Source organism: Cryptomeria japonica, chromosome 1, assembly GCF_030272615.1.
Source record: "Cryptomeria japonica chromosome 1, Sugi_1.0, whole genome shotgun sequence".
NCBI lineage: Eukaryota > Viridiplantae > Streptophyta > Pinopsida > Cupressales > Cupressaceae > Cryptomeria > Cryptomeria japonica.
The window spans coordinates 560,431,785-560,503,873 of record NC_081405.1 but is presented as its reverse complement, the minus strand read 5'-3'; the positions used below and the strand labels follow the sequence as shown (position 1 = coordinate 560,503,873).

Sequence of the window (72,089 nt, the reverse complement as noted above, 5' to 3'; positions counted from 1 at the left end):
ACCATTTTCTCTCAATCCCTAGAAAACCGGATTTTGGAGGCCTAATAGGGTTAATTCCTTGTAGCCATTTTCTAGGCAAAATGGTGAAATCGGTAAGAGAGCTAATGATTGTAAACCTCAAATGGACCCAAAAGGTAAAAAAAAATATGTTAATATCCACCTCCACACCTCTGTATCAACTCACAACAGTAGGAGGTCAAAGTGACAAGTTGAAGCCAAGACAATCATAATGAGCACATGGGAAGCATTGTGAATTGGTAGGGTTCCTAGCTAAAACACTTGAAGCAAACACCTTGAAATGGATAAGAAGCAAGCCCTAGAAGAGAGTGAGAAGGACTTGGAGGTCTAGAGTTCAACTAGGCCTAGAGAGCTAGTGGAATTGAGCAATGCCAACTAGGTGAACCCCATCAGACTTGGTGCATGGCTCCAGTTGAGACTTAGATTGTACACATTTGTACATGGATGCCATTAAACTTGGATTGTACCAATATTTCTGTCATTTATGAGTATCCAAATGATGCTCAAAGCAGGTTGTCTCCATGCCTGATATTCATTTTGTTGCAGCGAGTGATTCATCATCATCGACTTGGTACCTCGTTTTGTCACACTTTGACATTATTGGTGCAACATTGGCTCTCTTTCTTCCTTATGGGGAGGTATTTTGGTCATCGTCATTGGACCATCTTTTCAGGAGATTCGACATTGAGGGAGGGCTTCATGGTCTCTTCTTTTCATCATTGAGAGAATTGTGTGCTTTCATCATCTCTCTTTTGGGGGAGGGTTTTTTTCCCATTAGATTTTTCTCTCTTTCTCCGTTTATGGGAGATTGCATTTGCATTTGTACATGGGTACCTAACATGGCCTTGTAGTCGGGACCCATCTTGCATTGCTTGGTTGCATTGTAGACTTAAGTGAATTCCCCTAAGTTGCACTTAAGGGGAGGTGTTGGTGTAAATAATTATTCATCATGGATATTATTACACTTTACTTAAGTTTACTTAGGTACATTTATTTAATAGTAGTTTGGGTATGAGACACTTGGGTGTTTGTGCCACATTGAGATAGTGTGTATAGGACAATTTTCACCTTTTATGGTGTTGATACTATCTTGTTGTTACATTCCACCTCGTGCAATATTTTATTGTTTCTCCTACCTACCCCCACCTATATTTTACCTACCCTTGTTTCTTATTGAGCCACATGTCATGTTTGTGTGCTCACATATCCCTAGTCTTGCCTATATAAGCAGGCTCATCTACATTATTTGTACGGACAACAATGGGCAATCATTGAACATCTTGTAATGATCCAGTTGATTATTTTTGCATCTTGATATAATACAGTTTATTCCTATCATACATTTTGTTCTCTCTTATTTGTGCTTTCCATCGCCTATAGATCTTGGCAAATTCTCACAATATATATATAGATAGATAGATAGATAGATATAGATATAGATATAGATATAGATATAGATATAGATATAGATATAGATAGATACATACATACATACATACATACATACATATATATGTATGTATGTATGTATGTATCTATATCTATATCTATATCTATCTCTATGTATATGTATATGTATAGATATAGATATAGATATAGATACATACATACATACATACATACATACATATATATATATATACACATATACATATATACAGATACAGATATACAAATATATATACACACATATATATATACATGTATATATACATATATACATATATACATATGTATATGTATATATGTATATATACATATACATACATACATACATACATATATATATATATCTGTGTGTGTATATACATATATATGTATGTATATATATCTATATATATGTATATATGTATGTATGTATTTACATATATATAGGTATATATATATATATATATGTATGTATGTATATATTTACATATATATGTATGTATGTATATATGTCTACACATATATATGTATATGTATATGTATATATACATACATGTATATACATACATACATATGTGTGTGTGTATGTATGTATGTATGTATGTACATACATACACATATATATATATACATGTATACATGTATATATATACATATATGCACATGTATGTATACATGTACATATATGTATATATATACATATATATGTATGTATATACATGTATATATATATATGTATACATGTATACATGTATATATACATATATATACCTATGTATATATGTATTTATACATGTATACATGTATATATACATATATATACCTATGTATATACACACATATATATACATATATATGTGTATGTATATATATATACATATATATATGTGTATGTGTATATATACATATACATACATATACATATGTGTATATGTATATATACATATATATCTATATATGTATGTATATATGTATGTATGTATATATGTCTACACACACACATATATATGTATATATATATGTGTGTATATATATACATATGTATATGCATATATACATATATATACATAGGTATACATATACATATATATATATATATGCATATATATATATATACACATGTATCTATATATATATACATGCATGTACATGTATGTATGTATGTATGTATGTATACATATACATATACATATGTATATATATGTATGTATATATATATATATATGTATATCTATGTATACATATGTATATGTATATATACATATATATCTATACATATATATATACACATATATATATGTGTATATATATGTATAGATATATATGTATATACATATATATGCACACACACACACACACACACACACACATATATATATACATATATGTATATATATATATGAACATATATGTATATATATATATGAACATATATGTATATATATGTATATATGTATATATATATGAACATATATGTATATATATGTATATATGTATATATATGTATACATATACATATATATATGTGTGTGTATATGGATATGTATATATATATATATATATGTATGTATGTATATGGATATGTATATATGTATATATATGCATATATACATATGTATGTGTATATCTATATATATGTATGTGTGTGTGTGTGTGTGGAGTGCGAATTGTGGATAGCAAAGCAGTTGTGCGACTAGTGTTATAGTAATCCCTTACCAGATCTACTATAAGTGTTTGTGGATAGTGATCCTTTACTAGATCTACTGTAATTTTTGTGAGTTGTGATACGAGCTTAATCGGGAACTGACCTCATGCATTTAGAGATGCAACTTTCTTTAGTTCATTTATATCTATTACAGTAAGCATTCTGACAGTGAGCCACCCCTTTTGTAAATATCATATAACTATTTATATTATCTTGAAAGCTAACACTCTTCGTGGTTTTTCCCATTTGGGTTTTCCATGTATAAAATCGGGTGTTCCTTTTGTGGTTGTGTTTCTTGTTTATTATGCATTTGTTGTTTCATGTTGATGAGCCTAATTGATGAAATTGATATGTGAACAAAAGGTTTAGAAATTGTGAGAATGTTTTAGAATATGTGGGAATAATAATTCACACCCCCCCCCCCCCCCTCTTAGTATATTTTGGTCCTTTCAACCAATTCAACAAGTCCTTCATATTTACCTATATTCCATAAATGCCAAAAGTAATTTAGTCATGTGATCTTCATCAAAATCATTTAGCTAGTCCAATATAAAGTTGTACTTCCTAAACTCATTTACCACGAAGTGAATCTCTTTATCTTTGTTGGGAGATCATTTTCAAATTCTATGAGCTCGAAACCTTTAACTTCATGAAATTGTCCAAGGTGTTACCTAGTTTAATGCATCATCAACTTCACGTTTAATTTTCATCAATATTTTCAATTATGTTTATTGAATTTGTGAGAACTGAAAATAAATATATAAAACTAATGTAGTACATGCAAAAAATGTTACACGCTACTTCATAATTCTACTCTAAATGATATATTGTTAAGCACTTTTATACAAATTCACAGATAATTAAAATTTTAGAAAATAAAACTGAAAATACATCACCACCCAAGGAAAATAATGATAAAAAGGAAAGAAGGTTGGAATGATCTTATTGATTAGAAAATAATAGATATATAACAACTTTCAACATGATAACTACATTGAAATTATTTTGTTCTTTGTAACTTCCAAATATTCAATGTGTGTCACATCTTTTCTAGAGGTAATTTTGCATTTTTAATATTTACCAAGTCAACCTATATCCTATAGATCCAAGGACTCTTAATTAATAAACATATTTAGGTGCTACATTTCTAATGGCACTTTTAATATTTAAACCCACTTTACTACAATTTCAAGTTTACAAATTTCATTTATTCATCCAAATTGGGCCCATGAAATGACACGATTTAAATCTCAAATCTTGTTGTATATTTCTATATCCAAAAAGAATAGAATGTAAAGAAGGCCCCCTAAGGATAAAGAAAATAAGATTAATTTAAGTATTTCATTATAAGTGGGTCCTATTCCTCCCTAGCCCATCATATTTACCTATATTCCATAAATCCCAAAAGTAACTTATTCGTGTGAGCTTCATCAAAACCATTTAGCTAGTCCAATATAAATTTGCACTCCCCAAACTCATTATACCACAAATTGAATCTCTTTATCTTTTTTGGGAGATCATTTTAAAATTCTAGGAGCTAAACCTTCAACTCCATGAAATGGTCCAAAGTAGCAGGTGTTACTTGGTTTAATGCATCAACTTCTTGTTTTACTTTCATTTAATATTTTCAATAGCGTTTATCCCTATTGTTGTCCAAATGTTGGTTTCCAACTCTTTTGACTACCAAATCCTCAATTTCATATTATAGTGTGATGATCTCTTTGTAATTTTAGTAACTTTACTTTGTACCTTATCATAATCTCAACCCTAAAAGAAATATCTCTATGCATTTCCTCAAGAATTTTTGGCCTTCATCACTTATTGTACCTTCCATCATCAATCATCATGTTCCATTCTAACCATTATTTCTAGTCGGAGAATGCTCTAGGAGTGTGTTCTCTCTTGATTATTCAACTCCTATATGAAGGTTCAAATGGACTTTTCTATTTATCAAACTTCAACATAGAGAGAACTAGCTTGATCCATCACTTTATTGGCATACTCTAGAAATCTTGTGAACCAAAGTATTTTGTAGTATTTTCCCTAGCCTTTGTTTTATTGATTGATTATGCTTCCTCTTTGTATATTTGCTTAGAAGTACTAATGGAAGTACTCTAATTTTGGGAAAGGGGAGTGATTAGGTAACTAATTCGAGACATAATTTGTTCTAGTTGACCCTTCAATTCTAGCTTGTTCAACTTGTTCTTATCCATTTAGGTAATCACATTCTTCCCTACAAACAACATTGAATAAATCTCTTCCTCCCTTTTTTGTTTGCCAATATTGATCCTAGAAATATGATAATCCCATGGCCTCATCACCTTATCATCATTTTCCACCATAGATGTAGCTATCTCTATTACCCTATATTTGGATTCTAATGAAAGGCTATTCCATCCAACACTCAAATAATACTCAACAACAAATATTTACACACAAAATATCAAGAGTTAAACAACCCATTATTATTTCTTCAATGAAATGGAAATATAGAATCAAAATAAAAAATTATAATATTACAACTACATGGGCTAATCTCACTATGATAAATTCAAATCTCTCAAAAATCTCTACAACTTAAAACCACAATCTACCCTCTTCCATTAATGTCCTTTGTAACTTCCCTTCACTTCTATATATGGCACTAATAACTCTCATCCAATTTTCTCCATCTCCTCTGAATGTTTATAATATTTCCCTTCACTTCTATATATGGCACTAATAACTCTCATCCAATTTTCTCCATCTCCTCTGAATGTTTATAACAAAATATTATGACATGGAGGTTAAATGTGACAATAATCAACTTATAACAAATAAGATAGTCTTATTTCTTTTATGAAATCAAGGCTAACATCTAATCTTTATTTTAAAGTCTCCATATAGAATCATCATAAATTTATCCACACAATTGTATAACTAAAGCATCACAATTGTCTCTTTATAATAGGTCTTTCCATGTTAAAACCATTTCATCTCCTTTTATAAAATATCTAAAGGTTTGCAACAACTCCCTGGTACAATCAAGAAAATCATTCATAAGAAAGGTCTGAGTTCCTCTCCACAATTATTATCACACATACATGTATTTTTCAAGTGTCTATGTTTTAATCATTTCCATGACATAGACAAGACCTTGACCTACTATTTTTAAGATTGTTAGTATCACAACCATAAATGAATATTCAATTTAAGCCACATAATCACAAAAGTATTAGACCTTAAGTGTTCTTAATACAAATTTGAGAATCTTCTACAATGTTAATGAGACTAACAAAATCACAATTAAATCAAATGGCTTTCCTCATTGTGATGGAACTTCCAAGATCATAGCCACAAGTAAAGAGTTTACATAACTCACAATGCCAAGAACTTGAACCTTATTTGATTTAACCAATACCATCCTTTAGGTTCCATTAAACATTCATCAATCCAATAAGAATCCCTACAAACCTTTCCAACTAAGGGCACAAGCGAAACCAGAGATCCTAGTGTTTGCTCTATTCATGGTTGTAACAAGTTTAATTTAATGGTTAATTTTAAATCAGGAATTTATTTAGTTTCATGCATTTTGAAGGGGAAGATTTAAATTTATTCGAAATAGAAATAATTTAATCTCTTTTACTTTTTGGAATAGAAAGGTTAATTTTAATTATTCAAGAAAATCAATTTTTATTAGGAAAGTAAGTTTTATTCATATATATTTGATATAGTGTGAAAGATTGATTTTGAGAATTTAATTTAATTAAAATATTTGACCCTCGTTAATATTGTGAAATACAACTATTATCTTGGTTAAATATTGAGAAAATTAAAAAAATTAAATGAGGGAGAAAAACATTTTGATTTTTAATTAGAACAACAAGTTTAGATTATTTTAATAGTTGAAAAGAATGATTTTTCTTTTTTTTTTTTTTAATTTAATTCTCTTTATTCAAAAGTTGTTTGAATTTTAAAATAAGGGATTAGGTCAACAGATTTTTCTATTTAACCCTAGGTTTGGAAATATTTTGAGGGATTGTTTTTGGAGAGCTTTTTGAAAAATATTTTGGAAGAAGGATTTTTGCGAGATTGATTTTTTTTGTTTGAAAGAGATTTTTGGAAAATATTTTTGGATGGAAAAATTTGGGGGTTTTGGGGAGGAGAAGGAATTTCTTGAGCTGGAGGATTGGGCTCTTCTTCAATCTTGTCAGGATTGTTGAACCAGGTAGGCCTTTGGTTAATTTCATTGGCTTCTTAGTTATAAAGAAATAGTTTTGGATTCTGAAAAAATATGTTTGTGAAGATTAAAAAAAATCTCATCTAATTGGGGAAAATAGAACAATTGTAATTTTATTTCCAATCCAATCCCCTCTTGTTCTGTTTCCATTCCAAGTTTAGATTATGGTTGCTCTGGTTGTTTTTAAAATAGAAAATAAACTTGAGATTGGTTGTTTACAATGAAAATTTGTTAAAATTCCAAATAAATGTTTTCAATTTCATGCTTTAATCAGAGAGATTTGTTGTGCTTGGTTAAATGGAAATGGAAGTATGAAAGAAATTTTACCAGTCTCAATATTTGGGGCTTTTCGATGTTTTTTTTGTTTTTTTTTTAAATAATATGTTTATGCTGGTCTTTTGTTATTCTGGAAAATATCCCCATTTTGTTCTCAGAAAATTTCTGAGTATTGTTATATATATATATATATATATATATATATATATATATATATATATATATATATATATATTACTGTTGGTCTGTGTGATTATTATCTTTATTCTTTTGTACTTTGGTGGCTAAACTGGTTTATCCTTATTGTTTTTCTATGTTGGTCTTGTGTTGTAATGTGAATTCATCTCCAAGAAAGTAGGAGGCGGTCTTGGATGAGTGTATATGAGGAAGTAGACGTAAGGAACCTTGAGGATGGGGGTATGTGAGGTTGTGAAACAACTAGTATCCACTACCTACCTATGTGTGGTGACTATCTCTTGGAGGCTAACCACCTTACTCAACAAGGGATTTTCACGAAGGTCTTGTATGGAAGGTAGCACTGCTATGGTGTGCCCTATCACCATCAAGCCTTTGAGTGAGATGTTGGATATTTATGATCATATTATTGTTTTGAGATCAGGCATGGAGATGTTGATCATGCATGTTATCTTTGATCGAGCATTAGACATGCTCACATGTGGCCTTTTGAGTTGTGCATTCCAGTTTTGTGGATGATTATCATGTGTAATCATGGAGTAAATTGTGTTAACTTGTCACTATGTTATGGGACATAGTCTTTGGAAAGGTTTTTATATGTCTAGCAGGTGTAAACAATTGAGTTATTTATGTTGCTATTATTTATTGAAAGTTAACTTAGTTGTAGAATTTGATATTTGAAGCTAGTTCTATGCGATAAAGTTTTAATGAAAAAGATGTATTGGTAAAAGAAATTGATCATGATGGCATGTTTTCTTGTCACGTTTGATAGATGAGTATGGTAATTGTTATCTATATCTTTTAATGCTTTAATTTGGTGTAATGAAAGGAAGAAAATTCTTGTTTCTCTGTTATCATTGTGAATAATTCCTAGAATATTTTAAGAAGTGTATGGTTTTAGATGTATCTTGCAAATGGATAATGACATTCGTAGAGGATTTAGCAATAATGTTTCAATTGTTGAGAAAATATTTATATGTGCAAATTAATAATTGTTAAATGAGTTTCAGGGTTAATACGTGTTGCATGATTTCCGCTTAGCCTTACGACTTTTGGGAGTAAGTCGGAGCCCAAGAGGGAGGATGTAGTACCCCTACCCTAGTTAGCTTTATAAAACTGGTTTTGACCTTGGTTGACTTTTTTATGTGGCATTCTAGAATGGTTGAATTACCATGAGGTAATGTTGTAGTCAGATATTATGATTATTGTGCGTACCTGTTAATGTGCTTTCGCATCGATTCTTATGTAAGTTTAATTGTCCTCCTGATTCTTGTTATTAATCTCGAGCTAACATCTTCATTAAATATATATATATATATATATATGTGTATATATATATATATATATATATATATATATGTGTGTGTGTGTGTGTGTGTGTGTATGCTTGTGTGACTCTTGGTTGTAGGAGATTGCAGGTACAGTACCGCCTAGGTGCGAGGTTCGTCTTCACCTGGATTCGCTGTAGTAACCCACCATAATTAACTCAACAAAATTGACCATTCTTTTTTTTTGTGATTAATTTGATCATTATGTTTGATTCAATTGCATACTTTGGGCATCCATCCATTTGGATTAGGCATTCATCCATCCGGGATGAGCATCTAACCATACGGGTTAGGCATCAGTCCATACCGGACATAAGATTTCATCTATCCAATATGGGATAGGCATCTACCCATATGGGGTAGGCATCGGTCCATACAGGACATAAGATTTCATCTATCCAATACGAGATAGGCATCTACCCATACGGGGTAGGCATCTATCCAATCGGGATAGGAGGTGCTCTGGCCAGAGACTTAGACTCATCGGGACCATTCGGTTCCTAAGCCACTCACTAAGTACTACACTCTTCTAACAGAAGTGCATCGAGGTCGCCGTCCTTAGGAGTAATTAAATAACATAATATAAGCTTGAATTCTGCCTCAGAATTTGGCTTAAAGCCTTGGGAATTCAAGCGAATCCATACGAGATTCCTTCCGAGTATGCATTAAATTACTTTTTCCAATTTAATTATCTTATCTTTCAAAATAGGATTCTTACTCAATCTTTCTTTTACCAAGCCTAAACCCCACCCATGAACGCTTGAGTAAGAGGGACAACTCCGTCCCAAGACTGCCTACATACCCGCTTTGGCACGGGATCAAGGCGTAAAGTATGTAGGTCTATTTTCTATTTTATGGTTTGATGTAAACTGATTAGTGGGTACGCAACCCTTTCTAGGGTCAATGTCCCAGACAGTTTCTCTGCGGTTGCTACCCACAGTGGTAGCACTTAAACAAAGGCTCAAGATGGCCTATTGTTTGTGGCCTAACAACTACATCCTAATACCTATCATGAGTGTCACCCTTGACCAAATTGTCAATCACCAATATCTCTTCAAGATTAAAAATCAATTTCATAAAAGCATTTTACTCAACCAACCCTAAAGGGGGTTTACTATGGTTTATCTCAACAGATGAAAAATCATTTTAAAATGATCTAATTAGATTATCGATCCAAGAGGGATTACCCGCCCCTTGGATTTTAATTTCTAAGTGTCCCTTATTACTCCCCGACGATTTATAGGGATGATGCCACAAACGTCGTTGATGTAGCTTTACTAGGCGTTAAGTGCAGTAGTTCAACACGACGCCATTACCCGCAAGCGTGACCCAAAGGCACCGTATATACCGAACACTACTATGTTTTGGTTTCCATCTTCCTTTATTTAGTTTTCTAACTACGAGCTATGAAAACATCATACTTGAAAACAACTACTAATTGAACACGCAAAATTTAATTGATTGAAATAACTACTTGAAATATAACTTGCATAACAATGACCATCATGAAACTTGCATATTAATAATTACATGTGTACTTGCATGAAAAACGTCAATAAATGTAATTAATCTATAAGTAATTTTCATGTTATAAGAATGGTGTAACTTGCATGAAAACATCAATAAATGTAATTAATCTATAAGTAATTTGCATGTTATAAGAATAGTGCAACTTGCATGAAAACGTCAATAAATGTAATTAATCTATAAGTAATTTGCATGTTATAAGAATAGTGCAACTTGCATGAAAACGTCAATAAATGTAATGAATCTATAAGTAATTTGCATGTTATAAGAATAGTGTACTTGCGTGCATGATTAAGAAATGCATGATCCCTATGGTCATAGATTCCAAAAATAGCGATTAATTTAGTCATTAGATTCAAATCATGATAATGTGCAATAATTGCTTTTCAATGAGTCCGAATACCAACTAAGTAACCCAACGAATTTTAAGTAGTTTTCCAATCATAAAATTTAATACAATTTTAACTTACAATTTGAAAATTGCAAAAAGGGAATTTAATTATTATTATAAATTTTCCTAAGGCAATTATACAATTTAATTTACAATTGGAAAAGGAAATGAAAAAAAATATATACTTTTCGAAAATTACCTAAAACCTTTTTATTAACAAAAAAAAGTATAACAATAGCCGCACTTAAAGTGGTATTATTGTTTTGAAAAAAAATAAAGAGGGGGAGTACGTGGGAGTGGGACCCACGGGTCCCATCACCATTCGCAAGGAGGAAGTTTATTTCCAGATTTCACAGGGGAATTGTTTATTTCCAGTATTCGTTTCCAGTATTCACAGGAGGATTTTATTCAACTAATATTCTCAGAGATTCAAAATACTCACATAGAGATTTAAAATAATCACAGAGAGATTTAAAATAATCACAGAGAGATTTAAAAATAATCACAGAGAGATTTAAAATACTCACAGAGAGATTTAAAATAATCACAGAGGGATTTAAAAATAATCACAGAGAGATTTAAAATACTCACAGAGAGATTTAAAATACTCACAGAGAGATTTATTTAACTAAAATTCACAGAGAGATCTTATTCAACTCACAGGGAGATTTATTTAATCTAATAATCACAGAGAGATTTATTTAACTAAAATTCACAGAGAGATCTTATTCAACTCACAGGAAGATTAAAGAATGAGATTCAAATTTCCATTCAAAGAACCAGAGAAATGAATTAGAGGAAAAAAATAAAGATTCAAATCACATTGGGAAGAATTTTAATCTCAGAAAGAGAGATTTTAAACAAATAAAAGAATATGATTTTCTTTTTGCTAAAATCTTTGAAAAAAAACAAAAAGCAAGATCATGTGCATATTTTCTTAAGGGAAATAAAATAAATAAATAACTATCTTTTACATGCACTATATGAAAGCATTATCATTATTATTTATCCCCCAATAAAAGATTTAAAATCTAATAAAAGAATTTCTTTATATATAAAGGAAGATCTATAACTTTTTTTTTTTTAAATACAAATTCCTCATAAGTTAATGTGAAATAACAAGAAGAGAACCCGATTTATCGAGCTTGATGTTGAATCCACTGGTTATCCTTTTAATCCTTCCTTGCAACTTCAGAGAAATCCTTCAAACAACAACTTAAAAATTTCTGCAACGAAAATGAGACTAACAAAGAGAATCCTACTTCGAAACTTGGGAAATTTTTCTTCAAAACATAATCAACTCCCTTCTTTGAAACTTGCATATAATTTTATAAGAAAATTCCCTCCATTCCACTATCTAGAAAATTTAATTAAAAAGGAGATTCTTTCCCAATTTTGGACTTCATGCAAATTGATTAGACTTAGTGGGGGAGTTACATGCAAGGTGGTGGAGAATCCTCTAGAAGCTTCTTATTCTTCCTACAACATGTGCCATAATTGGATGTGGAAAATAAATAAATAAAAATAATGTCTATTTTCCATGTGTGTGTGTGTGTGTATTATTATTTTCATTCTTTTTATAACATTTATTCAATCATTCAAATAGCTTATCCAAAAATATAATAGAATTGTATTTTAAATCCAAAAGTGATAAAGGAGGGTTGTGACATTCGCAGGGTTGAGTATACCTCTTTCGTCCTTAGAATTTGGGTTAGGTGGTCATAAAACCCTCAGTTTACCCTAGTCATGTTCAAGTGAGTGTCGCATGTGGTTCGTCAGTTTCCTTTTTCATTTGGGTTTGCGGGTCGGGTAATTGGTTCGCTTACTTGGTTTGCATGCTTGGTGTGTGGTAAAACTGAGTATTTAATCCTAAGTATTTATTTTGATTTAATGTGTTCATTTATGCATTAGTAATTGAGGAATTAAAATAAATAGGTTTCTTTTATGTGATTAATCATTTATTTAAAAAATTATTGCACTCTATTCTTGTGTTTTAACTTAATCCCTTCGGGGTTTCCTAGCGGGGCATTACAGAAGGTTCCTACCAAGATGATAAACCATAAATAGCTTAATAAAAAGCTAAATTATAGTATTTATATTATAAAAATAAAATATGATAAAGGGCTTGATGGTCATAATATCACCACACAATCTAATTAGAGGCATATTCGTTGTGTTTACAAATTGTTACACAATCAAACTAGAGGCTTGAGAATAGCTCATTTATAATATCAATAATAAAATCCAATGAGGGACAAACAATTTTGTTTAGAATATCAAAACATAATTTGTTAAGAAACTAAATAGATGAAGCCTCTATAGACATGATAAAATTCCAATAGATTTAGTCAAAATTAATATTGTTATGAAATTAATATTGTTATGATATTAGCACATGAACCTATCAATAAAAGGCTTCAATTGAAAACCTAGAAAGTTCTTCACAAGAAGAACCTACCATGGGTATTGGAGTTCCAATTATAGAGAAAACCATTCACCATCCCTAAGATCCACCCAAACAAATGATACAATAAATGTGTTTCCATCGTACTACAATCACCTACACCTACTAGGACTGTAAAAAGAAAGGGTGTTTGATAAGTGCAACACTATGCTAGCATGATAAGAAAATTCTAACCTTATTTCAAAATAAATAAATAAAAGAAAAGTTAATAACACAATTTGGTTAAAAAAAATGTTGTTTGCTAGAAAATTCCACAATATTCCTTCCTTGAGCTCTCCAAACCTAAAAAATCTCTACAACATATCCAATGCAACAATCCCCAAATCAACTCCACAATATAATTAGTAAAAAGTTTGAAAATTTTCATAATTCCCAAGGTACTAACACAAAAAACCCTATATTTTTTCTATCCAATTCCATTTATAGCAAGATCCTCTTTGTAAAAAATCTCCATATTATGTCTAGGTCTAAACCATTCCATAACAAGATCCTTTAAATCATCTTTAAAAAATAGAAAACTTATTGTTAGAAAAATAATCAAACAAAACATTCAAACTATATCATAAGGATTTCATACCATATCAAAAGAAACACCATTTAATAAAACTCAAGCCATAATAATAACCAACAATAGTATTACTTTCCAACAAGCCTAGTTAAACTATTTTGTTACAAAAAATTAAAGTGATTCATATGGATCTTTGAATTGTTTTCAATCCCTTTAGACACCCTTCATTAGATTGAAACACACATTAGAGAAAACAAGGTGAACTTAGTAGGTGGGTAAGTAAGGCATCATGCCTTCTCTCCAAACTTTCAAAAAAAATTAATAAATACTAAAATCAATATAATCTCAGGCAAAGAAAATGTTAAAAACAACATAAATGCATTACATATATGACAGTTAGTTATCTCATAAATGCATTACATATATGACAGTTAGTTATCTCATGAGCAGGAAATACCTATGAAAAACATTAAAATCATAGAATAAATAATTGTGATTGCATGTTTCAAAAAAGAAAACACAACCAGCCAATATACAAATGTGTGCATCCCCCTCATAGTGTTAGTCATTTTCCTTGGTGTTACCCACTCTTTCATGATAATCTTCCTTGATTGCATATGTTGGGTGTCCCTACACAAATAGAAGTACAAAAAGATTAGTCATTGCATTATAATAATAATAATAAATACATAAATATTACATTAACATTAATTTAAATATCATTTTCATCATTCCACATTAATAAAACAAAAATTTAAAATTTAAAGTTATTAATTATTTATTTATTGAATATTCTACATGGTTAAGAAATAGATGATATAATATTTGCTCATAATTCACTTGGTTTTCATTTTCAAATATCCTTCTATTCTATTCAATCAAAATATTTCATAAAAACATAGATTAAACATAAAGAATGAAATGAAATTCATATTACACCATTCTTTTATGTCTTATAAGTGAGCTCTTTTATAATCAATTCTTCTGGAAAATAATGCATTTGATAATAAACGACAATTTTGTTGAAGTTAAAGTGCATGTTTCAAAGCTTCCTTGGATTATTCAAATTCCACAGTAGTTGGAATCTTAATGAGCCCAAGATAGTGGATAGTGAAAATTAATATAGATCTCTAAGGTTTTGCTCATAGCCAGCAAATGAGAGCCATTTTGTTGTCCATTGTTTGATTTACATTTGCATTCTACTAGTGATGTTTTTTGATAAATTTTGAAGTGCAATATATTGAGAATCTAAGGAAATTTATGGAAAATAGTCCTTTGCATCCTAGAATTTTGATCTTATCCCTTTCTTAGTAGTTTAAGATAACAAACAAAAAAACTAGATTTACTATCACTTATTTACTGACTCATTTCCTATTTGTAGTTCTTGTTGGTTGACATAGTTGTTTAGGATAAATGTGGCATGTGAATCCACCAAGCATGGAAAGTCTCACTAACATAGAACAAACTTGTAAATCTTTGAGATTATAAGGTTATCTCATTATCAATTTTAGCTTAATCCTAATTATTAGGGTGAAAAGAAGATTTGTGAAAAAGGCATAAAATGAAGGCTCACTTCAAATAAATTCCAATATATATTAAAAATTAAATATTTGCAACTATGGTATAATAGTCAACATAAATAATAGAAACACGACATAACATGCATTAGAGAAATTCACCCACATAAAAAAGACTAAAAATTGGAAGAATTACACCCTCTTATATCAATGCTTCTAAAAGTATTGAACAACCACATATAATAAAATATCACAATCTTTATATTTACACAAAAGTTCCTCTAATTGAATACAAAGGAAGTGAGAAAATGTTTTATATTTGAGACTCAAATACACATTTACATAAGATAAAATCTAAAATATAGAAATATACACATGCTTTGATTCATAAGAATATAACCCACCTTGAATTTGAGTTTCCCTCACCCTATCCACTCGCTTGCTAACCCCTCCTCTCTCACTTCTACATTTATAATCTAGAAATGTTAGGATGAATGACCTAACTATAAACTATGTGGCAAAAGAAATGGAAATGGGCTAGTTACAAATTTGAATGCCCTGGTGGCTAGATTACCTTGAACATAATGGAAGGTATGGGAGAGGGCCTGGAAGTGGAATGGGGTCCTATAGTGGGTATAGGAGTTGACAGAAATGGGTCCTTCAATGGAGCACTTAATTAACAATTACATATTCAAATTATCCCCAAAAGTACTCAAATACAAACCAAAAAATGTTCAAAATTGGTAAAAAGGGGGTGGTCATAGAAGTCTTTCATGCTAGTGAATATTATGTTTTCTTCTAATAGGAGCCATAAATAGTCCATATTGCTAAGATATGCAATGTTCCATATAAGTTTTTACACATTCACTTAAACAATAAATATTAATAGTCCCACCTACATATGGTAGGTGTTCCTATTATAAAGTTTTATTATTAATAAAATATTTGGTTTGTAAACATAAAACTAGCCCATCTATCCCATCATAAAATAAAAAATGACCAATAGTATATCTCAATTTTTCAAAAATAAAATCATGTTTAAACAAAAAAGAAAAGTCATATGTCCCATCGATAAAACTCAAATGCCCAGCTAGTAGCCACTTCCTCCTTTAGTGCCTAGATGATACAAATTAATTTTTAATAGGCATATATAAAACCCACTTTTTAAAGGTCGCTTTTATAGGACCATACCATGCACATGTATAAAAACCATAATTTGACATAAATCAAAGTATTTTCTAATTCCTTTTGGGGAAAGATATGTATTATACTAAAGATTGATGAGGCTATTTTTATAATAAAAAAAAATCAATTTTTTTTTTTTTTAATTTTCATTGGCCACAAGTGTTGTTTTTGAAAACCCTAGTGTATGGACGACATAATTTGAGTTGAACAACTCATTTTTTATTCTAGTTGTTGTAAATAATCTTGGGTATAGTGATATATAAAAGAATTTTACAAGAAACTTAAAAAATTAAAAGATATTAAAAATACAAAAAACTAACAAAGAGATGCATTCATAAAGGGATATCTTACCTATGCATAAGAAAACACTAATATTGTAGCGAGTAGGAGGGATATGATGTATTCACTAACTTTAAGGTTGGTTGTTTTGTGGATGCTTCTTTCTATAATGATTTTTTGGGCTTTTATTTTCTTTGACATTATCTAGTTCAATGGGTGCCTACCATGATTGATTAAAGATTGTTGGTATCAAAATTTGAAGGTGGATCTATGTATCATTTTCTAATCAAAGAAAAATAGTTTAATTAGGACCTTAAACATTTGTAATTATTGTACATCCACTACAAACTATGGTTTTATAGATACTATGACTTTGATAAATATAGATCTTTAAATAACTACATGTCCTTTTCATGGGGAAACATTTTTTTATTGGGAACGAATCAAGTGAGTCAACAACTAGGAATTATTGTCATAGGTTAATGGTAACAATCTACCATACAAAATAAACAGTTAATAATTTAATAATTTAACTCAAACTTAACTAAATCTATTCTACATACATACATACATAAATATATTCTACATACATACATACATACATACATACATACATACATGCAACATGAATAACAAACTTAATGAACCTTGTTACCCTATACTCAATGACTCCAACAACCAACACTTACTAATTTCAAACATTACACATAAGAATGAACAAGTAAACTAAATTTGGACTAATAGACATAGTTTATTTGAACTAATTAAACTATATGATTGGACATGATAAAATACCAAAAAAGTTTCAATTGATCAGTATCACTTGTATATTACATGAATAACCAATTCAATGGACCTTGTTATCCTCTAGACTAAACCACTCCAACAACCAACAACTAGGTGTAGTAAGCAGATAAGGTGACCTCTAACATTCTAGGATGTTCCAAGATATATAGGTTAGTATGTGTTTCAAATCTAATGGAAGTTTTAGGGGTCCTAGGCTTCTAGATTATCTCAAATAGAATTATCAAGTGATAATATAAATATTTTAAGGTTATGAGACCAAGAGTTAACCAAGGTATGGTCTGTAAAGGGCTTTGAGTCCATTGATCATGCCCAAAAAATCATTAAAGAATCTAAGTTTTGTTCGAGATAAATGTGCTATGCATCGACAATAACAATGGAAAGGCTTGCACATGTGAAATGTAACCTATACATCAATCTTTGGTTTTATAGGGTTGGATTCATATCTATTATAATTAATCTAATTTTTTGGCATGAAAAGAAAATTAGAAGCATAAAAAATTAACACAAATAAAAGGCTCACATGAATTGTATTTTTTCCATAACCTGTATAAGGATTTGCAACCAATAGTGTAATAGCCAAAAAACCAATAGCAAGAAAACATGCATGCATAAAAAAATAAAAAAATTGTAGAGACAACTAAGAGTCAAAAATTCAAGTCCCATCCTCTCAAATAGATGATTTTGATGGTATTGAATAACTACATACATCATAACATTATTGACTCTAGACACATGCATGGAGTGAGAAAAGTTTATATTAGGCTCAATAGGTCAACTATATAAATTTGAGAAAAAATATATATAGTAAGCTCAATATCTCAATCTTATAGGACCATATTTATATAAAAAAATTCCAACCCACGATCAACAACCTTTGCCAAACAATTTAATTTTCAAATTGTACAATTAATAGGTGCAATGGCATTCTATGTTTCAAGTATCTTCAATGGTCCTATTGGTGATTGAGATGCCTTGGGAAAATTGCAAGGTGCTTGGATCAATAAATTCCACCACTTAGTACAACATCAATCATCCTTGGGTAGCCGAATGTCCTATCTCAAGCACTACAAAAGTGATAGTGGCTAGAATTGAATGCTAGAAAGTGTCATAGGGAAGAACAACTAACACGTACTGATTTAAAGCATTACACATAGGAATGAAAAATTAACCTAAAATTGGACTCATAGACATAGATTCTTTGAACAAAAAATATTTCTAATTTCAAACATTGTCTAATTGAGAGAACATGACCCTTGCAATTCAACAAATTCCCAAAGGGACTTTTTGGTTGCTAGGTCGCTATCATATAACAAGGTGAACTAATCTCAATAGTTATTTATTTGCTAATTCATTTTGGTAGGAACAAGCTTAGGTTTACACATTATTTCACTTCCCTAGGTAGAATGATCAAATCTATAGGTACAACTATGAACTATAGAAGTTCATAGTCGATTTGTAAATTCTAAGATAATTGTTTGATCAAGACCTAAAATCTTAGTATTGTATTGAATTGGCTCATACCATCTTTTTTTCATTTTCCCATCTCCAAAATCCAACTAAGTATCATATATTAATTCATTTAATTTCTACAGATAACTCAACAATTATTATGTCCACTTCTAACTCATTATCATTGTTTATATGTGTTTATCGATATGATTTAATAATGAGTTCTATGTAATGCCTGTCAAAATACCCTAGAGAAAATAACTAATCTAACTACAAATAGAGATTAAAAAAAAATTTAAACATCTACTAATGCAGCACATTAAACTTCCATTACTCATATGCATTAATAATATCATAACATGAAAGCATAGACATTTTAAACATAACCATAATCTTAACAACATATTACGCAAGAAGAGTAACATTACACAACTATCAATTCCCTAGGGTACCTCAACGCCATTTCTTACATCATAATACCATTAACATCTATTACATTAATTACATTCATTTCCCAATTAATCACTACCTTTCTTATTATGGGGATCATTAACCATCAACGTATATCCTAACATACTCCCATTAATTCCTTAAGTTCTTTTTAAGGCACCAATTAAATGTTCCTAAATCCCTTCATAACCACCTAACATGATAATATCATCTTTCCACGTAAAGCATCATCTAATGCATATCTAGTTCGTTCCTTTAAGGATAATCATACATGCCTACTAGCTACTCATGCATATCTATCTTCTAAAGATAACCAACATTAAGGAATAACATTTTTTCAATTTAGTGCTTTCACTCATAGACATTACATGATCATTTAGCATTTCCACTACTATCCATAGATACACACAAGATATTCCAATTATGTTTCTTAATTATTTAATTCCTTTCCAATCCAGAATTACATACATAATGAGCATCCAATTACAAAAATCATAATCTATTACAATTCATCATGAATCTCAACCGGCTACAAGTCCTATGATCTCAAGTTACAAGATACATAGCTTCTACTACTTTTACATCTTTCTCATGATATAAAATACTTGATTACAATCTCAAATACATGAAATATGCTCCAAAGATCCATCCATATGAATAAGAGATATGAATCCACATTCACGCAAGAAGCAACCAATGAAGATCATCCCAATGGAAGAAGGTATCAAACCACTCGACCATGTGGAACCAAAGGAATCCACCCCTTGTGCTAGGAGGTGATACAAGGTCCCACACACACTCTAGATCTAGGCTGACACCTAACAACCAAAGAGACTCAACCACTCCAAAGCCAGCCACGTCAAGAAGCAATACAAAAGCCTAAGCCAATCTCATCACAAGGCTAATCATAAAATATAGAAACTCACAAAGGCGTACCGACAATCATGGCATAAGGAACAAGGACCAAGGACACATGTAGGAGTGGAGTGTCATCACATGATATCCTCGTATAGAAGGGAAACCACCCTGGTAGACATGTCTCTGCATGTTATCCTCACAAAGAAGGGCATCATCCCGATAGACATGTGGAGTCATTTCAACCTATGAGAGAACATGAGAGATTGACTTGCCATCCTAATGACCCTCCCAAGCTTATCCTAAAACATCCTCCCTAGGACTAAGTCTTGGGGCTCACATCCATTATTATCTTGATTAGATGAATTCTAATTACCCAACCCACCTAATTAATTATTAAAGTTATCACTTATTTACAAAAGGAAAACTTTCAATGTGCACTAGTGATCTAGACTCTAAGCATCCTTACTAGGAACCTCTTAACAACCTATCTCGCATGACCCCCGGTCATCACATGAAAGCCCACTCCCCCTAACCATGTCCCAAGACCTTAGGGTAACATAAACAATAAGGAGGCTCAATAGCAACATCAAGAAAGTACCCACAACACATAAGAAATAAGCACAATATTCAAATGCCAAGATAGCAAAACATAATCAAGTGCCTCAACAATAATCATCATGAAAATAAATACGAGCAAGGCACAAATCCATCTTACTCATCCACAAACAATATCAAATCCTCAACAGCGAGCCACAACGATCTTGCTGGAGCTAAAATAAATCATCCTCAATAGCAAGACTCATCAACTTACTAGAGCAACAATTGCATATTGTAATGCCTCGCCAAGAACCCTAAAGGAAAACAACACTACTAGGCAACTAAACTGTGAAATAATTTTATTTTTTAAAGATTAAGTGCATTAATTATAACATTGCACGTTTAATAACACAACCGGAAGTCTAACACATGAATTCCTAAAGGGTTACCAACGAAGATTAATTTGTAACTAAAAACAACATCATAAGGTTAATCCAATTATCCATCTAATTAGGGAACTCAAATGCATCTAATTAAATCATATTCATAAAATTGAATTCCACATTGAAAGATTTAAGGTGATACAATATATTTACTTTCAATGAAGCATTTACACTTAAGAATAAAGATAACTGAAATAACATACATTCAACTGAATTAGGATTATAATATTCAATAATTACATGGCTTCCAATAGTACCAATAAAATACATAAATTACAATGCCAAGGGTACATAGTTTACTGATACAATGACCACATGGGTCTCAAATGTACAATAATCATGAACATGAGCTAATACACGAATCACGAACCAAAGGTACACCAGAGAAGCCAATCCTCGCATGAAGGTACGAACAAGGATATCCGATGGGAAGTGGCACTACCACTCGACCATGTGATCCAAAAATGGAATCACCCCACTGTGTTAGGAGATGGTAGAAGACCCTAAAGCAAGCATAACGAGACAAGTACGACAATACAACATGACTCCACAATACTCATGTGGCTCGACTCACAATACACTAGTGACCCTAAGGAGAGAGTGTCATCGCATGGTTTAAGATGGTTACCCTAGGTAGGCCTCCATAGGTCCCGGGCCCCATCCTGGGTTATCTTGGTAACCTTTCCCAAACCCCCGGCTCCATCTAAGTATCATGCAGACCCTACCAACCCTTCGTGAAGACAAGGTGGTAGGTTTGCCATTCCAAGCCTTCCCACTACATCTTAAGCCAATATGAGCACTCAACCATATGCGAGGTACAATATCTTAATTAGCATTACAACTACCCACCCCCTAATCAATTATTAGATTATCACTTATTAACTGGCTTTCGAGGGGTTCTCCTGCCAACCACTTCGGGTGCGGCCCCCACTCGAAAGCCACTCTCTCATAGGACACTAACAAATACGGTCTCTCTACGAGGACCCTATGGTGAAACTGACAACCATATCTAATCGTAACAAAATACAGGAGAAGGAAACACAAATCAATAACCCAGGATTGACCATTTGGAACAAAACACACAACGGTTCACATCAACAAGGTTACACAAACAACACCTGATCGAGAATGTACAACAACCATTACGACATGACGACAACTCAAAACAAGAATTGCAACGTAAATAAGCTCTTACCAAAGATACCATTTACACTAAAGATCCTAATATTGTTAATCTTTTTAAAACAGTCAAAATCATTAAATACTTGCAAATATCGATATTCAAGAATTATAGAAAATACAACTATGTTGATAAAAAGAAATTCAGAGTCATCATTTGCCCAGTAAAGCTAAAATTAACCACATTTAAAGAAATAACAATAACCCCCTAATATATATTCATGATTAATTAATAAAAGAAACCCAAATATATGTTTTCAAGAAAATAAAATTCCGAAATAAATATATATAATAATATAATATATGTATTTAGATATATATTCATCGAATATATATCGATATAAATATATCATATTAAAATATATATATTAAAATGAAAAAAAATAAAAATTCCACCAATATTCACTATTTCCACATCCCAAAAATAAAAACTATATATATATATATATATATATATATATATATATATATATATATATATATATATATATATATATATATATATATATATATCTTTTTAATAAACATAAAATAAAATTTTCGAATTCAAAAGCTCTCTGGCTGTGAACAGAGAAAAGGAAAAGGGGCAGGTTTAATTTTTTTTTATAGCTTTGCTACCATACGGTAGCATTGCTACTCGTAAGGTAGCACTGCTACCTTACTTCTGCCCAGCACTCTAAGAAAATAGAGTATAATAAAATCTTAATAATTTTTTTTAAAAAAAACTTTTTTTTTTTTCAAATAAAATCTCTGGGCATACCAGAAAATGGAAGACTCCCAAACAGCAGATTTTAGGCAAAATCATGAGGATAAACAAGCCATGAAGGAGAATTTTAGACCCAAATTTTTTTATTTTCTCCACACACAAGAAGAACACAAAAACACTCAGGAAGAAGAAATTCCCAAAAAAATTATCAGCATAACTTTCCTTTCACCATAAATTTACAATTTCATACAATAGGCAAACAAATCCCTTTCCCAAACCAGGAAACAAGGAATTTAAACTCCAAATTTAAAACTTGAAATTAATAACAAGAAGAGTCAAATTTCTGAATTAAAAATCAAACTCCTTCCAATTTTGACAAACTAAATCAGGGAAGAGTTTAAACATCCAAAAATCAATCAGTTTCCTAAATATGAACTAATTTTAAAACTCCCCAAACAGAGATCTTTCAAAAAAATCAACACACAAAGAGGTATTTTCCCAAGCTAAATTTAAAAATTTCAAACAAAATGAAGAGTGAAAAACACCCAACCTGTGATAGCAATCCTGGAAGAACACTCTGAAATCAACCTGAATCAAATCTCCAAGCTCCGGTTCTGGTTTCCAATCTGACCTCCAAAATTTCTCCTCTCTTCATTCCTGTGAGCTCTCAGGCATATATGGAGAAAAATATTTCTAACTTAAACTTTTAGGTTGAAAAGTTTTTCTCATCCAATCACAATATCCAATTTAAAAATTACTTTTCTAAATTTCTCCCAAAAAGGTAAATGAAAAAGTTATTTTTTTTAAATCATTTCTTTTCTCAATGGAATTTAATCAATTTTTTCTAAAAAGTTATAAAGGCAATAATTTAAATTCTATTTTTTATTTTTTTAAATCTAAAAAGGCAAAAGCATGAAATTAACTTTATTTATTTTTCTACTAGATTTAAATATGATCATTTTCCAAATATAAAGCAATTATCAAATTAAATTTAATAACCTCATTCAATTAACTAAATCCATAACATTAAGGCATATTAATAAATAAATTAAATACACCAACTATGAAATGACGCCACATACTCAATTAAATATTCTAACCCACTAGGGCACGCAAACCGAGAAAAACCACCGGAAGACTCTGAAAAAGTCAAACACTCAAGACTCGAAGGCCAAACAAACGGAAATGACGACCAACTGACGACACTCACATGAGTGTAACTGAGGGTAAAAATTAGGGTCAACAACTATCTCATCCACTCCCATCGGACAAATAAGGTACACTCAGACCTGTGAAGCCAAGTGGAGACGATACCCCGTACCTATCCGGTACTTGTACCTGCAATGTCCTGCATCATCGAACCACACATGCATATAGACAAATATATAATCAGACATGGCATGCACATCGATGGAAGAGAATCATGACATTCCCTATCTCACGGGAGTGAGTCCATAGACTTGCAAACACGCAACATATAAATAACACATCGCATATGTAAGGTAAAAGTGTCAGTCCGTGACAATAATCCATAAAAATAACATTAATCATAAGTACTAAAATACTGTAAGAAAACATACATCACATATCCAGTTAAAGCATGAAATAACATCGAATAAGTCTGAATAAAGTATAGCAGTAATGTATCAACTGAAAAGTCAACTGTAGTAAAATATAAGTCTAACAAGTTCGATCGAGAAGGGGTACTACACGTATCCTCAACGACGAGGCACTAATCATCTTGCTGGAGCCATAAACACATTAAATAATCAAATATGAACCATAAGCAATGCTAGAGAATCTCTGAAATATCAACAATGCCTCTAGTACAAGACGGTACTGAAGAAAACAACTCAAAAATACAGAACCATCAAATACAAGACTCACAGACGGGCGCTTATCACAGTATCGCACGATAGTAGAATAGTCATTGGATGAAGCTTTGTTCTGGTGTGTAGAGAAATTGTGATAGGACGGACCACGTGGTATATCAGGCATCGCGGTGCTGCTGGAAAGCGAAACACATGGAACTACATGTCAGGAGTTCCAGGAATCCTCGATATCCCCAACATTGGCTTGTCAGGAGTTTCGGAGTTCTTAAAACCTCTGATACCCCGATACCTTGAGATTGTCTTATAAGGAAGACCGCTAATAAAAAGAAAGTGAGAATCCTAAGTTTGAAAGAGGGGGAATTACGAATAAACTAAGACACAAAGCAATTAAAAAGCCATGAATTTAAGAAAAACACAAAGATGAAATGGGAACATGAGATCGGTCAAAAATATCAAATAGCGACTCCCGACAAAACTGAAGAAATAATCAACATACAGAGAGCAGTAATAGAGCTCTCCTAATCTCATGAGTAACAAATATAGCTCAATCAATACAATACAATACAATACAAAAGCCATTCTCACAAAAGCTAAGCAATAAAAACACTAAAGATACACACGACACACAAAGAACAAGGTCAGAATCCATATATATCCCCAATCCATATATGTTAAACCTTATAAACGATATACAAATTCATTTTCCCCATGGATAATATCATGCACAAAGCATACATTCTTTTTGAAACAAATTGTAGAGAAGAAGCGAAAATCCACCAACCTCGATAATTAGAGGTGTAGCAAGCCATTTGAAGAAGAGTCAAACCCGATCCAAAAACCAACAAGCCAAAACCAAGCAAACCCCCCAAACCAGCCAAGATATAATTCTAGAAGTTGAAGAAGCGTAATCCACAAATCCAATCCAAGACAAACCAAATTCAAATCTCCAGCCAAGAAATCAAAATGCAGAAATAACTCCAGAAAATGTTAACCCGACAAAAAGCACAGGCAACACAATAAATAAAAATTGCATTCAAGCTATAGCCAAGACCCAGTCAATAGAAATATTCCAATAATCTATATTCCATACCAACCCCCTTCCAAAATCGAGGTAAGAATATAAAATAATATTATTTTCTTACCCCCAAACCTCAACCAATAAAATAATAGGATATGTATAAACATAATATTTAATTACTCAATTAGTAACAAGAGAATACAATAATATAAAACCAATAATAATAAATCAAAGCCCAATATAATAAATCAAAGACAATTATAAATAAATGCTCCAATTAAATATTAAACCACAAATAATATAAATAAATAAACAGACAATTAAATAATAATATCCTCATAATCACAACTCTCGAGAGGGTCAATCATAACAAGGGGTAGATACATAAATAATAACAAATAAATGAACAATAAAGAAGATAAATAAATAAATAAGTGTACGGACAAGCATAAATACTCAACTAGTAATAAAACAATAAGTAAATAAATAATAATCCAAAAAATCAAAAGCTCAAATACTAAATATTCAATTAAACATTAGACCATAAAGTAATTATAATATAAAATCATCAATTAAATACAAACTCGTGAAATAAACATCAATAAATTATAAATCTCTAATAATAATAATTTACATATTAATATCAATTTTATTTATTTTTAGCAAAAGGCCTTGACCTATAATATATTAAATATAATAAAAAATTTACATATACTATTTAATAGGAAATGACACTACCTCCTAAACCCTACTAGATACATTTCTGATTGATCAGCCCTCATTTATGGATGATCATGGGATCTTTGAAATGAAGGTAAACCAAAAAAGAACCCTGAATAGAGGCTATATGACACCTATCCTTTCCTGAATTAGATAGCAAATACTAACCCCTTACAAACAAAAGAGCAGATTAACAAAAAACTTCAATGTTTGAATTTGTCATGCTTGATTCTACCCTACTTCTAACAACATACGAACCCGCCACCCCAGTCGAAGAAACCTTCATTTTACATTTCCTAATTCTTGAGAAGAGGCAGCCTCCATTGAAAATGGAAACGACGATTGATAGCCATGAGGATCAACCTGAGCATGTTCACAAATTTTCCAAACAACATTGAATTTTGCCACTATGAGTGAAGTCAATGGCTCTCTAATTTGAAGTGCATACTATTGAACCCATTGGATGAAGGTGTGAGGAGAAGCATATCCCAATCCATAAATGAAGGAAAGGAATACTGATCTTGGCACTGAGTCAAACACGAAGAGATCTCTATTTAAAAAACCTCCCCATCACACCTCCCCTGAAAACAAGTCATATTAATGTCATCCATTAATTTAATTTAGTACTAAATAAACTATATAAACCGATTAATTGTTAGTTAATAAATAATCCCAAACTCACAAGGCAACCCGACACAAGGGTCGAATTGTTGGGACATTGTTGATTATTGTTGCTGCTAGGATATATTGTTGTCATTGATGTCAACATATTTCTGTGTATTGCTCTGATGATTGCAGATTGGGAAGATCTTATGATCCGGTTTGCAATATTGTTTTGTTGATCACTGTTTTGCAGAGTTCGGTATTTCCTCCATTATGCACCGGTGTGATTAGATCTTGTGTTGATATTTTGGGATATTGTTTGGAATGGTCTTGTGTATCTTCATTTCAGATGGATCGTGATTTGGTGCTCCTCAAGTTATCTTTCTTCATGGTGACAGTTGTTGATTGGTTATGTTCTTGAGCTTTCAGATGTTGACCGATGAAGATTTGATAAGTGGTGGCGATGCAATTTTTATTGATGCTTCTAACATGCTTGTTTGTGTTTCCTAAGTCATGTCCTATTTGTTTTGTCGATCAGCATTGATCGTTGTGCAAGTTTTTTGATGGTTTCTATCAACCGGTGTTGATTTTCGTGTTATGTGGTTTTCCTGATGTTGTAGCGTGTTGCGGTTGATCTTGGTGTGATTTCCAGTGGAGTTGTGTGTTTGGTAATTTGATTTAGGTCCATGCTATGCTATTTAAATCATTGTATTGGTCCAATGGTTGATCTTTGTATCGTGTGTTGTAATTTTGTAATTGAGAGTTGAGAGTTTAGCCGACCTTGTTACCAAGGTTGATGAATTATATATATAGGTGATATATTCATGTAATTTAGGTGTCGATGTTGTATCTGCATTATCAGATAGTGGTGTATGTGCTATCAAGAGATTTATCCTTAAGTGTTGATTGGTGTTATTGGGCAGACAATTGTGCTTAATCGGAACTGTAATCAAGCATTTGGAGATGCTATTCTTTCAGGTCATTTCTTCCGGATTGTAGTCTAAATCTTATTGTAAGTCAGTGAGACTTCCTTGAGGGTTGTAGCCTTCTGAACCATTATATTTGAGTAGTGAGCTCTAGGCAGTGTGCTTGAATGCCTGTGCATTCCCATTGTAATATTTTCACATACTACTATAGGGTATCATCTTATTATGGGTAGGTTCCCACCGTGGTTTTTCCCTTAATCGGGTTTTCCACATCAAGATCTTGGTGTTTTGTGTTGTGCTTTTAATTTTCTTATCTATTTTATTACTGCAGTTTATCAGATCCGTTTTTTGTGATTAAGTTTGTTGATCCGGTGAAGACTGATTCACCCGCCCCTCTCAGTCTTCCTTCTTGGTTGCTGCTAACACGAACGAAACACTACAAAGCACCACATGACAATCTAAACCACAACACAAGGTACTAACACGACTCACGCTAAGACACATAAACTGACAAGGATGACAACTTAAGTCTAAAGTGTGTAGAGGGAACTCATGCCATCTCCAACAACTTGCCATTAGGATAAAGACACGCTCAAACCTGTGAAGCCAGGTGGAGTCGATGTCTAATACCTGCAATCCTACAACTACCACTAACCACGATGCAACATATACAACAATATATCATAAATGAACTGGCAAGTGATGAGAATTACAACGCCATATCATGCTCGCAATGAGTGGTATGACATCCTCCCTATCACAAAGACACTAGAAGACAGTCACAATCATCATAACATCAACTCAATCGTCATCATAATCATGGAATAGAGTTAACATAATCAAGATGGCATCATAACCTCATAAGCAATATAATCCATACATGAATAATGAGTGCATCTAGATTACCAAAAATAAATCGATCCATTAATAATCATAATGTATCATCTGTCAATATGAGATGTCTAAGATAAATCATTATAGGAAATAAACATGAACTAATCTAAAAGTATTCATCACATCCTCTCCCAAAGGATGAATCAGGGAGGGGCACTACATTCTATATGATGCTTAAGTACTAGTTTATTTATTTTTAATGTTTTTGTGAACTTGACATTCTCACATGACCTAGGGTTCATTGCTTCATTGATTTAGGGTTTTAAAAATCTTATTTGTTTCATATCTTATTTTTAAATCTCACTACTGTTTGGATTCCATTTTAGTTATAGTTCATTGTCTATGTCTTTTTTAAGGTTTTATGCTTCAGTGTCCATGTCTTCTTTTAGGGTTTTTTGCTTCATTGTGTGATCTTGTTATCATTCACCTTACCCACCTTTATTTTCACATCTATGATTTTGGTTGCTATTTTTTAAAACCTAAGCGTTTGCTAATTTTTTATTTTTGTTCTCTATCAAGGTAATGGTGCTAAGAGTTTTTTTTTAAAGCAAAAGGCCTAAGCCTGTAATATAATATATTAAGACTGAAAAGGAAAGTTACAATGAATACAACATAGGATTGATCAATGGAGGGAAACTACCCTAAAAAAAATATCAACAAGAAAACTATAATACCCCTATCTAGAATATATTTGAAACTGGTATAGTTTCAAACATATCAACAGCCCATCGAACAACACCCAAAAGATAGATACATGACCAGCCTAGAATAGTTAGAACATAATATATTTGATAGAAGCGGCCATATCAGAATGTGTCTGCGAGCAAAAGGGGAAAACTGCAGAGAATGAGCTATCCATACCAAAAACATGAGCCACAGAGCAACCAAGGAAACAAGAGAACCATATGATGAAACATTCAACCCTGAAGCCACCACGAACCAAAAACAATCTTCTACCTCGGAGAAGACCATCCACGAGCCAAGCATGAAGCATTAAGTAGGGGTAAATAGTAGATAGGTTAAAAAGTCTACTAGTCAAGAAGATATATACACTCAAAGCTAGAATAAAACAGAAGTACAAAAAAACTTGATCATATTGCTTAACAGATTTAAACTCATATACCAAATTCCTAAGACAAAACTATATCCACAAGGAGAGGGAAAGAAACTAGATAACCATGTGGATCAATGAGGGCATGAGGAAAAACTTCTCTCATGGCATGAAATTTGTAGACCGTCACCAAGAGCAGAGGTTCGCCAATTTGGGCTGCATATGTATGAGCCAATGAAAGAAAAGGAACAGGGGAGTTGTATCTCAAACCGTTGATGAGAGAAATCCACAAAGATCTTGCCACCGATTCATCCAGAATTTCAAGTCTACTTAAAACAACCCCAATCCAACCATCTCCATTAAACAAATTATAATTTGTTAGTTGAACATTTAGTTTATCCCAATAGAAGTGTGAAGTGTGCACAAAGCTACCAACTAACAGGAACTTGATATAACATGACAGATCCATTGACATGGTTGCCAACCTTGAAAAAACTACAGACGGGGGAGCAAAACGATTGACCGCTAACCATTCCTCACCAAGCACCAACTGCAGAGCCCAATGAACATTCACACAAGGAATGGAAAAGGCAACATTTAAATCGAGTTGATTAATATTCCCCTGAGGCCAGAAAACATGGAAATTACCCTGCAAAATGACCATGTTTGCCATGATGAGAAAATTGGAAAAACAAAGGAACTTGAATGAGAAGCATGATGGCATTCCCGACAAAAAAAAGGAGTTCAAATTTTGCCAAACACGTGTAAGTAATTAATTGATAGCACTAGGCTGCCATTGAATGTGTGAAAATGCAACCTCACATGATGACGGTCACCAAAAAGCTCCAAGTGTCCAGGTAACGTACTCCCCATGAGAAGCCAACCATCATTTCGTGGAAACCAAATCTTTAGTTTTTGTGCGCCCTAGATACGTACCGATGTAGAATAAAAAACTAATCATAACAAAATAAGGCAAAATAACATTCAAAAAGAGTGAAGCCGCTAGGATAATAAGCATCATGACCAAATTGGGAACCCACCCCATGTCAAAAAGTGATGGTCAGAGTATACAATGACTTCTATTAAACCCCAAACACCAATGAAAAATTCAAACTGCAAAAACCACGTGTTAGAAAGTCTATTCATTTGTAATGTTGTTTATGTCCATTCTAATTTTATCTTTAAGGCCTAATATAAGCAGCATATCAAACAGAGGAAGTTAATATGCTACTTGATTGACCCCTCTAAAACAATGCATAAATGTGAAGCTTTGAAATTTAAGCATAATTGAACGAGCTTCTTGAATGATGTAATTCATCTTCCAAGATGGGGAAGCAAATTCTTTGAGGGCCAAAATAACATTCATGGAGTCCCCCTCAATCTCAAGGTTTTGAATTTGTTCACCCAATGCAAGTTTGACACCAAACAAAAGTGCATTAGCTTCTGCTAAGTTATTGGAACCATCTTGAATTTTGGCTATCCCAGTTCAAATAACACTGCCTTTGTGATCTTTGATAATACACCCTACGTTGAAAACACCCAGATTACCCAAAGAAGCCCCATTGAAATACTGCTTATAGAACTTTAAAAGGGAGGGACTCCATCTTATCTCCATCATGTTCACCTTCTTAGTGGAATACAAACCTGTTATGTTACCAAATCCTCTAAAACTAGTTTGTTGAGATATGCATTCTTCAGAACTTCATTGGGAGATAATATATGATCACCTTCTTGAAGTCTACAACTTTGATTAGCAAGGCAATCTACAACTTGATTAGCTTCTCTAAAACAAGGTTACTCATACTTCTTTAAATGATTATTACCCTTTTCTCAATACTTACCATTTTTTAGAGCATTTCTAATGAGCAATATAACCAAACTTATATACAAGGTAAAACTAAAAATTTAAATGTTAAGCTAGCTTACTACTCACTCGGATTAAATGAAAATCCTACCTAGTTTGATGGTGCAAAACTCTAAACATTTGAACAATGTAGGAGCATAATAGGATAAGAAAACCCAAATACTATATAAATCATAGTTTACCATGAATATGATAATTTACTAAGACACGCCCATAGATATTTTTTCTATGAAACTTAACCTTCACCTTTATGGATTGACTTCATGTTATTCGTGAGATAATGCAAACAACCTCTCTTGTTGTAAGTTGAATACTCTACTCATGTTCACAATGAATTTAGGTAGAATAATAAAAAATACAAAATACTAACAAACACCTACTCTTTCTTATATACCATAGTAACTCACAATGAAATAAGTATAATAAATAAGAAGATATCAATTCTTGCTCCACTATGCAATAAAGTAAATTCACCTTAAAAACGATTATTCTATCCCACTTCCAAGACTCTTTTTGGGCTATTCAAACAACACGACCCCTTCACAAACAAAAGTGTTATCTTTACAAAAGAAAAGTTGTTAAATAACTCAGAACAATAGTTATAAACCCAAGAATGAAATAAACAAATGAACAAAGACATAATAAACAACAAACCAACTTTGCAGTTTCATCAACAAACAATAAAAATATTGAAAACCCATTCACGTAGCGAATTCATAGAACTATAAACTTAAATTTAAAACTTAACTGGTAGGTCACAATAATGCTCTAATATAAGATTAAAATTCCCACGAATATTAAATGTATTTATGAACACAAAATATGGTCATTGTCATAAGCACCTTCAAACAACGCCTTTAAAACTTCTTTTTTTCTACAGAGTTAAAGAAACAAAAAACCTCGTGCATCCAATTTCAAAGCACTAAATGTCAAAGAAAACTAAAACAAAAAATATTGAAAGAAGCACCTACAAAACAATAGATCCTAAAAAGTTAGCAAATACAAAATAGAAGCAAACAAAAAACAAGAAAGCATCATGGCAAACACATACCATCTCTTGCCACGCAATCACCAAGGGTGGTCCCAACCCAAAATCGATCATGCATCCAAACATGCAACTAATTTGACTGCTCCACCTATCATTGATGTACAAATGGTAGATTGCATCCAAATAAGCAAAAATAATTTTTTTAATTTACCATTGAATTGTTTAATTGGCAAATAATTTTTAACATATTTTTTGATCCATGTGAACCCCTAAGATAGACCGTTCAACTATAAGCCATTCCCCTACCTTTACAACTAGAGATGCCTTTGAACTACTTTGCGGAGACTACGGATGTCAAAATTGGGTTAATAGACTATTAAAGTTGAGAATGGTTAAATGAAATCCGCCATGGCAAGATTAAACAACTTGCATTGTTTGGAGGGAAAGTAATACTACTTTTATTGAAACTCTCGAGAGAATGCCATGTGGCATCTATTACGGAGCCTTGCGTACAAAAAGCAACCAATGGTGGTTTTTGTTGCTAAAAAACATGCTACCTAGTGCAAAAAGAAGAAACTTGGACCCCCAAACAGACAATATGCAGCTATTCTGGCTCCAAAAACGCCCCAACTATATTGTCGTACACCAAAAATAACCTTCGTGTTATACACAAGAGGGACAACAGCCGCAACACTTCTGCCAAGCCCCGTAGCCATTCTGAACCTATTCTGCAATTTTTCTGTTTACATAACTCAATAGTTTTGCACTGTACGACATCACGATTTTAGAGCCCAGTTTAGCCACATCCCAAATACAAAAAGCTCAACAATAGGGGGCCACGCTAAAAACTCTCTACAATATCATAGATCCTGAGACACCATCAAATGAAGGATGATATGGCACAATCGGATGATGCACAATAACTGAACTTGTAACTTACATATTTGCCACGAGTACACCTCAAAAATGCTAAATTTCCAAGGCAAAAATGATCAGCCTTCGCTACAAGCCATGTTGAACCACAATTCAAATAAGGAAAAGGAAATTTGCCATATGTAGCGAAAAATTCACTACATTACGATTACAACATTTTTAACCTTTGATTTATGGTAAACAAAGAGTTTAGTACAAAACATTATAATTTACAAATTCAGGACCCCATTTATAGTTGGCCACATTTCCTGCCTAGACGCTGAAGATTCAAGGTTCTTATCAAAGTCTCCCATTATCATTAAAAGACATAAACTTAGTGAATTACCTTACATCATAACTATGGATGATTTGAACCACTTCCCGTCGAAATACAACTTATATGATCCATCACCCACTTGTTAAAGCCAAATTTTGTTACAATTTGAATAAGTGTCAATCATATCTATTGGATGGTTTCGATGCATCAAGTTTTACGAAAATGCTAGGCCAATTACATTCTTTTGTTCAATCTAAATGTTCTTGGACCATTATCATCTTATTAGTCATTTCCCTTCTTAGATTAAAAGCAAAACATGTTTCTTATATAAGCTTTTGAATAAGTTATTTTAGGTGGGTTACTATTAATTTTGAAATGATTATATAGGTCATATCATAAAGGGCTACTAGCTTAAATCACTCCATTTTGAGGCATGGGTTGCTTTCAAAATCAATGCTAAGTGGGAGGCACTGATAAAAGTTAATATTTGGTTGCTTCTTCCTCATTCTTTTATGATTTCAATCAAATCAATCTTGATGATATGCCAAAAAGCTTAGCAAAAAAATGTTGGGAAACAATCTAGTCCTTGGGACTTGTTCGGGTTGAAGTGTTGGTATGTTTGTCGTTGTGCCAAAAACTCGAGCTATCAACAAACGTCACAAACACCAAACTTACCCAGATCCACGAGAGGCGGTTAAGCCATGTCACGAACCCCGAAGGAGGTGCTGACCACCAAGTCAAAAATCTCCCCCTCAGCACCGACTAAGGGTTCCGCACCGACGGAATGGAGACCTCGAGATTCGAACCCGTGACCCAAGGCTCTAATACCAATTGTTGGTATGTTTGTCGTTGCGCCAAAAGCTCGAGCTGTCAACGAACGTCACAAACACCAATCTCGATGGTATGCCAAAAAGCTTAGCAAAAAAATGTTGGGAAACCATCTAGCCCAAGGGACTTGTTCGGGTTGAAGAAGTATATGATAGGTTTTTAAGTACCTCTTCATTTTTTTGGAGATGGCTGTTATTCTTAATCTTTGTTTTTGAGTGAGCATGAATGCAGTTCCTTCCTTCAATTGTAATAATCATGCACATGGACTTGTTAATTAGGAACTTTTTTTGACAATTATCTTAGAGAACTGAACATTGGAATATATGAAAAACATGCTAATAAAAGTTCCATTGTAGCATTCCATACATGTTGGCGTAAAAATAAATGGAATTCAATTACTTTGGTTTAAGTGGGAAAAACTCATCCAAAAATTAGGAACTAGTGATTTTACTGATTGTAAAAATACAGAAAATAAACTAATTTTGTTATTCCATGTCAAAATATAATGCATAGAGATAACAGCAAACGTTTTGCATTATAAAAAAAACCAACTATAATAAACTGCATTGGAATTTAAAATATCTATTTTACTTTCACCAAGAGGGTTTATATAAAAAGCATATGGCAGGACCTAAAACAGTAAGTACACGTTCTATTACAAAGCATGACCTACTATATTGGGGGCAGCCTTGTCTTGTTCACCTAAACCTTCATTAGGTTATATAACTATAAATAAAAAGACAAACCCTCGTGAGCTAAAATTTAACTTCTAAACAAGATCTATATAGAGTATAACTTAAAGAAATTTTAAAATACCTGTAACAGTATACCAAAAGTGTCGTGTCTTTGCTCTGTATTTTTGTCTCTTAAGTGTATGTGTGTGTATTTCAGAATTCAGTTTTTGCAAATCTTGAGAAAATTTTGGAAACTGGCAATGGTAATGTGGCAGGTCATGATTAGTGGCAATTAATTGAAGTTTTTTCATGTACTGCTACCATCAATAAAACCCTCGTAACATCATATAACATCGGGGATTCCTTTTATAACTTTGCAAGGCACGTTGAATTTTCAAGCCACAAATTTATTGTTTTTAGCATATATTTAAGCTCATTTACAATGGAAAAGCTATCTTATATAGTCTTGAAGAAAAAAGTATGTTTCCGTGTGATCTTAAATTATGCTTTTCATAATGTTCATCCAAGTTCAGTGCCGTTTCTGTTGTGTAGCTTCTTCCCAAGCTTGAAGTACGTGATCAACTATCTCTTGAATCGCGAGTCCATGCTTTACCTATAACCATTTCCAAACAAAATAAAGTCACTATGATAGTTTAAGAAAACATAAATCTATAAAATTTGTTATTCATTGTTTATATCACAATTTGATCATACGTATTGAATTTTACTAATGATAAGTCTAGTCCCTTGAAACAACAGAAATCCCAAATTTCTCTCTTCGCTTAAAGAACTGAATAGTTGTTCACAACTGATTGAATCAATAAAAGTGAATGTTGTTTGAAGTGCTCCTCAATCCCTTAAGTAACAGAGACTTTCATACCAATCCTATATAACCTCTTACCGTAAGTTCTGATGATTAGCAGCCATCACCCCCTAATTGAAATTTTGGATGCAAAATTGTTCATACTGTAACTTCAAATACACTATTAAACTTCTCAGTTGCTACCTTCTCTTCAACCATACAAGAAGTTGTGTTTCATGGCTAAATGGAAAAGCCACTACGTAATCAAAGGTGATTCCAGGATCTGTCTCCCTACCCTTGCTTCTCTGAAGACTAGTGGTTAGCAAGCTTGTTGATTCTAGCATCCTCAACATCTGTAATGTCCCCTTTTGGGATTTCCTATATTTTTCCCTAGAATTCCCAAAAAGCTATTAAGTATATTTAGGAAATGAAAATCGCCAATCTTTAAATCTTGATTTAGATCCCAGCACTTGAAAATATATAAGCCTGCTGACTATTCTTATTAATTATTAAACTGATTGTTTCTTCCTTGATTGTGCTTGATGTGTGAATTCTCCCACTCTTCTTCAATTGCCTAATTCCTTGTACACTTTCATACTATATTGATACACATCCCTTTGAAAAGAGACACCCATTTTAAGGGTCATATCTCCTTATTGGGGGAGGGAGGACAAATTCAATAGATTAAAAGCTCCTAATTTCACGATCTAAGCAAATAAGCATGGTTTTGATTTAATAATGGTCTATACTGGATGGTAAAAATAACCACTTGGCTGTTAAGAACACACTTTATCACTGTTTTTGTTGATCTACTCTAGTCTCTGTTGTGACGTTTTTACACATCGCCCCATTGCAAATGGGGACCTCCACTTTTTTCTGCTTTCTAGGATAGTGGTAGAGTCTTTTGCTATTAGCCTTTTGTTTGAAGAAGTGCACTTTCTCAGGTGGCTAGGCTGTGATAGGTTTATTTCTCCCTCCTTAGGTTGGAATGAGGTCAGATTACTCTCATGGCTTAGGAGATAAATGATTTGGATGATCGCTCCGTTCGATCATCATCTTTCAAATGGCAGAGGGCGAGAAGAGGTGTCATTTTGAGCATGGTAGGCAGAGAGGTTTGAAAAGGCAAGTTACTTGGATGAAAATTAAACTAATTGTGGGGCACTTCCTTTGACCCCTCAAAAGTCCAAAAAACTTCCTTTGCCCCACCCCCCAAAAGTCCAAAAAACTTCCTTTGCCTCCCTAAAAGTCCGAAAATTTTCCTTTCCCTCCTAGAAACCATGAAATTCTTCCTATGATCATGGGAGATCATGACCGCCAAAATCAAAAGGGATTTGATTTTAAAATTTCAAAGAAAAATATTTAAAGTGCAACCAAGTCGGCCTAATGAGGTCAAGATGAAAAGATACAATCCTCAGCATTCAATGCCTATAAAAGGAGGTGTTTTATTTCAGAACATCATTCAAAGCAATCAGAATTCTGATCTGCATTTGAAGATATAGCGAATTTCATCACAAGGCAGCCAAAATTTGCAACTATTTTGATCATTTCATCGATCAAAATACACTTTCAAGGCTGGTGATTCTGATTAGAAAGATTTTGAACTCATTTCCAGCCCATTTTTGTAGGCAATCTGGGCAGAATTTTGTGAAAATTCACCAAAAATCAAACTCAAAATCAGATGTTGCCAGACAGCAACATGCATTTCCAGATTTGAAAGGGGGTTTTCACACTTAATTGATGAGCCTTTGATGTGATAAGGGTGTGTTGGATTATGTTCATTATATTATTTCATCAAATGATTCAATCTGTTTTCTTTTTCAGGTTTGATTGGAGAATCATAGCAAGGAATAAGGATGCACATTCAAGACTACATCAAGATGAAAAGCAATACAAGGAGTTACTCCACAAGCTAACAGTCTCAAACATGTGGAACTTACAACACTAAGGTGTTCAAATGAAGATCAAGGGACAAAGGGAGATCAATCACCCCATGATAAGGAACACTTCAGCAAAGCAAGGGCAAATTAGTATCAAGGCAAGATAGGCAAGCAAAGATAGAGGATTGACTTGATCATGACAATGCTTCCCATCATCATCACCACATTGAGCAGGTTTGAGATGTTGAATATCAAGAGATATTGCTTGAGACATCAACACTTGCTTGTGATGAGGTATCAAGTCTACCAAGCAAACTGAGGTGGCATCCTTGTCACCACTCCATCAATCAGAAGGTCCCACATCAGCATGTCCAGATGTGATGCACTTGACTCACCCATGGGGGCACAAACTCCAATATACCTACCCTCACTATCTTTTGGTCAAATAATCAAGAGAGGACATGTGTCTGAATATTGTAATTATTTCACTGGCTAAGAAGAGTTTGTTCCAACAAAGCCTAATTAGGATTTCATCTTGTAATCTTGGCCATCGATATGAATTCAATCCAGGCCATTCAGTTGTAAAGGGAGTGCGATAAAAGGCTTCTCTATCTCTCATTTGTAAAGGTTAATAGCAAGTTAACAATAGTAGAGTAATAGAAGATAGATCGTAGCCAAACAAGTAGAAGTTAGGTTAGGAGAAGGCAAAGATTGTTACCAAAATCTTGTTGTAAAGAGCATATGATTTCAATGAGGCTATGGTGAATTAATGTGTCATTTCAACAAATCGCATGGTCTCTACTTCTCAATTCATTTGCTTACATGTTGATTAGATGAATGATAGGAATTGTGAATGATTAATGGTGAAATTCATTTATTCATACCACTAGCAATTTGCTGACTGTAAGTTTGCCTTGTGTGGTCAGCTAGAATCTTTAAATGAGTTTAACTTCAATTGCTATTCGTATCTTGATATGCATCACCTTGATGGTATCCTCCTTGTTGATAGTGATTTGAACATCACCTACTTTCCTTAGAAGATCGCATTGAGCTTTGCAAAGTTGTTACTTTGCATGTCAAAGCAAGGCTTAGTCGAGTTTCACCAAAGGTTGTTCATTGTTCTCAAATTCTTAGGAATAGTATAGACTTCTTAAACTCTATCTCTTTTGCCAATTTATTTTCCAATCAAATAGTTAGAATCCAAGTTCCAGCGACATCCAAACGTTCAATATTCAAGTATTCAACGTAAGTCCCCTTGGATTACCAGCAATCGCATCAACCATTGAGCTTATCCACGAGTCAAGACTTGACAATAGAAACCTTGGAGTTGTCTCATTTGATCGCAAAGCATAGCATTTGAGATACTTTATTCAAGAGAGGATAAGATACCTTGGTACTCTATTCAACAGTCTCCTGATATGCTATAGTATATATCATTTGCTTTTTATATGGTTCTTTGATTACACCCTACAGGTTTTCACATTTTTTGTATGATGAACCAATGCAGAATATATTTTACCATATTGAAGAAAAATGTGGAGATTATCAATTCATTGAATTCTTTGGTATTTAGTACTGGCTCTAATACCAGACTTGGATTTACTCTTGGGACAAGACTCGTAGTTTGTGATAGTATCAAACGGGGTGTTTCTCCAAGCTTGGGGGATGGGAGGACAAAGTTGTGAGAGGATAGGTTTGGGGGAAGGCAAAAACTTATCCACATTTTGGGAATGGCAAGGTACCAGCTGGGGTACAGCCATTAAAATTACTATTTGAATTTTTTAAATATAAATAAATTATAAAGTTGTAAAACCAACTTATAGAAACTTAAAGAAGCAGAAATTATACAAATGTGAACCATTTAAATATATCTAGTAATCACCATGCAACCACCATACATAAAAATTGCAAATAAAACTAAATTCCACAAATGGAACATTCGAAAGAAGAATATGAAGCAGGACCAAGGTGGTGAAGAATACCAATCAGATATGAATCTCAGTAGAAACTGGAGTTCCAAGAACAATAATGGAGGATGGCTCTTCATCTTCATCCCCAAGCCTCAGATCTACACACTTGTCCTCCTTATTTCCTCATGTCTTTACTCTTCAACAAATGATGCATCGATAAAGGTGTTTCGGATGATTAATCTTGTTTTTAAGTTAAATTTAATTATTCAGTTTGTGGAACCCATAGTAATGTCTATCTATATTTGTAGACATAAACTCCTCGCCAAGAAGACATTTATGTTACCATAGAACCACTTTATGTCAATGTGCCTCAACATACCTCCACAAATGGCTGATTTTGCAAGAGATCCAAAGTGGTGATAATACTTAGAAGTCAAAGGGGGCATCATGTGGTGCTGTAGATGTGGCCAGAGGCTTTACATAGAGTGATAAGAAGATATTTGAATATGAAGATGAATCTATTAGAATAATATAAATAATTATTAGAAGATAAGGCTCACAGTTCTAATCAAGTCGCCTTAATGACAAGTGTTTTTTTCTACTTTTTAAGTTTGCTAGTTTTACTGTTGGGTGAGTTGTGTCATGTTTGTCCTTTTGCATGGTTTCATCCTCCAATCTGTTTACAGGGAGATGCACCTCTTTGTAATTGGTATCCTATTATTTAATAGAACATTAAAAAGTTGTGTTCTATTAATTTTTACAATATGTTATTAAGGCGGGGAGTCATGTGAAAGTTTGAAATGAAGTTGAATATTGTGGGAAAATCTCAGGTGGGTTTCAAGGTTAAATCACAGGTTGGCCTTTTCTATGTGGGTAGATTGCGATTTGTTTTTGGAATATCATGCTAAAAAAAAAAGAAAAAATGTGGGGTCCAAAGCAAATGAAGTCACAATTTTTTTTCAAAGAATCATGTATGAATTTTCATGCAAAATAACTTGCATGTTGCTTACATGTGCTTGCATGTGCATATGTGTGAGCTGCATGAACTTGCATGTTGCTTTCATGTGCTTGCATGTCATTGCATGTGAAGGATTCACGGTGTTTAAAGTTCTGAGGTGTTTCTTCTATAATGATTTCTTAGCCTGGCTGGCTTGTGAGAATCTGTTAGAAGTAATAGCAGATTGTTGAAGGCTTGTGGATTGCAGTGGATGTTCTGTGTAACATTGTTTTGCAGCAAAGCGAGATTGGAAAGTAAAAGTGTATGAATTAGTATAATATAACTATATTGTTTGTAGTTCACCAATTCAGACCAGTAAGAATTTTTTGTGATGTTTTTATGCAAACCTTAAACTTCAGCAAGGAGATATTGAGGTTTAGTTTGTTTTCAGTTTCATTAATTGGCCTTTTACAATTTGTTGAAATGAAAATTCCATTAGAGAAATATTTTGGTTTAAACTTCCACACCTGGAAAGTAGAGATCCAAATGCAATTGATGCACAAGAACCTATGGTAAATAGTAAACGAAAATGAGGCACTTCCTGGAATGGCAAAGCAGAGATGATATAACCAAAGACGTCATTGGTCATGCCCTCTCCAATTCTAAGTTACATCATATAAATTTGGAAAAACCATCTAAGGAAATTTGGGAGAATTTGAATACACTATTTGGAGCAATAGGAGTTATGCAAAATTTTCTTTAGAGCTTCAACTTTTCAACTTCAAGATGACCGACGGAGTCACTATGTCAAGCCACGTGAATGATCTAGGATCTCTTCTTCAACTAGCAGAAGTAAATGTTGTAGTGGATGATGAGGATGCTAAAGCCATTTTACTAGACAGTTTATCTTCAAAATTCAGCAATGTCATCTTTACTCTTATAGCTAACTTCTAAAAGTTTGGAAGATATGATTTCAGCTCTCCTAGCTGAAGAAAAAAGAGCTATCACAAGAGATACAATGATCCTCAAATTAAGGCAGCATTATACTCGAATAGTAGAAGATCTCATAAGGACAAGAGAGTGACAAAATGCTACTATTGCAAGAAAATGGGCCACTCATCTTGGAACTGTAGACTTCGAGTGAATGGTGTTCTCAAAGGAGCTAATATAGCCATTGTTGAAGATCCTCTAGATGTTGGCAATGGTGAAGGAGAAGATGCTTTTTAATATTTAGGTATTTTGAAGAAGTCTAGCTCTTTGAAGATAGGTAGAAACCTAGTGTAGATAAAACTCAAAATGGATGGTTGCCTAGTTAGTTTGAGAATTTGTGGATTTTGGGAATCATATATTTTCAAGGGTTACAAAACAACTTGATGGAGCTCTGTAAGTGTAGCTCGGCATGGATTGTTGTCCAATGGTTTGGGAGATTTGTGATTCGTGAGTTCAAGGAGATGGTAATCTGTGGTTTGGGAGATTTGTGATCCAAGAATTCAAGGAGGTGGTATTCTGAGAACTTAGGAATTCAACTCGAGAGCAACACCTTTATTAAGGTTCATGGCAGCTTGATGGAGTTTAACCTAGGGTATAGTCTGTTTTCAAAGAAAAGCTTTTGAAGAATGACAAATTCATGGTTCAAGGTGTTTTTTGTTTGATATGTTTTGTTTTCAATTAACCCTTAAGGGGGGGCAGTATTAGAATAATATTAGGTAATTATCAAAAGATAAGGCTATCAATCGTAATAAAGTCACCTTAGTGACAAAAGTGCTTTTTTCTATTTTTTAGATCACTATTTTAGGGTTGAGTGAGTTGTGTAATGTTTATCCTTTTGCATGGTTTCATCCTCCGATCTCTATATAAGGAGATGAACCTATTTGTAATTAGTATCATATTATTTAATAGAATTTAAAATATTGTGTTCTATTAATTTTTACAATAGAATCTCATTGCATACACACCCAATTTTTTTCCTTTGTTGATGGGTAGCATGAGTTATTTTTGTATTAAGGCAAAGATAAAGATAAGAGGTAAGTGTGAGGCATCCAACATATTGGTAGACATTGTACTTCCAAACATTCTAGAGAGTTGTAAATTACATAGGCTTTTTATATATCATTTGTCGCTACTCAACCATTTTTTTGCCACAACTAGTTGATTAGCCTTACTTTTTTCCTCCAAATCCTTTTGGAAAGTTGTGTTATACTTATAGATGCCTTCGACACGGCTAAATTTTTTGGCATGTAATTGTTGTCACAAAAGTTTGCACCCTTACAGAGCTATCAACTCAGCAACCTTGTGAAACATGGAAACAACCCCGAAGTGTGGGAGCTTGCGCAAGGGGGTTGAATCTCCGGAGAAGGCCGACTTCCTTCTCAATCCAAGTGCAAGTATTGAACAAACTCAACACTCCAATTGCTACTTATAAACCTATCCTAACATCTTGTAGAGGAAAAGAGAAGGAAATGCAAAAAATGAAAGGAGGTGATGCACCAAGATAAGAGATGTTTCTCTCCCCACCCAGAAGTGACACAAAGAATCAATCGAAATACCCAGGTGATGCACAAACTTCAGTTGCATGAATGACCCCAAACACATGTATGGAGGTTAGAATTTACTGAATGTTAAGAGGGGAGAAGATTTCCCACAAGTCACACTCAGAAACAAGTTAACACAACATATACATGAGAGAAAAGCTACAAAACGTACACTTATAATGAAGATAAGGAAACATACACAACATGCATAAGTTGAAGGGAGGCAAGAATGATAATTTCAATTCATTCTACGGCCTACGGCCAATGGCCAAACTTATAGTTGCAGAAATGCAAAAAATATACAAGTCTTTAAGAGAAGTGAAAGAGCAAAGAATAGCTCCAAGTCAGCAGGGAGATAACGCTTTACAATGAAGCTTAACAGCCCATATATAGCAAACTAGTCGCAAAGAAGAGACTGATGGTCAAAGAAGGGAAACCTTTATGTACATGCAAGCAGCCTGGCCATACCTTGACAAGGCAATCCCAAGAAGAAATTGGAGTAGCAATTGGAGTGTTGAGTTTGTTCAATACCTGCACTTGGATTGAGAAGGAAGTCGGCCTTCTCCGGAGATTCAACCCCCTTGCGCAAGCTCCCACACTTTGTTTCCATGTTTCACAAGGTTGCTGAGTTGATAGCTTTGTAAGGGTGCAAACTTTTGTGACAACAATTACATGCCAAAAAATTTAGCCGTGTCGAGGGCATCTATAAGTATAACACAACTTTCCAAAAGGATTTGGAGGAAAAAAAGTAAGGCTAATCAACTAGTTGTGGCAAAAAATGGTTGAGTAGCGACAAATGATATATAAAAAGCCTATGTAATTTACAACTCTCTAGAATGTTTGGAAGTACAATGTCTACCAATATGTTGGATGCCTCACACTTACCTCTTATCTTTATCTTTGCCTTAATACAAAAATAACTCATGCTACCCATCAACAAAGGAAAAAAATTGGGTGTGTATGCAATGAGATTCTATTGTAAAAATTAATAGAACACAATATTTTAAATTCTATTAAATAATAGGATACTAATTACAAATAGGTTCATCTCCTTATATAGAGATCGGAGGATGAAACCTTTATGTACATGCAAGCAGCCTGGCCATACCTTGACAAGGCAATCCCAAGAAGAAAATTACTTTAGAAGGTGGATTGTCTAACATTCCAAAGTCAAAGCATACAGTCCTGACATGAAGGCCATCAAGCAACCATAAATAAGCATGGCCCTGCACTCCTCTTCATGGCAATCCTGAAAAAACATTAAATGCACCCTTGTAGCTCCACGGATTAAAGTGGACAAGTCACAAGAGTTGGTGGAGCATTAAGAGCTTTGAGTGTTGATCACACCATCTGGAAGTGTCGCAAGTTAAGAGGGGAGTTGGGAACCTGGGAATCTCGAGATTCCGAGGTCAAAGGGAGAAGAACATTGGGAACCCTAGGATTCTAGGATTCTAAGTTGAAAGGAAGGAGAACCCTGGGAATTCCGAGATTCCGAGGTTCAAGGAAGGGAAAGGGGCTTAGAACCTGGGAATTTCGGGGTTCGAGGAAGGGAAAGGGACTTGGAACCTGGGAATTCCGAGATTAGGGGATTTCGAGGTTCAAGGAAGGGAAAGGCACTTGAAACCTGGGAATTTCTAGATTTCGAGGTTCTGAGGTTCAAGGAAGGGAAAGGGACTTAGAACCTGGGAATTCTAGGATTCCAAGGTTCAAGGAAGGGAAAGGGACTTAGAACTTGGGAATTCTGAGATTCTGAGATTTCAAGGTTCAAGGAAGGGAAAGGGACTTGGAACCTGGGAATTCCGAGATTCCAAGATTCCAGGGTTTTGGGAAGGGAAAGGGACTTGGAACCTAGGAATTCCGAGATTCTAGGGTCATGAGGAAAAGGCTTGGGAACTTGCCTTCTGACAAGACAACACTTAACACTTCATGACCATTGGCCTTGTCCTTGATCAATAGGGGCAGCACTGGTCCATGGAACATCTCTCTAATCGGTTCTCAATGATGGACCAAGGATATCATAAAAATGACAATAGTAACCAATTCAGTACTGTACCAACTTTTATTTCTCGTAAATTAATTTTTGGGTGAACACTATAAAATAAAGAAAACATATAAAACTTGATCAACAATACAAACACCTTCTTCACCTTTTGGATAATCTAGAGAAATTCATTTAACTCATCCAAACCATGAACTGCTCTAGAGTGTCTTATCTTGTTTATCAAACACTAGAAAACATGAAAATGGCTTCCTCAATGACATCATCTTTTAATCCGTTTCTGCTCTTCAAGTCAATAAGAACTAAAATTTATAGAAATGTTGTTCAAGGGTTATGCCATGACATATGCGCACACACATGTATGTGTGTGTGTGCGTGTGTGTTTAGTGTTTTTTTCATGAAAGTTGCACAATAGAAAAGCCAAACATCACAATCAATGCACCTAAATATAGATTTAATCAATATTTTTTATTCTTTTCTCACTAAGTTCAGACCTAAGTTGCCGGTTTGGGTTCAAGTTCAAGTTCGAGGATCCTATTTGTCAATTTGGCAATTCAGCTAATTTATTGGGGGATTTGAGTTCATTAGTACAAAAAACATGTAAAAAACATACATACATACATACATATACATATACATATATTATATTTTAAAGTATTTTGATATACATATATTATTTATTAAATAAAAATATACTACAAAAAATTAATAGTTTACAAACAAAATCATAGAATATTACTATCCTTTTCAAAACAAGTACCTATTATATTAAAAGGAAGAAAAAGAATGCATGTAGAGATGATTATATTCAATTTCAAAATTGTGGACAAGATTTTTATGGTATATGGAGGCGGAGACCATAAACATTTTGCGAAGAGTTGCAAAGTTTTTTCCGCATTGGTACCTAGATCCAGTGCGAACTAGGGCAGGTGAAACCAATACCATAGTTACAAGACTTGGACTCAACAAGTGTGACTCAACTCAGGACTCAAAAAAAAATCAATGCAAACTTGGCAAAGACTCGGCAAGTGAAGAACCCAAGATATTTAGAGATTTTTTAGGATTTAGAATTTGTTTCATGCACCCTTTATTATAAAAACCTTAAGGACACAATAACATCATCAAATGGAAGCTAATTTGATCATATATGCAAGTATACATCAATCACATAAGTATAAACATAAATTGTAGTTGAAGGAAATAGTACACTTAGATATATAAATATTGTCAAGTGCATACAAAACTCATGGAATATGAAATCCATGACATCAAATGTTCCAAAGAAACATCAAAACAATAACTAGAAGTCTATGGCTCAGAGGAGCCTGCATCTCTCCTATGAAGGCATCTATAAGGTAGGTCCTAGATGACGTAGCAGCCATAATATTTTTTTAACTATGAATGTGCAAAGATTTGCAACAAGGGATATGTATTATGTAGATTTATATGATCATGATTCATCATTGGCCTATTACTTGCTTAGACTTGTAGTTTGATGGGGTTTGGGGGTGTGTGTGTGTGAGAGAGAGAGAGAGAGAGGTCCAAATCTTGGGGAAGAGAGGAGAGAGTGAGATAGAGATGGGAAGAGAGAGGGGATCGAGGAAGAGTGATGGGGAGAGAGATAGGTCTAGAGTTCAGGGTAGATAAAGTGATGAGATAGAGAGAGAGAAAGAATGCTGATAGCAGCCTGTTGATTACTGAAATTTGACAAAGTCTGAAAATTTATAAGATCTTCTAAAACCTAGAATTTGTGTTATAACTCTCAAGCATCCTACCAATATATACATGGACTATAACTTAAAGTATAAGAAAGGAAAAAGACAGTGAAATGTGACTTATATTGAAATGTTATATTCCATATACTATTCTAATGAAGAGAATGAGACTGACTTGAAGACAAAAAAGATGGGAAGCTAAATGATGTTATATTTCATGTATATTCTGGGGGCATGTCATAAACCAAAAAAAAATTTAATTTTGAGATTTAAGAAAAATAAATTGAGTCTTGTCAAGTCTAGGAGACAAGACTCGGCGAGTCTTGCCCAAACTCGGCCAAGTCTGAGCCCCTAGGACTCACGAGGGTGACTCGTTGAGTGCAAGCAAGTCTCGTTACTTTGTTTTTTGATGGTCTGAATGAAAGATTACAGAAAGGCACTTTAGAAGGGCTTCCCCTTTGAAATATCCCTACTTTACTTTATAATCGAATCTCAATTCCAGAACAAATTCTAAATGAAAAGCAGATCATACAAACATTTCACAGCTTAACACCAAGAGTTTTTAAATCAGCATCTTTATTAATGATGGATTCTAGAAACACAGACTTTCAGAATTTTAGAACAGACTTACACCTTCCTGTCGTTACAGTCTCAACATAATCTACAGATATTACTGGATAGATATAGATTGTTGTTCTGCGTTGGAAGTCGCTGAACCTATTACCTTGCCTTACAGGTTAACAGAATATAGGATAGCCACGGCTCCTTTGGGTTGCCCAGGTAAATAGCTCGCACTTGGCCCACACCGGTGAAGGAAGTGTTCAGATCAATTGCCACTATGTCTTATATGTGTGCCTTTCCAAACAATGTTCTCATATCCTCACGGCTGAAGAAGATATGGAAGCTGCATACCAGTAACAAAGCTGTAATATGAAGAGCCCGCAACCTTCTTTATATCCCAGCAATCAAAGTTATATATGAAATATTTATTCCAAAACTATAGGCCACACTTTAAAACATTAATAGAATATTATTGGCCGATATTCTCATATACGGTTCCTGAATCGATATCCGCTATAATAATAAATGACTAAGATTGATAGCCTCAGAAATGTTATTTTCATAGCCCGTGAAAACCTTATCGCACCCAATTCATGAAAGCCCAATGTAAACACCACTATGGCAATATGGTGAAGCCCACGATGGAAATAAATAACAACATGATATTAATCGATAGCCACCAATTTTATTATTCCTACCAAATGGGGTTTGCCTTGAACATCAATAGATACTGAAATATTCAGAAATACATTCTCAGCTAAATTGGACATCTAGCAACATTTCCATATTGATTTGTGAATCAATAATACACCTCTGCAAATTCCTTATTAAATAGAACTCATCACAAATTGGTCTCCAATGGAGACTTAACAAATTTGGCACAGTTGTAGACTCCATCACGAATCCACCCTTTTGGAACAACTAGGTTTTCGTCCAGCCCTTTTGTAATCATGAAGGTTTTCGTCCCTAGAAATATAAACCATTTTATAAAGACCACCAAGAACTTTTTAAAAGATAAGGCCGACTTGAACATTGGAAAACTTTATTTAATAAAGTGACATTATATTATTTTATTATTTAATTAAATTAATTAATATTAAGTTATTGTTGTCATTTTATGACACCCTTGGTCCATTAGTGAGAACCGATCAGAGATATGTTCTATGGACCACCGCTGCCCCAGTTGATCAAGGATAAAAGCAGTGAAATCATGGTTTGTTGCCTTGTCGGAAGTTCCTTAGCCTTCTCTTCCTCTCTCTTTCCCGGAACTCCAAAACCCTAAGGTTCCAGAGTCCCTTTCTCCTTAGCCTTTTTTCCCTCCTCTTCTGGAACTTCGGGACCCCGAAGTCCCGAGGTCCCTTGTCGCTCTTTTCCCTTTTGCTCCGGAACCCTGACCCCGTGGTCCCGAAGTTCTTTGCCTTAGTCCTTTCTTTCCAGCTCAAGAATTTCGGAACTCTGAACTTCCGAAGTTCCCCTCTTCCCTTTAGCCTTTCCTTAGTTCTCCGGAACTTCGGAACCCCGAGGTTCAGAAGTTCCTTCCCTTCTTTCTTCGAAACTTCGAAACCCTGAGGTTCCGAAGTTCCTTCCCTTTTGCCTTCCCTCTCTAGTTCCTCAGGAACTCCAGAACCCCGAGGTTCCGAAGTTCTTTGCCTTGTCTTTTGAATTATGCGTAGCTCCAGAATCCCGAGGTTCTGAGGTCCCTTGCTCCCTTCCCTTCTTCTCCCCGGAACCCCGGACCCCCGAGGTTCCAAGATCCTTCCACTTCGGAAGTCCGAACTGCCGAAGTTCCAGGGCTTCTTTCCGACTAGAGTCACTTTCTGATGGCGTGATCCACACTCAAGGCCTTTAATGCTCCAACAATTTTGATGACTTTTTGTGGAGCCACAAGGGTGTACTAGATGTTTTGGCAGGATTTCCATCAAGGGAGGTACGAGGGCCATGCTGGGTGACTTATGTCATGTCTAACTTTGGAAGGTCAATCAATCTACCTTCTTCAGAATTGCCTTTGGAGGTATGGCTAGGTTGCTTGCATGTACAATCCAAGTGCATGCACTTCCCTACACTATCAGACTAACACGCAGAGGTCGTGATCACCATTGCAACCCATTTTTCTATATAAAGGTTGTTAAGCCTCATTGCAAGGGGTTCTCTCCATGTTGCCTTGAGCTTTCTTAAGCTCTTCTCTTCTCTTGAAGACTTGTAATTATTTTTGCATTTCTACAACTGTAAGATTGGCTTTTGGCCTTATGATTAATTGAAAAATCACCACTCTTGCCTCTTTTCAACTTATGTATGTTGTGTATGCTTTCTTACCTCCATCATAGGTGTGTGCCTTGTGGCTTTTTCTCTTCATATATGCTGTGTTAACTGGTTTTCTGAGTGTGACTTGTGGGAATCCTTCTCCCCTCTTGGCACTCAATGAATTCTAACCTTCATATATGCATTGGGGTCACTCATACAATTGAAAGTTGTGCATCTTCAAGGTGTTTCAGTTAATTACTTGTGTCATTTTGATAGGGAGAGGAACAATCTCTTCTCGGTGCATCCCTTTGTTTCAAGCAAAATCTCTCTTCCTTTTTCCTCTACAAATTGTTAGGATAAGTTTCGGAGTTAGTTTTGAAGTGTTGAGTTGGTTCAACACCTACACTTAGATAGAGAAGGAAGTCGGCCTTCTCCGGAGATTCAACCCCCTTGCACAAGGTCCCACACCTCGGGGTTGTTTCCATGTTTCACAAGGTTGTTGAGTTGATAGCTCAGCAAGGGTGCAAGCTTTTGTGATAACAGTATCATTTCAATATTTTCTTTATTTTTTGACAACTTAATAAAAATCAATTTAACTAAATGTCACTTAAAAATTGGGTACATTACACCCTCGAATGTCTTCAAACTGTGAAACATATCTATCCATAATTTAAAGATCTTCTTGTGTTACCTGTGCAAAAACAAATGGTCCTCCATCACGCATCTGAAGTGCATCACGCTCCATAACTTTTAAGTCAGCTCCAACTGCTGCCGCAAGATCAGTCTTATTAATTACCTGCATGGTAGATGGCACATCAGTTCATAGGAAGCATTTTTAAGATACCAACGCATAGACAAAATCAGAAACTCAAAGCAAAATTTCAAACCAATAAAATACAAGACACGTTGTAGCTCACTACTTTAAATGCATACTAACAATGCATTGTCAAATCTTAAATAAAAACAAAACAAAGCTTATTGTTTATGAAAAGTTCTAAAATTCCATCCTTCCTGAATCCTAACTTTAAAGATTTAAGCATTAAACACTAAATAAAATGTGCATTTTACATACAAGTAGATCTGCTTGGGTAATCCCTGGGCCACCTTTTCGAGGAATCTTATCACCTCCGGAAACATCAATGATATAGATGATATAGTCTGCTAGCTCTCTGCTGAAATTTGCAGCCAGATTATCTGAAGTACATGAAAATAAAGCAGCATTAGATATTCTACTTACTTTTTGTTTCTCACCACTACCAAACATGGATGCCATTACAAAAAGTATTCATTCATTTTCCTTATCATTATCTCTCCATTCCCAAAATTTAGGGGTAAGGATCATTATTCTAAGGAAGCTAGTTTGAGCTAAAAACATGGAGCAGTTCCAGATAAAAACCAGTAAAACACCAAAAGGAAAATTATGATTGAAATACTTCCAAAAAAAAATGGAATGTATTCCAACATCATTGTTAAGATACTGTCCCAAATTACTTGATAACTGTACAAGAGTTACCAAGGAAGATGAGCAACGTGGTAACATATAAAATATTCATTTCCCCAAAGTGAAACGTGGTCTACAAAAGAATATCAAATTCAAAGAAGAAAATACATTTCAAACCACCCATTTCTATGCTCCATCAGGCACTGTTCTATTTTTCTTCTGAGACAACTTTTTGACATTTCTGTCCGCATTTCAAAAAAGCTTCAAGAAATGAGAGCCCCCAGAATCCAAATATCATATGAAAGAAATATTACATGTAGATGCAAAGTAGTAAGATATGCAAGACTAAACACTTATACATGTCTATTTATATGCAAGATTAATATTATTAAGCAAAATGTGATACAAAAATATGAATTGCAGTTGGTCATTAGTGACTCCAACCTCAGGCATTTGCTGAGACTGGGTACAAAACTCTAAACAGAATCCAAGCCTCATGAAATATAACAGTGGCAAGATGGAAAGCCTTCTTTTTTTCATTTTGAATCTACCTTTTAGTCGGTACTTTTAATTTTTTACCAACCATTTTATAGGCTTGTTTTCAAATACATAAGCCTTGTCTAGAATTGGATCTGCTTCAGCCCATTGCCAAACAACATCACCCATTTATCTCTTTTAACCAATCATGCAACTGACAACCAAATCATATGTCTATTTGAACCTATAGAATAAGTTATTTGATTTCTAAGAATACCCCATCTCTCCACTTGATTGGCCTATAAGGCTATAACTTAAATGGCATAACAGCCCAATAGTCTTGTAACAAGCAATAAAACGATATACTTTTAATCAAGAACCATTGTATGTCTGAAACCAAGACCTCATACAAATTAATTTAAAACTAGGGAATCCATAACACCATTAACATACAAAGCATTGACTTTTCCCTTTAAGGAAAACAGTCCCCTGTATCCTTAAACTTATCAACATAAGGCTTGGCTCATTTGATTCCAGATGGGCTGCATATATGTATTTAGGCAAAACACCAGCATTGTTATTTTATTATATCATGAAAATGCCATATTGTTAAGGTCAAAAATCAAAATCTAAGGCCAAAGTATTACCAGACACTTACAGTGCCTGAATTTGGCCCAATTGATGGTGAAACCTTTCAACGTGGCCTGCTGCATGTGTATCATCACTTCGTTTGGAACCTTCTCTTAAACTCATTTTGCACAAAAGAGAAGGCACGGACATGAAGTACCCCTTTAAAGATACTTGTGAGATCTAATGTAATGTCCCCAATTACATATTTTTGCAATACTCTGATTCTTTTTGTGTTTTCTGATTTTTGATAGTGAAAATAATCTGGAACAACAAAGTAAACTTGTTCAAAATAAGTGGAGAATAAAAACAAGTACTCCAAACCCTCAATAAATTTTCAACTTATTTCCTTGATTGGATCAGAATTGCCTTACATCAAACAAGAATTTATTTTCAAACTCTAGCATATGCAAAATGAATGTAATTCTGCACTTACAATAAATCAGCTATTTGACAGTTAGGGGTACAGTTTGCAGGTTGGAAGTTGAAGCGGCTGGAAGTGAAGGTACAGCTGTATCAAAGGCTAGTGCACCCACTAAAACTGGCTGCAAGTTGCAGATCGCAGGACTATAAATGTCCCCAAAACCTGAATTACCATTTGTGCTGCTGTAGAGTTACAATCAGGTCTGCAATTGCAGCAACAACCCTCCAAAAATGAATTGAACCAACAGTGATGAAAGCTGATATATGACTGCTGCAGGGACACAAATAGGCGACTGGAAACAGTGCAGAACAGTTTGCAAGATGACAGAACTCTCCCTAGCTGGCTCCTGAATGTAGACCTATAAAGTCCTGTTTGCTCCACCAAAAGACAAGTAATAAAAAAAAACCCTTTTCAAAATGCTGTAACAACTCTGGAAATTGATGGCAACTCTATTCCAAAATGGCACCCCAAACAATGATTGGAAAGGTGCAGGGCAGTTCCCAAAAATTGGTACCAAACCTAAGAATTGTTGATTGCCCACCAATGATGCCCTAGATCTGTATGACCACTCCCCCCAATGCTGGCACACCTATAATAAATGATAGATCAGCGCCCAAGAGTGTAGAAAGTCTGGAAATTGCAAGGTTGAATCCCACTCCTTGCAAATCTTTTTCACCTAAATTAAGCTCCAATGCAACCCCTGTATGAGGATGCCCTAGGAGGAAATAAGGGTCTGTCCCCAATTTCAACAATCCTTGGATTTCATCCTCCCAAACCTCCAAACCACCAAGGGTTTTTATCCTTGGTTGTGAATTCAAACACAAATGCTCCAAAGTGAAGAATGCCAAATTGAAATCTAGATACCAAATGAGGCTAGGCACCCTCTTTTTATTTTTTTTCCAATTTAGGCCGTTCATTAAATTTCCTTCGAATTAGTATTCAAAAATAGTTTTTTTTCTTAATTCTATTTTTAGTATTTAAAATAATTTTATTTTAATAATATTATTTATGTTGCCCCTTAAAGAAAAAATTACTAGGCCCCACTTAAAATAATGTTTAAATTTATTTACCTTGCTTTATCCTTCAACCTATGAGAAATGGATAGAGGCTAGAGGTCTTCTTTGTGGCACTAATTCCAAAAAGGGGACATGACAGTCTACCCTTCTCGAAATTGCTTGCCCTCAAGTGATTGTGGCTTGGAATGATCATACAACACCTTGCCCAAGCTATGGATCATGATGTAGCACATGTAGAATTTGGATCCCCTACCTATCAAGTGAAGCAACTTGGGCCAATAAGTACAACATTGCTCACCTTCATAATCCACAACAAAAGTATGCAACCTTTGCAACTTAGGAGACAATTTGGCCAATACATGGGCACGATCCACAACACAAACCTCTAAAAATCCTATGATGTGATACCACAGAGTCTCCTTCCAATCCCAAAAGGATGAGATAAGGGATGCAACTCACTCTCAAGAAGATCCTCTTTGATTTAATATTAAACTCCCACAAAACCAAAGACTCCCACATGTAATCACCAAAATGTTTTTGTTGCACCACTTGGCTCCTCCTATGTGATGAAGAATCTGGAACACTTATTAGAGCTTCATAATCAAATCCTTGAGTTCCAAAGGACCCTTCAATGTTGTTGCAAGTTGTACCTTCCTAAACATGATCCAAATCAGACCGTATGTAGGCAGAAAACAAATCACAACAACCAAAAATGACCTTGAATCTCCACCAAATCAGTAATATGGTGGCTGAAATCACTGTCCCCAACAACTAGAACCTTCCCCAAACATCACCAATTGATAAGACCTTCCTAAAATGTGCAAACTTGCAACCATTCATGACTGATAACAACAGTTCCAGCAACCTGCCAATGATATGACAGCAGCAAAACTGATATTCCCTTACAAAAATCAAGGGTTTGAGCAGTGTAGAGGCTTAAAATGCTTCATTAGTAATTAGAAACTGCAGACCCCTCTTTCCTATGACTGTTGATTCCTGCAAAACCAATTGTATAAGTGTCATTGAAGTGATGTGAGGGCTGATACTGATTGTGACAACAACATTGAAGCTGGGATTATGGGGCATGGCTGTCCCAAGTATGTTTCCTCCCTCCTCGAGTGGTAGGAGATCATTGACAATTGCTCTCTTCCTTCCTTGTGGGCAGATCATTGCACACCCTTCCAAGTTTGATGCTACCTCGTCATGCATACACTGCACCACTCTGATTTTGACATAAACTTATCCCTCTTCTATATTGCTGTTATAATGGTTAACTTCGTCTCCACGAGTTCCTTTCATGTTGCCCAAGTTACACCATCTAAAAAATGGTCCAGCACAGATCATATGTCGCCGATTGGTGAATGTACCAGTCATACCTTGCTCTGGATTTCTTCCCAAACAGCACTAAAGATGTGGGATTATTTGCATTTAATGATCTCAAGAAGAGAACCCTCTTATACACAAGATTCAACCAAGAGAGTTTTTCCATATCATGGCTGTAGCACTGCATTCTCTTACTCAATATCAGAATTGTAATGACTAGAAAATATCTTGTACTAGCTGCAAACACCTCAACAAGGATAATAGGTAGAAAATGCCTCCATCATGTGATAAAAAGCTTCTTTATGTCTGCATATTGAATGTAGCAAAAGATGGAAATGTTGAGAACAACAATTTTGCAATTTGAGGCCATACTTGTAGTGGTTCTTGGTTTATGCAAGTTGCAACCAACACTCCTCCCTATTATGTTAGGTTGATAACTCTTGACAAGAGAGTGCTTGTTCACCCCATATGATCATGAATTATTGTACCTTCATGATGCTAAGAATGGTGAAGCCATCTTGGGATAGCTCATCCTTCATGAATCCTCCAACCTATGTGTAGCTTGATAGCCAAAGCACCATAACACACTAAGTCAAAAAATCTCTAATATCAAAATGACATCCAATTTGATTACCACCTTTCCAAGTCAAGCAACTCGTTTTCCTAGTAGCTTGTTCCTTGTGAGATGTTTTTTGAGCTGTGAATTCTCCCCTTAGACCATGGAGTGTGTCAAGCATCAAAAAGGTCTTCAGATGTAGAATTAAGTTCCAAGGAGTAACTCATGAACTGCAAGTATTGAGCTCCTACAACTTTACTAGAACTTGCAACATATCCTTGATGATTCTTCATTGACTTTCTTTCTATCTCAATGAAAGAGATAAAGAATCCAATAGTACATCAAAGCCTCTATCCTCATTGACCCTCAAAAGATCACTCCAATCCCATATACAGAAACAACATTGAACTTGAATCAAAGTGGCTGCATGTGCTATGCTTCAAATTGTATCTTTGACTCTATTTCCCTTATTAGAATGCTTTCCATGGTGACAAGAATTTTGCAATGACATAGTAGGAAGTAACAACTTTGAACTATGATCATTATCTTCACACCTTTAGCTGCAATCAAAATGCTCATCCGTATTTGCTAAAACAGATTGTTGAGTTACCCTCAACACCTCCATCTTTGTGGCTCAATACTCCCAACTTGGCACTAACCAAAATATTCTCCTCAAATACATATCTAAACACAATGCTACTCTGAAAATCAATCAATAACTCACCATGTGGAAGTTTGAAGGATAGTTCATGGTTTGGCAAATCTTACTTCATCTAGATCTCTTCGCCTCAGACAAGTGAAGTCCTTTCTGCCTTGACTTCATTAATATTTTGTTGCCACATGCTATCATTAGAAACCAATAAAACATCCTCTACTATAAAAGAATCCTTACCTTCACCCCCTACATATTGTATTCTTTTTGTTCTTCTTGCTTCCCAATTTCTTCCTTAGCCTTCTCTTTTGATTAGATCTTTCATCTTTCTTCATCTGTAGTGATTCTTCTCCCTTTAGTAAGAATGTGAGTTGGAAGGGTCTAGCCGCAGAACCGATTACAGTTATGTGTTTTCTGTTGTTCATGTTTATTGAGACACTCCCCTTTCCTGTAGGTGTCTGTACTTGTATGGTAGCATTCATGTTCTACATTGTTTGCAACATTTGTGTCATAATTGATTCATTTGCAGCTGTACTTGAATTAGGAACAAGATTCTTTGACTGGAATGCATCCACTATTAGCATAACCCACAGGCTGGCAAGGTCTAAGTTTTGATACCACTGTAATGTCCCAATTAAGTACTTTTTTTTTTGTGTGTTCTTTTTAATTTTCGATAATGAAAGCAAATTGTACTAGCAAAGTAAACTTGTACACCATAACTGGAGAATAGAAACAAGTACTCCAAACCCTCAATAAATTTTCAAACTATTTCCTTGATTAGATCAGAATTGCCTTGCATCAAACAAGGGTTGATTTACAAACCCTAGCATCTGCAATGTAATTCTACACTTACAATAGATCAGAAATTTGACAGTTAAGGGTATGTTTGCGGACTGGAAGTTAGGGCAGCTGGGAGTGAAGGTACGGTTGTATCAAAGGCTGGTGCACCCCCTAAAACTGGCTGCAAGTTGCAGATTGCAGCAGTATAAAGCAATGTCCCCAAATGCTGAATTACCACTGGCGCTGCTTCAGGGTTGCAATTAGGTCTGGAAATCGCGGCAACAAACATCCAAAAATGCATTGAGTTGACAGTTATGAAAGCTTATCCAGAATTGCTACAGGGAAACAAAAAGGTGGTTAGAAACAGTGCAGAACAGTAGTTTGCAAGGTGTCAAAATTCTCCTTCTGCTGGTTCCTGAATCTAGACCTAGAAAGTGCTGGTTGCTCCACCCAAAAAACAATAATATCAAAACCATTCTCAAAGTGCTGTAACAATCCTTGAAATTGATGTCAACTCTATCACAAAGCAGCACTCCAAACAACGACTGGAAAGGTGCAGAGTAAATCCCAAAAATCAGTTACCAAACCTGAGAAATGCTGATTGCCCACCAATGATGCCCTAGATCTGTATGGCCACTCCCTCAAATGGTACGAAATTCACCTCCAATGCTGGCACGCCTATAGTAGATGATAGATCAGCACCCAGAAGTGCAGAAAATCTGAAAATTGAATGTTGAATCCCACTTGATAATATCAAGTCATTTATTTGCAAATCTTTATCGCCCAAACTCCGAAATCTTGCATGAAATCACCCAAACTCAGCTCTAATACAACCCTTCTGTGAGAACGTCCTAGGAGGAAATGAGGGTTTCCATTTTCATCCTCTCAAATGACCAAACTGCCAAGGGTTTTCATTCCTGGTAATTCAAACACAAATACTCCAAAGTGAAGAATGCCAAATTGAAATCTAGATGCCAAATGGGGCTAAGTGCCCTCTTCTTGTACTTTCCAATTCGAGCCCTTGACTAAATTTCCTTTCAATTAGTATTTAAAAATACTTTTTATTTTATTCTATTTTTAATGTTTAAAACTTTAAAATACTTTTTATATTAATATGCGTTTAAAAACCTTTTTTATTTTACTAATATTATTTAAATTGCCCCTTAAATAAATAAAAAATACCAGGCCCAACTTAAATATTATTAAAATTTATTTTCCTTTGCCTTCCCCTTTAGCCTATGGGAAATGGAAATAGGCTAGAGGTCTTCTCTATGGCACTAACGAAAAGGGGACGTGATGTCCAAGAAGGCAAAAATAATGTTTTATAATACACTGCTCCCATTTTAAAGTAGATGGGACATCGTATATGCAAGCACCACCTTTCACAAGCACCAAAGGAAGATTTTATGATTTCATAAGAAAAAACAGTCCGCAACCACCATAGTGACAAGAGCAATGGACAAATTATAAAATGAGTAAAAATTTGGGATGACTTTTGAGATATTTATAGATCTCCAATCTTCATGTGGAATTACATTTTTTAGTATTCAACATTCTTCTATTTTATTTGCATCAAATTCAATCAACTATTAGCCCTAAGATGAGCCTTCTAAATTTTGTTTGTTCTTTTAGTTTGGTGAATACTAAAATGTCAGGAGCAATATAATACATCTTTATTATACGTGAGTGAGTGGACTGACCCCTTCTGTTGTGGACACCCTCCAAGAACATCTGCATGGAGTCTTCCTATGAACATCCTATGATCCCATAAAATGATGAGTTGATATAATCAGATGTTAATTTGATAATTATTTTCATGTCTAACGGGTTAGTCATTGATGTTATTAAGTCATCAATGATTGTCCTAACATCAAAGTATTGAACAGATTTGTTATGGCAGATTGTATGCATACTCTTATTCCCATGGAAGACAATTTGAAATAATGTAAGGATGCTGGCGGTGCCTTATTTGAAAGTACAAAATATAAAAATCTTGTTGAAACTCTAATGAACTTGATGACCATGAGGTCAGACCTCTGCTTTGCAACCAGAATGATATCTAGATTCATAGATGAGCCCCAATATAGTCACTGGCAGGTAACAAAACATGACCTTTGTTATCTTATGCGTACAAAGTCTATAGCCTTAAATGTTGTCACAACAGGAAATTCCAACTCATTGGATATTTTGATGTCAATTATAATGGATGCGTTGATGACAAATGTTCCACAATATAGTAAACTGTGCGTATGGGTTCAATTGCCATAGCATGGTGTTGTGAAAAGCAAGTTACGGTAGCAAACTCTTGAAGCAAATCTGAGGATATTGCAGCATGAGATGCTTCCAGAAAATGGTATACGTGCAGCAAATCCTTAAAGATTTTTATATATCACATCTGGCAACTGCTCCTCTTTGCATAGATTGTTAAAATGCCATCAAAATGTTAAAAATCCAGTTTTTCATGAAAAAACAAAGCATATGGATGATGAATGTCAAATATTATTGTCTAAGTCTTAAGAATGTTCATGTCAAAGAAAACGCTAGAGCCCACACACTGTCCTACAGCAAATAAGACAGCTGACATCTTAATAAAGCCCCCTCACAAATTAAAGTTCACAAATTTAAGGAAACAACTTGGTGTTTGTCCAAAGAGTTAACTTTTTCTCATCAGTGGGTAAGGCAGGGTTGAGGGGTGGAGGTGGGAAGCAGGGGGTTTGTTAGAAACTAAATTGGATTATTGGCCCATAGTTTTAAAGGGTCGTGCATCTCCTTGTGAGATACACCCTACTAGGTAGAACTTGGTAATAAAAGAATTAGTCAAATGTCTTGTAATAAATATGGTTTGCAATAAACAAATTTCGCAATAAGTGAGTTTTCCCATGCAACCAACCCAGTTGGTTGAACTGCTGGGAAATGCCAGGTCTTTAAGCTATTGAGTAAAGCCTATGTCCAAAGAGAGTTTATGGAGAATTGAAGCTACCATATGGCTATCCTAGCTAGTTTTCCCTTTGGTATCCTAGAGCAAAATGTTAAAAGCACCACAACAGATCTAGAGTTAGAGTATAGAGTGACTTATCACAGTCTTCCTTTCACCAGTTGTTTCTTGTACACAAAAGATTGACCTGTAAAAAATTTAATTGTAAGAAAAACATTCTAAGAACATATTTTACCAAATTTAGTTTTTTATAAAAGTTGCAAGAGAACAAGAGTGAATATCTACTGACTTTATTTTGCAGCAACGGATATGTTGAACGGGAAACCTTCACTTGAATATGTTACAAGGAAAATAAATCTAATGATATTTTTGTTATATAGTTATATTGTAATACCCGCTACTGGAGACTCCATTCTAGTTTATGTATTTATCTGGCATGCAGACATTATATATGGTTGTAAGTTTTCGTATTGGTTTATCATGATTGATTCTCTTGTTTCAGTTTCAACTCAACTAACATAAAGTATTAAAGTTTAAACATCATAGAAAGTCAAACAATTCTATATCAGACAGCCAAAATAATTGAAGATTAAACAAGATAATCTAATAGATTCTCTTGAAGATTAATCAAGATAAACATTATATATGGTTGTAAAATTTCGTATTGGTTTATCATGATTGATTCTCTTGTTTCAGTTTTAACTCAACTAACATAAAGTATTAAAGTTTAAACATCATAAAAAGTCAAACAATTCTATATCAGACAGCCAAAATAATTGAAGATTAAACAAGATAATCTAATAGATGCCCAGTAGAAAATGTTGAGACTAATAAAAACTTTTAAAAAAATCCTCAGTCTGCATCAAATAAATTCAAAGGCATTCTAACAGATTCATCTAACAACTTGAAGAGCCATCACAAAAATAAAGATTTGAAAATGTACATAATCATTCCTCAATTTTATTTTCATAAATAATCTACTGTGTGCATGGGTTTTAATTTTCAGAAATTCTCATAAACATTGCTTATAGAAAATTCACAATATTGCATTCTCAGATCTATGAGTAGGCATTTCATTCTTATGTGCAAGTAATTAAACTGAATAAATAGTAATCTGCACCATGCATGGAAATAGCAAACAATAGGATGCACCATATATCTCTTCCGAATTCACAAAGAAGTATGTCTGCTGTGAAAAAAATTAACAACTCTTCACAGAGCCTAAAATAATACTAATATCCTTTTTCTACCCAAGTATCCGGGACACTGGGACACATTTCAGCAACTGGATTTTTTGAGACCATTTTGGGGGATGGTAGGAGATGGATATATATATATAATAGAATCATTCATCATACTGACATATACGTTATAGAATCATTAATACACAACAATCTTCATGTTATCAAACGTTGGATGCACTCTTGTGGATACTTAGTCTATATACCTTCATTGAAACCCCAATAAATTGCTCAAAGCATGTCTTCTTTGGTAGAACATCGGTTTATCATAAACAAAATTGTTCATAAGTGAGTTCACCCATGTAACCAACTCGGTTGAACTGCTGAATTTTGATGGGTCTCTTGGATATCATGCCAATTCGATGTCCAAAGAGGGTTTTATGAAGAGTAGAAATTACCCTATGTCTATCCTAACTAAAACCTATGGTATCCCAGAGCAAAAATTTAAAACTTAAAAGCACCACAAGAAATCTAAAGTCTAGAGTAACTTATCACAGGCTTCCTATTTCGAATCGTTTCTTGTACACAAAAAAATGAGCAGTAGCAAATTTACTATTTATAAAAATATACTAAGGAAGATATTTAAGCAACTTTAATTTTTTATAAAAGTTGCAGAAGAAAAAGAGTGAGTCTCAACTGATTCTTGTTGATATGTGGCGACTGATCATGTTGTCAGACTTAAACCGACCTTTGTAACTAATTAATAAATAAGTAGCTGTGGAATGTGAAAAGCCATGAGATTGTAATTTGTTCTTCATTGGATAACAGAAGAAAGTGAACAGCTGTTTCTCTATGGATGTAGCCCACATTGGGTGAATCACGTTAAATTTGTGTTGTTGTGAATTGTTATTTTGCTTTTTTATTCTGCACTAAGTTGCCAGTCCCAAGCTCGGGTTCAGGTTCGAGGTTCAGGTTCGCGAGTTTGAACAAAAAAACTTGGGGGTTTTGGGTTCATTAGTACAAAAAAATATAAAAATAAAAAATATATACATATATGCTGTAGTAGTTAAGTTCAAAATACACCACTATGCTAATAGTCAAATAACATAGCAAAATACACCATCATATTAAAAGTCAAAACTCGACTGTCATGATGTATATTAGCGTTTTAGTTCAAATAACATAGGAAAATAGTAAATACACCACCATATTAATGTTTTAGTTCAAAACATAAATGTCAGGTGTCAACAATCAGCCATCACTGATCAAATATCATATAGGTTATCAAAAAAATCATCATCCTCCATATGCTGTGGTAAATTAGAATAACCGCAAACAATGCCATTGGGAGTGGCATTGGCAGCGGTACTAACAATTAAGTTTGTTTTGGTAAATTGTTAGCTTCTATAATTGATGGTGAGGATGCCACCAAGACTAGTATCTGAAGTAGCCTGTTTTCCAAAGTTTTTATCTATGGTTCATTGTTTAACTATTTAACAGATTTAACTAATTCTGACAGTCCACACACTACAATACACTATCTATGGCCTGTGGGGAGTCTGCTTTTATCAGGGCACATAATGTTTCCATTAGCCCTTTTTACTGCTTCCTGGATATGCTTTTAGGAAAGGGTTGAAGAAATCATATTTATGAGCAAAGAAGTTCTGTTTTTCATTCTATTGTGCAAAAATGATATAGGTTTTATCTTTATGGTGTTTAAAGAGGTCAAATTAGGGTTGGGGTGGTCGGATTTGCCTTTTTGGCAAAAAAAGTAAAAAAAAAATTAACATTTTGGTCAAATTCTCCACGGGTCCCTTGAAAAGCATCAATATTCTTCCCGGGTTCACAGGGCCAAACCCACAGGCTGTGGGCCGGACCCTGTTCGAACCCATAGGGAACTGGACCCGGGGGATCCCCCTGCAGAACCCGATAACGTAGATTCTGCAATATAATTAATATAGTTTATTGCTCCAGTCTTCTTGAGCCCTAATAGAAACAGATATGTTACACAAGAAGTCTTGACCCCAACATGTCACTAGGATTAGAAATCTAGTGTGCTTTTTTTTAGTATTTAGCTTAGTATTCCAATATCAGGAACTTCATTTTACTTTTAAGTATTTATCTGGCATGTGGACATGAAATGTGATTCTAAGTCTAACCATCCACCATTAATTTGGTTGATATGGTCATTAGTAATCTAGATTTTATACAAAATATTTAATTTAATCATACTCGTCACTATAATATTCATAAAAAACTTGTCCCAGCCGTTACTGGGAGGCAGTTTTTAAAATTAAGAATGAACATAGATTTCAGGCAATCCCCATAAGTATACTAATGCAGAACTTCCATATTGGCTTCTCATGGTTGATTCTCTTGTTTCAATTTTAACTAAACTCGCATAAATATCATAGAACGCAAAATAATTCTCTTTCAGACAGCTTAAAAAATCAAAGGTTAAAAAAACCAATCATAATAGATGCTCAGCAGAAAATGTTGATACTAATTAAAAGACAGTACTGTCATTCTGCATTAAATCATATCAGAGGCATTCGAAAAGATTTATCTAACAACTTGAAGAACCACCATAAAAAAGAAATATTTAAAAATGTATAATGATTCATTCTTCATTTTAATTTTCATAAATAATCTACTGTATGCATGTATTTTTACTTTTCTAAAATTTTCCCTCATATACATAGCTTTTTTCAAATTCCAAATATTACATTTTCAGATCTCTGAGTCGGTATTTCACTTTTTATGTGTCACCCATTAACTCTAAACAGAAGTAATCTGCACCACATGTAAATATCAAACAACATAATGTATCATATATACCTCCTCCAGATTCACAGAGAAGTATGTCTGCTGTGAAAAGATTTGACAACTCTTCAAGAGGGCCTAAATTAATACTAATATCTTCTCGAATTGCAGCATGTGGGCAGCCTCCAGTTTCAACAGCACGAATTCTTTCTGCAGGAAGAGCGCCATGTTTCACCAAGAATTCACCATCTTCTTTGGTAAAAATATCATTTGTTACCTGAAGAGTTTTCAAAACTTTCAAATTACCACCCATCATGGACAAACGCGTGTACATAATTATCTTTGAAAAAGAAACACTAATTTGACACTATTTATTTGATCTTGTTTTTCCAGATTTTAGTTACATTCATGATTCAGAATGCTTATTTTTTCTAACTTGGTCCCTCTCTACTTACGACTTCACTAAAAGTATTGATTATTAAAGGAGGTTGTAAGATGCCAACCTTCTACCACTTCAAACTCTAAAGATAAGCATTCAAAAAGCAATTTTACAGAGTTCATGAATCTAAACTTAAAGAATGTGTGGCTGGTAGATCCCACACAGAACAACCATACATACACAAAAAATAATCGATGCCAACATGGGTAATCTTTTAACAGCAAAAGAATGCATATAGCACTTGCAGGGGTCATGCGTTCAGGAAAATCATATAAAGATGCTAAGGCAATCATATCTTGTATATATTAATGGACTTCTTCACGTTTTCAGCATTCATTATATAGTATATATCTCAAGTGTCTCTCTTACCTAGTAACTACAAAGATAAGATCACATCTTCAATGGATAAACATGTATTTACTATACAAATAAAAGAAAACCTTGTTGCAAATTATGTATGTAAAAGGAAAACTACATGATATGGAAAACAAATTATTAATACATACTGCTGCAATGCTGTACTTGTCTCGCAAGGCCTGACACAGAGCCAACATCAAAGCGGTTTTCCTACATGTTAAAAATCAGTAGAAAGAACAATTTAGAAAGGAACATCCAAGCAAAGACAATGCACTGTTTAAAGTAAGAGAAAACACTCAATCTCTAGTTGGATATTACAGCTTCAAGTATTAAAACCTTCTCGCAATCATTATATGATGAACATGGTTCTTGAGGTAATAGAAAATCATTTGAATTTGGAACAGGTTTTACTTTGTTGTCATTTTTCCACTCAAACCCTTACTATCAAAACCACCTAAAAGAATGCATACTGCTTCCCTCCTCTTTCCCACAACACTATTCCCCCACCACCCTCCAAAATATTACAGCTTCAAGTATTAAAACATTCTCTCAATCATCTTCTGATGAAAACTGTTCTTGACGTAATGAAAGATAATTTGAATTTGGAACATTCTTTGTCATTTTTCCACTAAAACCCTTACCATCAAAAGCACCTAAAAGAATGCACACCGGTCCACTCCACTTCAAAACTTTCCCTCAAACTGCACTAAAAAATAAACTGTAGAATTCAAGATCAGGGATTTGGCACAGAACTCTTGAAACATACCAACAAGTGTAAGGATAAATGTAATTAGTTCAAGAAGAGTAGCTCCCGTTAAACCCAAAAGGTATATGGAGAGGCCAAGAAGAATGGCTACCATTGATGATGATGCAGCAAGTCAAGGTTTCTGTGTTGCTGTTGACAAGATATATAAAGAGCACTATAATCTTCAGTTCAATTGTAAATGGTTACAAGGATACATCAATATCAATGCCATTAATCTAGATGAAACTTCCACTGATAAGAAGAGTGGCTACCATTGATGATTATGCAGCAAGTCGAGATTTCTGTGTTGCTGTCGACAAGATATATACAGAGCGCTATGATCTTCAGTTCAATAGTAAATGGTTACAAAGATGCATCAATATCAATGCCATTAATCTAGATGAAACTTCCACTGATTCTCCTAGATGAAGACCTAGTTTTGCTGGATCAGAGTGCAAAGTTAAGAGGCAGGGAAGTGCCAGAACAAAAAACACAAGTAGATACTATACCATTAGATAAGGGACAAAGTATAGAATAGCATTCAGAACTCTTGGACGTGGGGCAAAGAAATTTTTCATTATGAGCACTCTTGAATCTTATTTGACTTTGTGATGTATAAATTATATTTACTGTCATGGTACATCAAAATCATTATATTTTGAACATTTATATCATGCATTTCATTATTTATTGCTTTTTAAAATGAACTTAACTCTATTTTGATTTTCTATTTAGTTAATTTGAGATGGAATGAAAACCCCCCAATTTTTTGTCTGAAACTTGCAATAAACTTGTGCATATTTTAATTTGTCAAATCTTTCATTGAAAATTTGCCAAGTCTAATTCAGGCTTCTAGTCTTCAACTTGCTGAATCCAAGATAAGTTAGATTATTATAACTATGGTTCTAATACAATATACACTATAGCTCATATTGACCATATTCTTGTCTAGATTTCTATTTCAAAAAAAATCAATACATGTTCATTCGACATACACATCTTGATCAATGATGGAATTCAGGAGTATCATGGATGAAGAAATAATCTGTTAAAAAATACACATTACGTAATTCTAAAAAATGTTGAAAACACATACAAGATAAATAAGCTTCCAACATCAATACTGAAAATTTGAAGGCACTTCTTAAAAAGCTGGAATGTGCAAATTCTACCAAATTGAAACCCCAACAAGCAGTAACAAAAAGAAAAACTTAAAATAGTAAGAGATCCTGCTGAGAAACAGATGACAGAGGAGCCCCATGTAAAAAATACAAGAAAGCAAGTGCCTCTGAGAAAAATTCAACAGCCTTGCAGGCTTAAAAATTGAACAATGTCCATTTATCAAGAATATTACTATCTCGCATGATTTAAACTGCCACAATATTCAATTTTTTGTGAATAGAAGGCTTAACTGAGTTACTCTTCAAGGAATGCTTGTGCACTAGATTAAGAAAGACACACAGAGAGGGGGGGTGTAGGCTTACCGAATTACTCTCCAGGGAAAGAATGCTTATGCACCAGATTCTATGGAGGAAGAGAGGGAAATGATGCCTATGCACCAGAGAGAGAGAGAGAGAGAGAGAGAGAGAGAGAGAGATAAATGGTATAGATTAAAATCAGGGATGATTTTGAAGAGCAAGAAATTGGCAATATATAATTCTGAGTATAAATCCAAAACTTCAACACTTGCGAATAGTTACAATCTAGCCAAAAAAAATTGAATAGAACGCTTAACTGAATTACCGTCCAGGGAAAGAATGCTTATACATCAGATGAGAGAGAGAGACAGAGAGACAGAGACGGAGACGGAGACGGAGACAGAGACAGAGACAGAGACAGAGAGACAGAGACAAAGACAGAGGCAGAGACAGAGACAACTTTTCAATTTTACATATGAAATGTGTAGATTCAAAATCAGGAACGATGTTAAAGAGCATGAAATCAACAATATAGGATTCCAAGTATATCCAAACTTCAACACTTACAAACACTCACAATCTTACCAAATTTTTACAGCTAACCAACCAAACATGACAATCAGACACACCAATACCCTGCCCATAAGTTGTTCCTGCAATGTATATTAATACTTTTACAAAATTGCAGTGCATATCTAATAAAAAGATTTCATAAAATTGAATGCTGAAAAATAAGTTCTAGTTACTAACCCAGTGCCAACTGGACCACCAATGCCAATAGTAAAAGCTCGATCCTTAAAATCTCTAGTGGCAAGTCGACGTGCCCTCCGAGTAAAATATCCTGGGGAATACAAAGGCTCATGTGAATGGGGAGCCAACCCATCATGGGTGTGATATTTTTTGCCATCAGGACCGATCCATGATGTAGCAGCTACTGCATCCCTGAATTACATAAAGGGTAATAAGAATAAGAAGAATCTCAAGAATAAGTATAGTTTAAAGTCGATACTCTAGTGAACTTCCATGCAATTCTTCTTCATGTCCTTTTGTGTTGCATCAACAACATATAATCACACCATGGACTACACACAAAAAAAACCAAGAGGATAATTTCTACAGAGAAATACACCTACATAACTCATGTTATTAGGAGATTTCTTTACAAGTAGCAATATCCTGTTTTCAATGGGCGATAGTTCCCATCCTTTTATAAAAAGTAGCATTCCTTAAATACTTCCTTGTGCCGCACTCATTTTCTTGGGGTTCCTTATTTTCTACAAAGAAATACACCTACATAACTCGTGTTATTAGGAGATTTCTTTCCAAGTAGCAATATTCTGTTTTCAATGGGCGATAATTCCCATCCTTTTATAAAAAGTAGCATTCCTTAAAAACTTCCTTGTGCCACACTTATTTTCTTGGGGTTCCTAATCTAATTGTAATAAAATGATATTTTCTGATGCAGGGAGGGGGGGGAAGGCACAGGTCAATCTACAGGAAAATTTTAGAAAAGAATAAAAGGCATGCAGGGGCTTTTTTATATTTCAGCATCATTCCCAATAGAGAGGCAATTTAAAAATTTAAAGCAGTCTATGACAATGGTTTCTGAATCTGATTTATCTTTACTTATGTCCATGTAAGGACTGTAGATGATAAGATAATAAAGTACTCAGAAAAGAGAATTTGAAATTGATAAGGGTTAGAAAGTGATAAGAAATATTATGTTGGCAGCTTCTTGAATATTTTCCAAAAGTATATATGATTTGAATATCCAGACATAAAGTTAGCTGTTCCCAACTGCAAGATCTCACCTGTTAGTGGGTTTCCCTCAACTCGGATCCTCTAGAGTTCTATATAATTGCAGCATTTTCTCTCTATTTCCTAATTTTCGTTTGGGAAGTGTATCTGTGCACAGATTATAAAAGTTTTAAGGTGTACTTCCTCGTCATTTTCCAATTCAATTGCTTGGGATTATTAATCTAATCCTTCTATTTTTAAAAGTGCCTCTATGTGCAGATCACAAAGGTAAGTTTACCAGTTCAGGTTCGGGTACATAGGTAAGGCAAAGAAATGCAGGTGTTGGATACGTTTTGGCCACAACCATACAAACTTCATTCTTCCTATCGACAACACCACTATGAAATAGTGGGAAAAAACTTCTTCATTATAGGAATATAGAGCAGCAATGGCAAAGAAAACTACAAAAATAATTAATATATACATATTTTACTTTTATCCTTTAAACTAAATATAATAAACAGAACAATCATAAAAATATATCACATACAGAATACAAAGCCTTCAACCATCATCAGGTATAGAGAGACAGCTCAGAATCTAAGAATGCAAAAGTTTACATACATTGAAAAAGACAACCTGAAATGGGAAATATAGTTAAAATCTTTACTATGGAAAAACCCATCTGTTTTCTGTAGGTGCAATCTAGGTTCTACATTTGCTGCCTGGATTTGCACAAGTACGTCCATGGAGTTACCCAAATGAATCTCTCCCGCAAATGCATGACACCGTCTGAAACCACAAAAAACCAAACCCAAACCTGAAACGAATCGTACCCAGATCTAGGGTTACATGTTATGCGTGCTACTCCCAGTCCAGCTGTCAGGCATGTTATTTTCCAACTTATTCGCTTCGAACTCCTAACCTAGATGCGATCCAGTTTCATTACCGTTTTGCTTGGGGTTTCTAATCTGGCTTTGATACGATGTTATTTTTCAGCTTATTTATTTGGGGAATCTTAATCTGATGGTGATACAACATTATTTTTCAACTTATTTGTCTGGGACTTCTAACCTAGTTTGAGATACAATTTCTAACTTTTTTGCTTAATCTCTTAATTTGACTGTGATGAGATGCTATTTCCGAACATGTTTGCTCGTTGTGACAAGTTATTATCGACACAGAAACTAAATATTGAACCTAGAAGCTCCCAAATGTAAGGTGACCTGCTCTACCGCCGAGCTACTCATCCATTTATAGCTCAGGGAATGGATTGTTCTTCCAACACACTATAAACCCTAGGGGTTTTTAAAAATTAAAGAACACGCTCTTTTCAATGACACTTCATAAATAACGATATTGTGCTGCAAACTGTGGAGTAATGCTTTTTGCCAGAGTTCAAGTAGATTTCTTTTCTTTAAAGAAAAATAGATCATATAAAGGCCACTCTTTGCACTCCTATGTTAAGAGCAAATATGCATTAAAATGCTCTTCTCACGACTATGTGAATCGGTTACACGCTAAATAAATTAAAAACGAATACTTCTGCAGACATGAAAAGCCGTGCATGACACAGAAAGCGCAGATTTAACGAGTCTCTGTAACCTCTGCAATAGTTCGAGTGATTTAACTATTCTGCTTTCGAAAAATCTTTCAAATGTACTGAATCTGAAACAAAGAAGCAAACAAAATATTAAGAAGGTTAAAATGTTCGGCTGCATTACGAGGAATGATGATGATCGTGTTCATCGTGATGATGATGATCGTGGTCATCGTGGTGATGATCGTGATGATGGTGGTGATCATCGTGTGAGTGCGCAGACATTGTAATGTCTTCGGACGCCATTACGCAGCTCTTACCTTAGGTTATGCACAGCTTCAGAGACAACCGTTTCAGGGCTAAATGCTGGAGCAATATGAAAAGTGCAATGAACAGTATTGTACGGATATTCTATGATTATCTAATCTATCCAAAACGGGTGGCGACATTGGAGAATGGAGTATAGGCATCAATGTCAAAGCGGGTACAGATGGGCTACTGTTCGATAACATTGCCGGCCGTTTACCCGTTTCAGGTGTTTCTTATTGCGAAATTTTTCTAGCTGTTCGTTGGCAAGTCTTCCTCAATTCCGGTTGGATCTTGGAAGTGGGCATTGGGATTGCCTTGTCTGTTCATAGCAGCTTTTTACGTTGATTTGAAAATACCTATTTCAGCAGTTATGTGTATGGTTGAGACTCCAAAAATATTTCCTATTTTATGTTAGGTTGTCTTCATGGTCTTAGATCTAGTTCATGTCTATCAATTTAGTTTCTGAAAATTTGATTATTGATAATCTCTAAACTTTATTATGTCAATTTTTTTTAAATTGATGGTTGATAATGATAATTTTTCATCAAGTTAGTGGTATTTTTTTTAAAAATTGATGTATGACAAGTTTCAATCATGTATATGAATCTCCAATTCTTATATAATAGAAGTGATAGAATGCATAATTTCAAAATGATTAGGGCCGATCAAATCCTTAAATTGAATGCAATAAATTATCTTTTACATAAATATACACCAAATTGTAAGATTTGTGAAAGTTG

The 72,089-nt window shown here is 34.1% G+C and overlaps 1 protein-coding gene across 1 annotated transcript; it reads right to left on the bottom strand.

The window, feature by feature from the left end:
* Window positions 1-36,325: 36,325 nt before the first annotated feature.
* LOC131071864 (urease accessory protein G) lies at window positions 36,326-71,513 on the bottom strand. Its single transcript, XM_058007832.2, has 7 exons — window positions 71,225-71,513; window positions 68,514-68,705; window positions 65,750-65,810; window positions 64,880-65,081; window positions 51,702-51,823; window positions 51,321-51,425; window positions 36,326-36,669 (listed from the first exon to the last, which is right to left on the bottom strand). The coding sequence occupies exons 1-7, from the start codon at window positions 71,344-71,346 to the stop codon at window positions 36,586-36,588; spliced, it is 888 nt and encodes a 295-aa protein (XP_057863815.2). The 5' UTR covers window positions 71,347-71,513; the 3' UTR covers window positions 36,326-36,585.
* Window positions 71,514-72,089: the final 576 nt, after the last annotated feature.

What these genes read in the sequence shown, in the direction of transcription:
- LOC131071864 (XM_058007832.2), bottom strand. Translation starts at nt 71,346, where the DNA reads ATGGCGTCCGAAGACATTACAATGTCTGCGCACTCACACGATGATCAC. An exon ending in ACAAGTACAGCATTGCAGCA is followed by an intron (nt 65,082 to 65,749) that starts GTATGTATTAAT and finishes AAAACTCTTCAG; the next exon opens with GTAACAAATGATATTTTTAC. An exon ending in GACCATTTGTTTTTGCACAG is followed by an intron (nt 36,670 to 51,320) that starts GTAACACAAGAA and finishes AAATGGTTATAG; the next exon opens with GTAAAGCATGGACTCGCGAT.